The 72,089-nt window shown below is 37.7% G+C and overlaps 2 protein-coding genes across 4 annotated transcripts; both read right to left on the minus strand.

Annotated features, from left to right (window-relative positions):
- Positions 1–6,120: 6,120 nt before the first annotated feature.
- zdhhc18a (zinc finger DHHC-type palmitoyltransferase 18a) lies at positions 6,121–41,603 on the minus strand. Of its 2 annotated transcripts, XR_005631191.1 has the most exons (10): positions 40,106–41,602; positions 35,050–35,210; positions 32,074–32,223; positions 29,965–30,102; positions 29,608–29,656; positions 26,828–26,930; positions 26,400–26,512; positions 23,429–23,519; positions 18,595–18,688; positions 6,522–6,609 (listed from the first exon to the last, which is right to left on the minus strand). XR_005631191.1 is itself a non-coding variant. In XM_039740812.1 (9 exons), exons 1-9 carry the CDS (start codon positions 40,375–40,377, stop codon positions 6,313–6,315), a joined length of 1,374 nt encoding a protein of 457 aa, XP_039596746.1. In that variant the 5' UTR covers positions 40,378–41,603; the 3' UTR covers positions 6,121–6,312. The 2 variants fall into 2 exon arrangements, 1 of the variants encoding a protein (XP_039596746.1); XM_039740812.1 differs by lacking the exon at positions 18,595–18,688 and having other exon boundaries at positions 6,121–6,609; positions 40,106–41,603.
- Positions 41,604–53,218: 11,615 nt separating this feature from the next.
- pigv (phosphatidylinositol glycan anchor biosynthesis, class V) lies at positions 53,219–65,565 on the minus strand. Of its 2 annotated transcripts, XM_039739792.1 has the most exons (4): positions 65,487–65,565; positions 59,430–59,532; positions 56,929–58,119; positions 53,219–54,374 (listed from the first exon to the last, which is right to left on the minus strand). In XM_039739792.1, exons 1-4 carry the CDS (start codon positions 65,543–65,545, stop codon positions 54,054–54,056), a joined length of 1,674 nt encoding a protein of 557 aa, XP_039595726.1. In that variant the 5' UTR covers positions 65,546–65,565; the 3' UTR covers positions 53,219–54,053. The 2 variants fall into 2 exon arrangements, with proteins under 2 accessions (XP_039595726.1, XP_039595727.1); XM_039739793.1 differs by lacking the exon at positions 56,929–58,119 and having other exon boundaries at positions 65,487–65,563.
- Positions 65,566–72,089: the final 6,524 nt, after the last annotated feature.

Genomic DNA, 72,089 nt, shown 5'->3' on the forward strand with positions numbered 1-72,089 from the left:
AATTTCCTCTAGAAGTATACACTCAACGGCCACTTTATTAGGTACACCTTGCTACTAACGGGTTGGACCCCCTTTTGCCTTCAGACCTGCCGTAATTCTTTGTAGCATAGCTTCAACAAGGTGCTGGACAAACTCCTCAGGGATTTCAGTCCATATTGACAAGATAGCATCGCACAGTGGCTGCACGTCCATGATGTGAATCTTCTGTTCCACCACAACCCAAATGTGCTCTACTGGACTGAGACCTGGCGATACCATTTGAGTTCAGTGAACTCACTGTCATGTTCAAGAAGCCAGTCTGAGATGATCCGAGCTTTGTGACATGGTGCATTATCCTGCTGGAAGTAACCATCAGAAGAAGAGTACACTGCGGTCATAAAGGGACAGACACGGTCAGCAACAATACTCAGGTAGGCTGTGGCATTTAAACGATACTCAGTTGGTACTAAGGCACCCAAAGTATGCCAAGCAAATTCTCCACACACCACTACACCAACAGCACCAGTCTGAACCATTGATACAAGGCAGGATGGATCCATGTTTTCATGTTGTTGATAGCAAATTCTGACCCTACTATGTGAATGTTGCAGCAGAAATTGAGACCCATTAGACCAGGCAACACTTTTCCAACCTTCTACTGTCCAATTTTGGTGAACCGGTGTGAATTGTAGCCTCAGTTGTCTATTCTTAGCCGACAGGAGTGGCACCTGGTGTGCTCTCCTGCTGCTGTGGCCCATCTGCTTCAAGGTTCAATGTGTTGTGTGTTCAGAGATGCTCTTTCTGCATACCTCAGTTGTAATGAGTGGTTATTTGATTTACTGTTGCCTTTAATCACCTTGAACCAGTCTGGCCATTGTTCTCTGGCATCAACAAGGCATTTTCACCCAGGGAGTCGCAGCTCATGGGATATTTTTCCTTTTCTGGACCATTCTCTGTAAACCATAGAGATGGTGGTGCTTGACAGTCCCAGTAGATCAGCAGTTTCTGGCCCCAACAACCATGTTACATTCAAAGCCAGATTCAAATCCGCTTTCTTTCCCATTCTCATGCACAGTTTGAACTTCAGCAGGTCATCTTGACAATATCTACAGGCCTAAATGCACGGAATTGCTGCCATAGGATTGGCCGATTAGATATTTGCATTAACAAGCAGTTGAACACATGTTCCTAATAAAGTGGCCGGTGAGTGTACATGCACAGTACAGTAATAGCTGTGATGCTCTAAAGTGCCGTGTATGGGACAGCCATGCTAAAGAGTCTCACTACATTAAAAAAAGAACTGCCGCTCCATGAGTACATGGTGTGAAAAACTATTTGCCCCCTTCCTGCTTTCTTATTCTTTTGCATTCGTTTGTCACAAAAAATGTTTCTGATCATCAAACACATTTAACCATTAGTCAAATATAACACAAATAAACACAAAATGCAGTTTTTAAATGATGGTTTTTATTATTTAGGGAGAAAAAAAATCCAAACCTACATTGCCCTGTGTGAAAAAGTAATTGCCCCCTTGTTAAAAAATAACCTAACTGTGGTGTATCACACCTGAGTTCAATTTCTGTAACCACCCCCAGGCCTGATTACTGCCACACCTGTTTCAATCAAGAAATCACTTAAATAGGAGCTGCCTGACACAGAGAAGTAGACCAAAAGCACCTCAAAAGCTAGACATCATGCCAAGATCCAAAGAAATTCAGGAACAAATGAGAACAGAAGTAATTGAGATCTATCAGTCTGGTAAAGGTTATAAAGCCATTTCTAAAGCTTTGGGACTCCAGCGAACCACAGTGAGAGCCATTATCCACAAATGGCAAAAACATGGAACAGTGGTGAACCTTCCCAGGAGTGGCCGGCCGCCAAAATTACACCAAGAGCGCAGAGACGACTCATCCGAGAGGTCACAAAAGACCCCAGGACAACGTCTAAAGAACTGCAGGCCTCACTTGCCTCAATTAAGGTCAGTGTTCACGATTCCACCATAAGAAAGAGACTGGGCAAAAACGGCCTGCATGGCAGATTTCCAAGACGCAAACCACTGTTAAGCAAAAAGAACATTAGGGCTCGTCTCAATTTTGCTAAGAAACATCTCAATGATTGCCAAGACTTTTGGGAAAATACCTTGTGGACTGATGAGACAAAAGTTGAACTTTTGGAAGGCAAATGTCCCATTACATCTGGCGTAAAAGGAACACAGCATTTCAGAAAAAGAACATCATACCAACAGTAAAATATGGTGGTGGTAGTGTGATGGTCTGGGGTTGTTTTGCTGCTTCAGGACCTGGAAGGCTTGCTGTGATAGATGGAACCATGAATTCTACTACCAAAAAATCCTGAAGGAGAATGTCCGGCCATCTGTTCGTCAACTCAAGCTGAAGCGATCTTGGGTGCTGCAACAGGACAATGACCCAAAACACACCAGCAAATCCACCTCTGAATGGCTGAAGAAAAACAAAATGAAGACTTTGGAGTGGCCTAGTCAAAGTCCTGACCTGAATCCAATTGAGATGCTATGGCATGACCTTAAAAAGGCGGTTCATGCTAGAAAACCCTCAAATAAAGCTGAATTACAACAATTCTGCAAAGATGAGTGGGCCAAAATTCCTCCAGAGCGCTGTAAAAGACTCATTGCAAGTTATCGCAAACGCTTGATTGCAGTTATTGCTGCTAAGGGTGGCCCAACCAGTTATTAGGTTCAGGGGGCAATTACTTTTTCACACAGGGCCATGTGTAGGTTTGGATTTTTTTTTCTCCCTAAATAATAAAAACCATCATTTAAAAACTGAATTTTGTGTTTACTTGTGTTATATTTGACTAATGGTTAAATGTGTTTGATGATCAGAAACATTTTGTGTGACAAACATGCAAAAGAATAAGAAATCAGGAAGGGGGCAAATAGTTTTTCACACCACTGTATGTGGTTCCAGGGCAGAAACGGAGGGGGGGACAGAACCCTCCAGTTGATCCAATAAAGATATCTTTGCTTCTTTTTCACATAAAACTTGGACTGGTCAAAAAGATTCATGAAAGGAACGAACAAGCAAGGTGAAGGATTTAGATATTTGAGACAGACGTTACCATGAAAAACTGATGCCAAGGTCAAGGTGGGTTCTGTTGGTCTCCTCAGCAATGAAAAGTCATTTGAAGATCTGCTAGTAGGGCAAGAGAAAATTACATGGAAGACATCCAAGCCTGTTGCTGGCAAGTACAGAGCACCAAACTACAGCCAGCTGGTTCACAACAAGCTTCAACCATACAAAACTATGAAGAGCAGAAAGTCCTTGAAATAGAAGGTACCCTCGCTAGGATGAAGGGAATGCAGAGAGAATAGATGGGCGCGAGTGTAAATAAATAACAAAAAATGAAAATGAAAGTGCACAGAAAATGAATGAATGGAACACCACAGCAATGCTTCGAGAGCACACCAAATGGTCAAAGCTTGTGATGAATGAATTCCAGACGGGTGGAGGAGCAGCAACATCAACTGTCGTGTGCGATAGGAAACCGTTACTTGTGCATCCAACATGTCACCCCTCTGCCTCAGGGCTTTGATTCACACATTGAACCAAACATTTTTATTGCACAAGTAGAAGCGGCAAAATGACATTCCACCATTTTTTTTCTACTGCATATAACACCATTTACAGCAAGTTGAAGCACATTGCCAAAATGTACAGATTTACTGTTATTTTTTCCACCACCTATTAATAATTCCTTCAACCAATGATGCGTTCACAGAGTGGCATAATGGCAGTAGGTGGTGATGCACAAATCACCTACTTATCTATACATACTCACCCAATTAATTTAACCAATTTTGTTTTTTTTGACAATTCCCAAAGACGCGAACGCACCTGCAGACAAAGATATTTGTGTACTCTTGTAATGAATTCCAAATTGGATCAAGCTGCTCTACAGCAGAACAATCTGCTCAGGAATTCACTCAGAGTGCCACCATTTTCCAGCTCAGTTGTCTGTCCTCCCTAAAATAGCAGCAGCACAACTTGAATGTGGGACCTTTGGATCACACAACGCTTTCTGCCAGTGGAGCTAAAAGAGGAGAACTTCTGCCTGCAAGGACACCTCTTATACTGCAGCAGGCCAACAAACACTTGTGTGAAAGTAAATCCTAGAGCAGGAGGAGGATTGAAATCATTCCAATAGTTCCACCAAAACAGATTAAGAGGCAGATATTGGAAGTTTTGGAATAGCCAAGTCAAAGTCTGAAAGAAATGTGACAGCATGACCAGAAGTGAACTGATCAGACATGCCAGTCAACAAATCTGAAATACATCTGTGGCCTTGCATGGCTGCTAAAGACCGTGCTACCAATTACTGAATCAAAAAGTTCACATTCTTTTGCACTCTAAAAGACAACCAAAATACATATTTTTAGTAAATGTCTGTTATTTAGAGGTGTGAAATTCAGACCCTGGAGGACCACGGTTGCTGCAGGTTTTCATTTCAGCAGCTTTCTTAATAAGTTACCAAATACTACTTCTATGGACCAAACTTCCTTCACCCTAATTTTAATTAACTTGCCTTTTAACATTCAGCTCACTTGTTTTTCTTTAATAGCCAAGCAACAAGATGCAAAAAAAAAAGGCAACACTTACCGCTTAACCCACCATTTTCACTCCAATTAATTTCCAAACTAGAAGACAAATTCTGCTGTTAATAAAACATGTTACTTAATTCTATGACTTGTCTGCACACTTGTTCTGCCACGCTTGACATATTTAAATACAGGAACTGTGGATGTTTAAATCCTACATAATGAACAAATGAGTTCCAAGTAGATTGATCTGTTGATTCTGTTCAAATCTCGTATTCTTTGGTTTCTATCACGCAGTAAAGAAAACACAAAAAAACTGAAAGTATCTGAATCTTAAAAATAAAGCCAAAAATCCGTCTGTAGCTGAACAGTTTTACTAATGAAGAAAGCAGCTGGGCGGCCACTCTGGCCGTCCACAATCTGAGTTTGACACCCCTGGTTTATAATTTGTACACTGAAATAAGTGAAGATCTTGTTTGCCCAAAAGCAAAACCTGTCCTTCCATGCACTTTCTGTACGGCCTTTTCTACTTGAGGAAAGGCCGGCATGGACAGAGACTGGTCAGACACTTCTTTCCAGAATAGGGTGGGTTGAGCCATTGCTTATCTCAGTAACTTTAAACTAAAATAATCAGGAAACAGTCCTGGAAGGGACACAAAGTCATAGCAAGGGGTTTAAAAACAAAATAAATTGCCTAAATAAAAGTAATGTGAATATAAAAGTATCCCAATTAATTTTAAGAATTGTTTTTGTGTAAGATAAACCATCTAAGACATAAACAAAAATAAAAATAAACCCGCAATGGACCAGCACCCATTCCAGGGCTGGGTTTTGCCTTTGCATCAGAGCTTCTAAATGTTCTTGTTGACTGTAAAAATTAATTAAGCAAAGTCAGTAAAGTGATGGAATACAAAGAAGCAGCTCATACAGTTACAAACAGAACCTCGATGCAAATGTGCTGTTGTCAAGACCCTTATTACAGATGAATGTCTGAACGACCACTACACCCCTGTGCATCACACAGTCAAACTTATTTTTGATGTGTAAGCATTTTTTTGGCCTCCTCGTCAAATTTTATTACCTCATATTTCAAATTCACTCCTGATCTGCCTACAAAACACTGGAAGAGAGAAACAAGGGAAGAACATATTTCAGTTGTAAACAGCTTACCTTCAAGTGAGAGCAGAGGTGGCATAACTTCTTGTACTTCTTCAATAATGTGAGAGAAAAATACCTGCAGTTAATCTGTCCAGTAGCCCTTTTTATAAGGTCAGGACAGTGGGCCACTCTTGGACAGAGTGGTAGTCTCTCAGAGCATACTAGCAATCACAAAGAAGCTCCCAAACTTGCACTTAACCAAGCAGATAAGCTATTATGGGAGTCTTGTGGGTGTATGGAACTTTGCATATTGATCATAAATCTCACTGGCTGAAATAACACTTAAGGTGCCCAGAGAGACAAGCGATGGCCGTCCTTTCTATACCCAGCCAAAGTCTCTTACATTTAAGGCCCAAAACTCGATGGCAAAGATTTCCAATAAAAGCTCAAAAGAATGTTTAGCTTCTGAATCAAAACAAGGATTTTTTATTTATTCATCTGTTACACACTTAGGATTCCCACAAGTCCAAGTGGCTCTGCAATGAAATACAATGAGGGCGATTTTCTGAAAACCTCCCACAGCAATGACACCAGTGACAAGGAGGATGACAGCCAGGCTCCTTCATAAGTCTTACATACAGTTTGGCTAATGAATGTCCACCTCAGGTACTGTCCCATTTAAAGGTGCATGTAGTGGAGCAAAGGGCACCAAATGAGTTCAATGAAAAGGGCCCTTTCTGTGCCCTCCACATTTGCGTGACTGTTTTGTTGCTCGTCTTCTTCCAACTGGGAGAAAAACTAGCCATATTTGGCTGTCTAGGAGAAGAAAAATCTTGAATTCTGGAGGCATCTTCTGTACAACCAGTTAAGGTATCAGGCATGGCCTGAACACTCCTCAGTGTGTGTTGGCCAACCACAAACCAAGGAAGTGTGGTGGAGTCTGAAAGGACCTTCGTATCCTGTAAAAATTATAAAAGGGGACACAGGAGATAGGAAATGGGTTCAAGAGGGGAGAGAAAAATTAATTATTTACCAAAACAAGTCTGTGTGATAAAAAGCTTTGTACAAAAATGCACTTGATTTTGGAGTTCAACAACAATGGCAGTCGAGCAGACAGCTACACTTTATACTTTAAAAATGCTGTCCAATTAATAACAGTCAATAATGCAGGAAATAAAACTGTACAATAGACAATATGGTCACCAACAGAACAAGCCATGAGTCCACTTTAGAAAATGAATGGCAGGTAAATGCAATCAAAGATCTGGATGTTTGACAGCAAACTTCCTCCTAACATGCACCTTCTGAATTGCCATTACTACTATAGGAAAGTGAAGCCAGACATTAGCCAATCAAGGCAAAATTAGGCAACAGGAACCAATCCTGGATGGACAACTCAGAAGCTCTTTAACACAAAGTCCATCCATTAATTCATTTTGTGAACCCAGACTATCCAGAACAGGGATGGACAACCCATTGCTCATGTCAGCAACATTAAACTAAAGTCATCAGCAGCCAACCCTGGAAGTGACAGAAGTATACAGCAAGGTTAAATAAATTACCTAAATTAATGCAATGTTCATATAAAGTTGAAAAACACATCAGACAGATACATTTCTACATAGTGTGGGCTGAATGGAGCTCACCTTTAACTACTTTAAAACAAAATGATATGCAGAAAGAGAGAAAGCAACAGCCATTTAAGATGGCAATTCCCCTTGTGCTGCCTGTCTCTGCAATGGACATTGTATTTTATGATGCTGCTTTATAAATATTACTGTAGTAAAGCTGCTATTGTTGCTCATGCTTTGACCATCACCTCATGTTGTAAATCATTTCCTTATCCCTTTTGTCTAAGCTCTTGAAAATCAGTTTCAAGTCCATGTTATCTACCTAAGCTCCGCACCCACTGACCTGTACTGGCTCAACATGACGCCAATTACTGTTTTTAAAACATTTTAGCAATGCTCATTAGGCCTTACTGTAGATTTTCCATTTCTGAAATCATCACCAGAATGTCAGTAAGAGTAAATTACAACATCTCAGCTTTTAATTTTTTCACCCTTACTTCTTTCCAAGCATATTGAAAAAGATCTTATGAGCTGAACACATACAGGTGCGAACTGGACCCTCACAGTAAGTCAGTTAGTTAGTTGGGGCTCCTTCACAATTTTCATCCGACTATTAAATGGGCAATGCCAAAGCTCATGCTTCTTTCACAAGTAGGGGAGTGTGGTCATGGTTGGTCATGGGGTTGGGGGGAGGCATAGCGGTTGAAGCTTTTTGTTCTAACCCAGTTTCTTAATTAGAAGCCAGTGCCCACTACTAACTGACCATATTTGATTTTATGTGTTTATTTTTGTTATGCTTCCATGTCAAGTCATTCTTGTATGGCAGATTTTTCCATGTTAGCGATATCATCTAAAATGCGTTGGAGCCTGAAGCAAGTGATATACTTCTTAGACCTTCACTTGTTCTCTTCCATTTCTTTCTACATATTTAATTCAAATAGCTACCTCACATAAATACATGCTTGTGACAAAGTCTAATGGTGATTTGTCATTTCATTGATAATTGGCAGCTGATTAATAAAATAAGAAGTGATTAAAAACAGAGAAAGAAAATTAGGGGTAGAGAATCAAACAGGGAGTTAACTAAAATGAAGCATAAAAACGTCCTTGAGCAGCAGGCTTTTAAGAAATTGAGTTTGGAGTAAAAACTGCAGTCCTCTTGAACCATACTTAAGGAACCATGTTTGACGTAGTAAGTAAAATTCGAACTATATCAAAACACAGAGTTTGAGAGTACAATTTGAGTGCACAGCATGAATCTAGTAAACTGATTTTGTTGTGTTCTTCTAATAATACAGCCCCAATTCCAAAAAAGTTGGGCCACAGTGAACGATGTGGATGGAAACAATGCAATGATTTACAAATCTCATAACCCCATATTTTATTTAAAATGGAACATAGAATGCTACATTTTCTCAGTTGAAACATTTGATATGATTTCTAAGGTAAGAATAAGGTCATTTTGAATTTGATGGTAGCAACACGTCTCAAAGTTGGGACAGAGCTATGTTTACCACTGTGAAGCATCCTCTTGTCTTTTAACAGTCCGTAAACATCTGGGAACTGAGACCAGTTGCTGGACTTTAGGGAGAGGATTGCTGTCCTATTCTTGTCTGATACAGTATTATAGCTGCTCAACAGTCCTGGGTCGTCTTTGCTGCATATTTTGCCCAGAGGGGACTGGGCGGTCTCATGGTCTGGAATCCCTGCAAAATTTTTTTTTTTCTGTCCTCCCTCCTTCTGGCCATCGGACCTTACTATTATACTATGTTAATTAATGTTGACTCATTTTTCTTACTGTGTCTTTTATTTTTCTATTTTTCATTATGTAAAGCACTCTGAGCTACATTTTTTGTACGAAAATGTGCTATATAAATAAATGTTGTTGTTGTTGTGACACTCTGGTTTGCTCAATTGACCTAATGAATATGGCATGACTTTGAGATGGTGGTACTTTATATCATAAATGCCACTATAAATCTTAAAACCGGCCTGTATCTGCCAGCACTCACCTACTATGAACAACACTGTTGTTTTTGCTTTTAATTGAAGCGTTTCTACCACTCTTGTCAGCATGATTCTGGTTTAAAGGAGGAGGAGGAGGTGCCAAAATGTTGCTTCAACTCTGATGAATGTTAGCACTAAATGAAAATAATTTGTGGATGAAGTCAATGACATCTCTCCTGCTTCCTGTTAAACACCAAATTACTGAACTGTCTCTTTGTTCAGTTATCATACTGCACAGAAGGAGAGGCAAGAAACACATGCCATTAGTAAATTCCTACCTTAGACTCGGAGTATCAAGCCTTTAATAAGCAGGACTAGAACCACAGTTTGGCATCAGTCAGATTACAAGTGGCTAAGAAATGAAAAACACAAACCAATACATCAACGGCTAATGTAATTTGGTTTAAACTTTACAAAGTTGTTCTAACTGGATGCATGCATGTTATATGCCCATTAGAGCTTTGCACCGGTCTGTTTTTTTCCATTTATTTATTTATTTATTTTTAAATCACAGTCCCACAGATACTGATTTACAGATACATTTAAAATATGTTAAGAAATATTGCAACATAAGGCATGTGCTTTTGACATAAACACACTTTTGACTGAATGATGTCTGAAAGAGGTCATTTAGCTTCAGACACCAAGTTTCATTTTTGTTGATTTGCAATATGCACTCCATGCAGTAATGCCATGTTCATAATGAATCATAGGCATTATATCACAGAGTCTCTTATACAATAACATGTATATTTTGGAGTTGCTGAAAATTAAATGTGAAAAAATAAAATGTACCTCAGGATATGTTGGTGTACTTCACACTGTTCATACACAGACATCAAATCTGACATGTTTTTCAGTAGTGTTGACAATGTATTCAGCAAGCCAGTAGCATCTATAAAATCATAGCTTAAAGCTAGCAGGGAGACAGCTTGCTTCTCTCTGAAAACCAATTTGGTTTGGACAGGGAGGATTAAACGCAGTTCAAATACTTCACCTCCTTGCCTTCTGAATCAAAAACCAATGACCACACACTCCACAAACTAGACTTCCCTGTCTTTTTCAATACGCAATGCTGCTTGGTGTTCATTGCCCTGTGTGTTCCATTTAGAAAACAGGCTTTAAACAGCTGGCACTAGGAAATACAAAAATGACAGCATAATAATTGGATTTCAAATATGTAAACAATACATTTTATAACTGGGTGTGTTCACATTAAAAGCAATAACATTTTTATTGGAATTTTATTGCACAAGATAGGCAACATGTAGACCCACATTTTTAAAAGCTGGTAACCAATTCTTACTCAGATAATCATGAAAATGTCCATACCAGTCTTGATGCACACTTCTATATCTTCATTTTAAGCATACTACATGACATTAGGGTAGGTATTATGATTTATATTACTACAAATTAAAAATTACCAACAATCACACCACCACCACCTCTTACAAAAGCTACTGTACAGCTTGAAAGTATGGACTTGTACTTCTTGAGCTTTCAGGAGTCCGAGTTTCGGAAGCTTTCTCCGAATGACACCAAAACCCAAAATATGCAATATGCAAATAAACAGAAGTTCAATTATAATATATAAACATTTAGTGAACCGTGATTTCACCACTCAGAAGACTGTTTTATTAATTATTACTACTACTTATTATCTGGCAGACGCCTTTATCCAAGACAACAAACAACATCTTTTCATTTGGCTTTCCTTTTGGAGCACAAGCAGGTGAAGTGACTCATGGTCACACAGCATCAGTTTCAGGATTTAAACCCACAACCTCAGGGTTTCAAGTCCAAAGTCTTAACCACCATACCACACTTGGTTCATTATTTACTGAACTTTTTTGTATAAAATATAAATGAAGAAAACGTGGTAAAACAAAACAGTGCAAGAGCAATTGGAGAAAAAAAGAGGGTTAACAGTACTGTGCAATTTATATAGCACCACATTATGCACAATCCCTGCTGTCCATATGTCAGTATTAACTGCTACAAATGACCATTCAGCTCAGCATACAATTTGGATGGCTCTAGTTCAGGAGGAAACGTATTCATAACCTCTTACAAAGCAGCGGGAATGTCCTCATGGGGCACAAAACTAAATGGTAACATGTTAACATGCAGGTGAACCTTTGTGGCATTTCTGTAAGCATCAGCTAAATTAAACTTCCATCAGCTACACACATTTGTCACCACGTGTGTTTTTCTTGCACACATTTGACACTGCATCCTTTTGTTCTGCTTGCTTTTCTCCGTGCACTATTATTAGCCACATTTGGATTTGCTCATACTATAAAAAACAACCATTACACTTTGACTTAAAGCACAGAATGCTAGTGACCATTGCATTCTACAACACTGCCTTGAGAACTTCATGTTGGACCCTCAGATATTGCACTTTCTGGCATTTAATTCATATTTAACAAAGCATTTTCAACACATATGAAAATCTAAGGACAGCAGGCTATACACTTTGCTTTACTTTGGGCCTATTGTAACTATTCACTATGAATATGGCAATATCTGCAGAGCAATTAGGCTAAAGTTGGCAAACATAGGAGGAAAAAAAGAGAATTCCACAAAAATAAACCTATGTAGTCCATAGCCGTTTAAAAACCATAAGCTCAGGCTCTCCTTGGAAATTCTGGTATACAGAACAGTATAATGCTGAGGATTTTAAGTGATATAATCTAAGATCTGTTCCAAGGTAACAAAATGGTTGCAAAATCAAGTGCCTTCAAAGGGACACAGAGAAAGTAAAATGGGAAAGGTCCAGTAATGTCAACGGTTTTATGATTTGCAAATTGTTAAACTATTTACATATCTACTGCCATCTACTTTTCCCTCTCCCTACCATTTAGTACTGTCTCTATGTCTGTAAAATTTTGTAAAACACTTATATACAAGTCTGCAATCCTGGTGTTATCTTTGACAGTAACCTCCCTTTTGAGAAACAAGTTAATTCTGTAGTCAAGAGTTGCTTTTTCCAGCTTTGTCTATTAGGTAAGATCAAGCCTTTTTTTTTTATCTTCTAGGGATCTTGAGAAAGCTACTCATGCTTTTATCTTTTCTCGCCTTGATTACTGCAACTTGCTGCATTCTGGGATTAACAAATCCCTGATACGCAGGTTACAGTTGGTCCAGATTGCTGCCGCTCGCTTTCTGGTTGGGGCAAGAAAGTCTGATTCTGTTTCTCCAATATTAGCTTCTTTACACAGGCTGCCTGTCAGTTTTCGAATTGATTTTAAAATCTTGTTTTTAAGTCTTTACATGGGCTTGCTTCTGCCTATTTATCCGAATTGTGTTTTTTACACCAGCCATCTAGAGTGCTTAGATCTTCTGGTCAGTTGTCTCTTGTTGTCCCTCGTACCAAGTGTAAAACTAAGGGGGACAGGGCTTTTGCAGCTGCTGCTCCTCGCCTGTGGAACTCTTTACCTCATCACATAAACGAGTCGTCTACAACTGAACGGTTCAAAACAAGATTAAAGACTCATTTCACTTGCATTCCATGACCTTCAGTAATATTGATGGTTTCCTCATTGTGATTATGTAACATTACTTCTATGTATTATTTATTTTATGTTCATTTATATTTTATTTCTTTGTATGCTATTTATGTTAATTGTATGTTTTTTCTTTTATTATATTATTGTAAAGCCACAGCATTCCTATGTTGTTTTAAATGTGCTATATAAATAAATTTGACATTGACATATATTGGCTTTTATTTTCTGCTACTTATTTAATGTATTTATGTATACATCATCTTATTGTCTGTACATACTTTTAAGTCAACCCCCCCATCCACCGTCTCACAAGAATTTCACTATGCTTTTGCACTGTCTGTGACAATGAAGATCTTTAATCCAACAAGGAAATAAGAACAGCCTTATGACTGGCTTTAATGGAGAGCATGTTAAAGTAAAATAATGTGCCAAAGCCTTGATTTAGACTTGAATGGGCATCTCTAATAGTGACAGGGAAATCGTACCAGAATTTTTAAGGTGTTCCTTCTACAGTGATTTCATGTATCCCTGGATGAATACAAACTACTGTGCATGCATCTTGTCATCTTACTGAATATTCTGGAGTATAGGCTTTAACATATTCTTTAAAAGTAAAAAGAACTACGTACTTTTCATCTTTTCATATAAAATAGAAGCTGAAACAGTCAGTTTGGACATTTAGTTAACAGAACTGAATTCTACTCAAACTTAGTTGTATTTATCATTTAAATGTTATTTTCTTCTTTGGAGGCACTCTTTACAGGAGTTAAAAACCTTTTGAGTTTATAGCATGTTTAAGATATACTATGCTGTAATTTATTATCATTTGTCAAAGAAATAATGCATTTATCATGCTATCCCTCAGTAAAGCAAGCATGCAAACATAACATTTATTCATTCATTTTCCACTGCTTATCAAAAGAACGGATCACAGGAGCAAAAATCTTAGCAGCGAGGCCCATACATCACTTTCTCCAGCCACTTGCCAACTTATACTGTGGGATCCCAAGGCATTCCCAAATGATCTGGGAAATGCAGTGCTCTCAGTGTGCCCTGGTCTCCCAGCTGGTTGTGCACAAAAACCTCCACAGGGAGACATCCATATTAGATGCACAAATCACATCAGTTGGTTCTTCGCTATGTAGAGGGTAAATGGCTCTACTCTGAGCCTCACCCTCTCTCTATGGGTGAGCCCTGAGGCATTGTGGAGAAAGCTCTCTTCAGCTGGTTGTACCTTCGGCTTCTTCCTTTCAGTCATTACCCAAAGCTCATGACTGTAGGTGAGAGTAGGGACAAATTGACTGGTATACTGAGAGTTTTACCTTCTAGCTCAGCTCATTCTTCACCAATGCTTATCGGTATAGCAACCACATAACCGACAATCTCATTATCCCTTTCCCCTCACTTATGAACACCACCCTGAGATACTTAAACACTATTACTCAAGGCAGTAACTCACCTCCTCCTCATAGAGGACAGTCCACCTTTTTCCTACTGAGGATCATGGCCTCAGACTTGGAGATGCTGATCATCATTTCTGCCACTTCACACTCAATCATAAACCATCTTAATGCATACTGGAGTTCACGGCCTACAATAAGGCTGACAGGAGCATGTTGTCTGCAAAAAGCAGTGACACAACAACTAGACAAACAGCCTCCCCTGGCTGTGCCTGGATATTCTGTTCATGAAAATCACAAACAAGTCAGAAGAGAAAGCTCAGCCCTGGTGGAGTCCCAAACCCACTAAGAACGATGCTGATATGCACCCACCCGATTATGTGGACACAGGTATCACTAGGATTATACAAGGAGTAAAACAGCCATAGAATGAAACATTAGCCATGCAGTACGTAATTTAATTTCACACACTACAATGACTGCATAAACTGGCCAATACAATAAACATTATGCAGTCCTTCAGTACCAATTTAGATGTTACTATCAGTCAATTCTGGTCCAGAAGTATAGCAAAAGCTTGCATGTGACATACCATCTTGCTAGGAAGCATAAAAGTTGCGTCCAAAATGTGTAGATTTTATTTAATATTGATCTCTAATTTAATATGTACTGTACTACATCCTGATATTTTCTGTTGAAAACAGAGATGGCTTTTCATCTGGATATAGAAACCTTTCAGGCAATTATTTCAAAGAATGTTTGCAGAGTGAAAAAGCAAGTATAGCCATTTAACTGTAGTTATTAGCTCTCTACAACAGCTCACTTTTGAATCCAATAAGACAACTGTAGCATGTATAGCAGATGGTGCACTGACTGACCTCACCTTGAAGACCCATATCTTCAGCATATCAAACCTTAACCATGAATAGCTCTAACCACAGCACCACTAACAAAAAAGGTATTATTGGACATATTCGCCTATACTAAAACTGTTAAAGTAATTATGTTCTCCTTTTATTAATTGTTTCCAATTCTGTATATTTACTAAATATCCAGATATGGCACTTGGTGCCAACAGCTACATAGAACATTACTTATTATGGCAATTGAGACAGAATAGGGCTGGATGAGAAGCTTTTGAATCTTTAATACTGTAGATACATCTGAACTCCATGTGATTATGCTTTACTTGCGTAAACCTTAGCACGCACTATGCAGTACTGGTACTGTAGATGCATGGAAGCACTTGGGCAAATGATCAGCTGAAGCACAGAAGATGCAAAGGACTATGGGTACCCCAAATATTTTCATTCCCTGTGCTGCCAAATGGCTGTATCTTCTATTAGCTTTATTTCCACTACATTGCTAAATCAGACTTTTAAATTCCAACCTTGGTGGCAGTCAGCACAAATAAAATAGATTTTTATTATTGTATATTTAAACAGTTATGCTTACACATACAACACATGGCCAGAAGTATGTGGACAATTCTCCAAATCAGCTGCACCCATTGTTAACAGGTGCAAAAAAAATCAGGCACAAGGCCATGCAATCTCCATTGTTAAATAATAGTCCAAGTTCAAAGTGTCATTGTGTAACACAACAAAATAATTTTGTGACAGCCCGAAGGTGCATTTTAAAGAAAAGTCAAATAATTCCAACTGTGTCATATACAGTGTTAAGTGATCAAGTAACCAGAGCAACTTATTATTGCTCAAAGTACAGCAGCATAAATTGTTATTGCACCTGTTAATGAATAGTACATTACATATTATATATTGTATTACATTAGTATATTATATACTGTATATCAATAGAGCTTATAGCTGTAAAATGGGTTGTACTGAAGAGCTCAATGACTTTAAATATGGCAATGTCATACGATGCCACCTTTTCCACAAGTTAGTATATGAATCCTCTGTGCTGCTAAATTTGCCCAGATCAACTGTAAGAATCAAGGAGCAACAACAGTTTAGTCACAAAGTAGTAGACCACACAAACTCATGTAATGGGGTCACCAATTGCTGAAGAGCAGACAGCGTAAAAAGTGGCTCTGTTATTTCCAAACTTACACTGGAAGCAACATCAGCACAGGAAATGGGTTTGAATGGCCGATTAGTTGCACACAAGCCTAAAATCAGTATGCACAATGCCAAGAGGCACCTGGAGTGGTGCAAGGATCACCACCACTGGATGGACTGTGGAGGAGTACAAATGTGCTCTCTGGAGTGAATCACATCTCTATTTGGCAGTCTGATGAACAAATTTAGGTTTGATGGGTGCCAGGAGAATGTCACCTTACAGGTAACTTGGGCCCACTGTAAAGTTTGGTGGAGGAGGGATAATGGTCTGGGGTTGCTTTTCAGGGTTTGTGCTAGACCCCTTAGCTACAGTGCAGGATACAGTTAAGGCTGCATCATACAAAAAGATTGTAACAATTGTAGGCTTCTAACCTTTGTATCAACAGTTTGGCGAATATCCTTTTTTTGTTCCAGAATGACTGTGTCCCTGTGCACAAAGCCAGGTCCATAAATACATGGAGGAACTGAAGTGACCTGCACAGAGCCCTGACCTGAACACTATTGAACACCTGAGGGATGAACTGCAACAATGACTGCGAGCAAGATCTTTTCATCCAACCTTAATACTGTACTTCACAAATGCTCTTTTGGATAAATGGGCACAAATTCCCACAGACAAACTCCAAAATCTTGTGGAAAACATTTGCAGCAGAGTGGAGGCTGCTGTAGCCAAAAAGGGGGTGCCAACTCCATATTAATTAGGAATTTGGAATGGAATGTCCAACAAGCTCATATAGGTGTGATGATCAGATATCCAGAAACCTCTGGACATCTGGACACAGTTTAACTAAATATCACTGTATTTTTTTTTTTTTTTTGTTAACTTATTAACTGAATCCATGCCTCACAATATCGACATTACAAACCAAGAGCAGGTTGCAGAATGATCAAGTGCTGTGGGGAAAAAAAAAAAAAAAAAAGATACCCAAACCAATAAGCTGAATACTTATATTTATCAAAAAAAGTTTACTAGGTATGGAATTGTTTCAGTTGTCTTTACCTGGTAATATATTTAGCTTCTGTAGATACTCCATCTTTTAAAAGAATTGTCCCTCCCTGGTATGCTTTGTCTTCTACTACGATGACACAACCTATTGAGCTAAAGTGTAATGAAAACATCACCGAAGGCTAACAAACACGTCAGAAAGGAAACTGACTTTTTAAGCTGGAAGTTCACAATGGCTGCATGTCAGTATCAACTCAGGAGAAGTTTGAAAATGTAAGAATCATTCATTTAATACTAGCTGTCCCCCACAGCTCCGCCTGCGTAGTAGTGAAACAGGAAAAACTTTTTAAAATCAATAAACAATCAGGTATCACTAGCTAAGCAAAGGCAAGGTACGCTCCAAAACGTGGCCAGAGGTAGACCGATTCAAACGGAGGCTGGCATGGTGAGTGAGTAGGGCCCTCGGCCCGCAGCCTTTGTCTCATATTACTGTCAATGAATCACTCCTGCAAGGAAATTGTTATAGTCAGCATGGTGAGAGAAGCTGCAAAATCAACCTGAATGCTCAAGCAAATCATAGAAAAAAAACAAGTAGTTCTCTCATGAAAAGCAGACAGACATACACACAGACAGACGTACGTTGAATTGTATGTATATACGGATTTAAAGGACTTGCTAAAAACACAAGATGAAGTGTCATACACGGTTGTAAACAGAATATATCTTCTTTTGGCTGCTCCCATTAGGGGTTGCCACAGCGGATCATCTTCTTCCATATCTTTGTCCTCTGCCTCTTGTTCTGTTCTCCTTCTTCAGCCAACAGAAGCCCAATTTCTGCCAGCACCCTATTGGCTAACAGTGCTGGTGGCGGTCATTGTTAACCCAGGGCTCGACCGATCCGGTATGGAAATTTGTATTGTTGGTCGCACATTGATTTGGCAAAATTTTACACTGGATGCCCTTCCTGACGTAACCCTACCCATTTATCTGGGCTTGGGACCGGCGCGAAGATACACACTGGTTTGCGCATCCCAGAATATATAATTAAATGATGCAGAGTCTAAGAACTTTGGAAATTTGTACTAGCAAATCCTATTTACATTAGAAACTAAACTGTTTTCATGAACCAATTAATCTTCCTTATTTAGTAACTAAAAACAATTTTGGGATTTAAAGCTGTCCTAATGGTGTTCATTAAAGTCTGACACTTTCAATGACAGTGACTGCCATCATTCTTCATTATCATAGTTGGTGGTTTACAAAATTCATTATCAAATTGAAAAAACGGTCAGATAAAACAAGTCACTAGATTAATGGAAAGCAAAACAAAAATAAAAGGACAGACTTGTCTCAATTAAAAATAACCACTTTCCACATGCAATTATGATGTTATGAACAGCTGGAACACAGCAATTAACTCTTACCATCTACCCTGCGACAGTAATACCAGATAATCCAGTAATGTTTAATATCCAATCAGGCTGTGCAAGAAACAGCAAAATCCTGACAGGTCTCCTCCTGGGAAAACACCACAAAATGCACAGATTACCACTCCATTGCAGCTCACACAACCTTTAAAAACAAACTTAAGATTCTGAACTGCACCTTCTTTACAGTTCAGACAAAGATTTCTAAACTAAATGTCAATTTAAATTAGTTTCAAAATAGTAATACAATTTGATGATGTTTGTTAATGTGTGTGAGAATGCATTTGTTTCCTTAGCTTGTGGCAAGATATCAGATCCTACTTTCAGTTTATGGTGGTACAATGTGATCTACAAAAAGTTCTTAAAACAAAACAGTTGACTTTTCAGTACTCTCTTTTATGTATTGGAGTTGGGATATTGCTTGACAGTACTAACAACAGAACAGCAACATTTCTCACACAAACCTAAAAATCAGGACTAATGTAGTTGTACTGGCAAATAACATTAGAGGAGATCAGTGTATATGATACATTTAAAGTAGGTATGTCATGCCTTGAGGAACAAAAGGGAAATAGAAGATGAGTTTAAATTATGACACATCTGGATAAACACATGGGTGCACGTTACCATAATACAAAAGCATCACGCAAGGCTAATTAAGTTGTCTTATTTAACATGCAAAAACTTCAAACGTTAAAGCCAGAATGATCCATCATATAACTAATGGCTCATCATTTATCAGAGGAGTATGTGACCAACTACAGAAAAGCCAAACTGCTCTAATCTCCATCATCAAGACATAAAATAGGCAAACCCAGGAATTCAACTACAGATTAGCTGCTACATTTATCAGATAATGAGGTGTAAAAGCATCCATTTCTAAAAAAAGCCATTTTAAAAAACACAATTCTGTTTGGCACAATTTCCATTTACAGCTTTTCCTAGGGAGGTGAGGCTGGAGAATTTAATCTTGGTGATCAGGAGAGTGCATTGAGAGGAGAAAAAAAAAGACCTTACAATACGAACACTATTTGAAAACCAACAGTGCCCTTATACTGTCAGACACAAACAATGCATACATTACTCTTAAAGCCTTCACTACAGGACAGAACTTGGTCAATCTCATCTAAGGGCTCACCGGAAAAAAAATAATGCATCTTATAATAAAATACATCTGTTCCTATAGACAGTAGGTGGCAGTATTATCACACAGCACCAGATTCAGTTTTTGTAGCAAAGCTAAAACAGTATAAGCACATAAAGCACATTGACTGTGGACAGGATTAATCTATATAGTAAATTAAACAAAAATATTTAACTGGGTAAAGGGTTACTTAACAAAATGGGAAAAAACAAAAACCACAAAAACTTTTTGAATTACAGGATTTTTTTTAATTAGCGGCATCCTTGCTTTTTCATGTGCTAAGCTTTTTGCCCAAACAAGACTGCCTTCCGTCATCCCTTGATGGCACTGTATGCCCTGTAACTTACGCCATTCTGTCCACACAGACCACAAAAGCCAGGAACACTGGGAGCCTTATAATGAACACATTTTTCTAGTATTAGAACTGGAAAACTATCCACAGAGCTAAGGTCATACAACAGTACACGTAAATCAAGGAGCCCAGTTTAAACAACAGATCCAAATATTCAATTTGCAAGAAGAAAGTACTCTGGCCAGGATTATAAAAAAAAAAAAAAAAGCCACAAAAAAAAAAAACCTTACATTTTTATGCACTAGTTATATAATTATAGTTTCATAAACTAGAAATTAAATAGCTAGCGGAAAATTACACCTTTAATTTAATAACTCTACTTTGGTAGGGTTTCATTCATGACAAAATTGTTAGTTTCCTACTGGAAGAGATATGAAATCTACTGTAAATAAGGAATTATTATATGGACATGATTAACTTCCATGGATTATTGCAGGGAGAGAATTCCTCCATAACAAACCTCCAAAAAGAACTTCTACAGGCTTGTGTCCAACTGATGTGTACAAAAGAAGGTAGAATTGAGAATGCACATGAAATTCTCTATTTAGAATACTGACTACAGGCTATTTAGCATTATATCTTATACAAACATACATCAACATAAAAAATAAACTAAAAAAAAAAAAACACATCCTCAGGAGTTTAAAAGGGTTTTATTTCAATAAGAAAATCATAAATACCTTTAACAAAATATGTATCAAATGTAATGTTAAACCAAAAAAGAAACTATATTCAAAGTATCTCACAAAAAAGCAGCATAATTTTGTTTTCTGAATAATAGATACACAAAAAACACATCATCATACACGTAAACATAATTACACAGACACTTTAGGGGAATATAACTACGAAAACTGTCAAATTTCAAGATTTTGTAAGTGTCGTTTCCTAATAGTTTGACTGTTATTCTGCATCAACAATGAACATATTTTACTAAGTGTCAAAAATGAGGAGAAATTTGCTTGCTCAAGATTTTGTAAGTGTCGTTTCCTAATAGTTTGACTGTTATCATTCTGCATCAACAATGAACATATTTTACTAAGTGTCAAAAATGAGGAGAAATTTGCTTGCTTAGTATCTCAGACAAATAATGTTGCCTTTCTGTTCATGTACATATGAATTTTTGCCTAATCAATGTCCGGTGAGGAGATCCAAATGAAAATAGTTGGAATAGATATTGCAGTTTTACTTCAAGTATAAAAACATTTAATAAAATTAACTGCATTTTCTGCTATGTGTTAAGGGTTAGTGGGATTTGACAAATAATCAAGACTGCAAACTGTTTTCAATCACCAAAAAGCCTAGTTCAGAAATGTTTTTAATGATCACAATAATTAAAAGCCTATTGTGGCATAGTGCAACTTTTATGGCATTATTGCTTCGTGTATTCCTGATTTGTGCATACAGTGTATTCTGATTACCTATATTAGACCCAATAAATATGTCAAATAATGCTCTTTCAAAAAGGAGAATGGACTGCTTCAATAAAAAATAGTGCAAGAAACAAATGGCAGATGTCAAACAGTCGTTGTACTATAATGTATATTCTAAAAAATCATTTAAGAAGTGCCACATTTCAGAGGAAGACTTTGTGCATACACACTTATTTTATACACATTCACCTCACTGTGGCAGATATTAAAGGATGATCGATATCTTAAAGTGTACATATTTAGCATCACAGAAAATAAACCAAATTAAATTGATTCTACCAAGACATTCTATAAAATACACATCTTTCATTTTATTTACAGTATGTAATTATAAGTGGTATTTGTAATGTATAAATTATAATACGTAATAATGTGGAGGGGACACACAATCACCATCCATCTTCCTAACCCGCTTGTGAATGCTGTACGGTGTAAAGGGGTCTGGACGTTAAAATGATGATTATACGAAGTAAACAAGAAAACAAAGACTAAGTGGCCACTTCAAGTTGAGGAGGTGATGTTCTTTATTTCAATACTACAAAAATAACACAAACATGCTAGGGTCCTGGTAAGATATATAAAAGCTTTTCGAACAACATACTGTTGGTATTTACTTATTTAGGTTTCCAGTGGCACCACATCAATTTCCATGGACCTAAGAAACAGAGGCACTTTACAATCCCATTTTGTCAACTAGCAGGTGAAAGAATTAGCAAATAACTGTATGTGGAGAGGATGAAGACAGGATTAAGTAATATCACAAATTAAAAAGGTGAATTTAAAGGCACAAAAGCATATGGAAAGCGATATTAAATTTACCTCAAAGTAAAAAATTTTGCTTCTTATTTTTATCATACATAGAAGTACGGATTTCAGAAACCCTAAAATATTTTCCATAGCTGGCATTTAACAGGACCTTGAATAGATGAAGATAAAGAATTGAGCATAAAAAAAATCCAGAAAAATAAATTACTGCTGCAGAGTGCTTCTCCAAGTACTGGCCTTTTTGTACTGTAATTGCACCAAAAATAGTGAAGGGAAAACAGGGAACACCTTTTCATCTGTTTAAATTTAGTACCAAGTAATTTTAATTAGTTTTAAAAAGTCAATTTTCTTATTTTTTTTTATCTTTTGAAACCCATATCCCATTTCAAGTAAATATGCTTTAGACAAATGTTCAAGTATTCAGTGTACACTTGCAATCAAGTTTACATAGCTGGAAGAGTAACTGCCACTACTTAAATGTAATGCATAAAACACTGATGTCAAAAACCTTTTTACAGGGCTATACAAAATTACTTATGCCCAATCATGATAAGAGTTATGTTCAAGCTTTAGGGATACTAAAGAGGTCTTAGAAAAATACTTTTAAAAACCAGCTTGAGGATACAAAAAGTTAATTATCATAGAAATTTAACTTGATGTAATAGGTTTACTACAGATAATGCAAAATGTTAATGATCGAAAGAATATATGCTCCACAACACAGAGGAGAGCAAAACTTTCAACTCGCAAGTATATTGTCAAATGTGATACACTTTTGAACTACACAGACATTTTCTAATTTTGTAGTTTTTCCTTCCTCATAATCTGGAAAGAACAGGTAAGTTTCTTGGGAGAAGCACAGTACTTCTTTTTTTTTATATAAACAACTTTTGAAACTGGTAAAAAATTATACATATGAGAAAATTAATCAATATAACTCCAGAGGATGCCATATATTAGTGAATATTAATGTCATTAACATTTACAGAAATGTAAAAATAATTTTGCTCTTCTCCTTCTCTCTCAACAGAAGTAAACACAAAGAATGAAAGAGGGCAGGGAGTCAATGAGAAGGTGAAGGCCTGGTGGAGCTCAGAACTGGATTATCTCACACCACCATTAGAACATGCCTCCTACCATATTAGGATCATTTTTCGTCACCATGGAAGGAACCTCTGCTTGAGAAGCTAGTGTTTCCACCTCGACAAAACCTCTTCTGTCAATTAAGCTGCAAAGACGCATAAAAGAAAAAACAAAATTACTCACTTATCTAGTTAACTTAAGCAACAGAACATTCTCAAACCCTCTTTATCCAATTAAGACTGTGGCACACCAGCAACGAAAGCAAAGCAAAAAATAACCCTGGATAAAGCACCAGTCCACCACAGAGCAGACTCAAACACACACAACCACATATTCACACAAGGGACAATTTAAAATCTCCAATTAACTTAACCTATAGATATTTGAGAATAAGGAAGAAAAATTGAAATTTCTAGAAAGAAAATGGTTTTACTCAATTCAATTTGACATGCACAAAGTTTTACCTGGGTGTCATGGTAGCACAGTGGTAGTGTAGCTACCTTGCATTAAGGAAACAAGGGATCGCGATCCAGGTACTCCCTGCATTGGAGTTGGCATGTTCACCCTGTAACTGCATGGGTGATGTCCCTCCTACTGTCCAAAGACAAAGACACACGGGCTAGGTGAACTGGCAACATTAATTAGCCAAGTTGTTTGGGGTGTGTTTATCCTGCAATGGACTGGTGCCCTTTCCAGAGTTTGTTCCTGCCTTGCACCATATGTAAGGTGGGATAAGCTCCAGCCCCATCAATGACCATGGTCTGGATTAACTAGGTTTGAAAATGAAATGACAGGACTACTTTCCCTATGTATACCTAAAAATCAGAAACACTGGTAGATGTCTGATATGAGACCATACATGCACAATGTAAAACCTAAACTTCACAAACCATAGTCAAGTAATCCAGACCTTTAAGCTGGTTTAAAATGGTAGAAGATGTAGCATGCAGCACCCATAATCAATAATGAGTAGATCATCAAGTTTTATGCTTTAATTGCATATGCAAATATATATCTTGCTATATTTTACATAGTGTTAAATTATAGTTACAGATACATAAAATATTTAGCTTTTCCTGAGAATAGAGACTATCCGCTACATCTTTTGAAAATTATAAATTCAGACAAAATTTGGGAAAAAAATGCACATTTAGGCCTAGAAATTGTCAGAATTTGATTAGAGTAGGAGAAAAAAAAGCTCATTATAAACCTGCATTATTTCTTGGGTAGATATTGTAAATAAGAGATGAATATCATAATGAAAAAGAGCAGCAAGTATATGGACAAAACAAATCATCTAGGCACAGCTGAAGAGCCAAGAAAACTCAATGAGACGTCCTGTCATACTTTAGCACTATGATGTGTTACCTTCAGAGCTGTTTTGTGATTTAAAATCAGCATTAAAAGCTAAGTGCTTCTTTACTCTAATGTTTGGTCCGTTAACACCCGTTTTGAACTGAGCAAGTGTTTATTTTTTAGCTAGTGTTACACTTGAGATAAAAGAATTTAATTACTGGGGAATGTGGGCCCCTGCAGAAAACAGAGGATATCATGAAATCTAGAGCTAGCAGCTGACAGAAACCCTATGCTTCAAGACATTTATGGAAACACTTCACCAAGTCACATGAATTATCTGAAATGAGTGTCTAATGATGCATACAGTGTATAATCCAATATCTTATAAGAATTTTGAATGATGTTCATCTGTATTAATCTAAAATTCCACATTACTCATCTATTTGAATGAATTCAAATTAGATTTTAATATAAACATGACAGAGTAAAGCCACAAGTACATAGTTTATAACAAGAAAGAGGTAAAAGGAAGAAAAAGAAACACATTTTAGTCCATTAATTGTACCTTGATCCAGAGCTCATCTCTGTAGCACTGGATAAAAGTCAAGACATAAAACTTTAATCGAAGACTTTGATTTTTCACAGGTAACCCACAAATGTGACAGGTTCGACACTCCACCCTCTCTTTCTGGCTACTTTTAAAAATTGCTTACAATTTTCATGGATAGAACCTTTGGAATAATGGTTAGTGCTGCTGCTTTACAGTTCCAAGAAACCAGGTCTGAACCCTGGCCCATTAACTGTGCAGTATGTATGAAAATTTCAGATTCTGCTTTTGTCTCTGTGGACTTTTCTATGGGCATTTAGTTACCCTTCCACAGCCTCAAACCCCACACGTTACTCAGACTGCAAACTATAAATTAGGACATGATAGTGAAATATGGACGTGTTCCCTATAATACACTAGTATTTTATCCAGAGTTGATTTATTCTTTGTTCTCTATGCTGCCTGGAATGGACCTAGATACATGAACTCTGAAAAAATGGAAAAGGACAATTTTCACTGCCGACTTCTACACTTTTGTTGTCATAGTATTTACAGCAGTTTATACTAGGCAAAGTCATAGTGGCTACAGAGCTGGACTGTAAATGATATCATTAGCAGCTTGGTCAGGATGGCAGGGAATGGTGGAACGAAGTGCCTTATTCTGTCAATGTTCTTACTGTAGAAGTATGTAAAATAATTATAATTGTACAGCGTAGAATAATGGTTTATAAAAATGCAAACTGGCTTAATATCCAGTAAACACTAAAAAGAGAGAAAAAAATACTTTAACTGTACAATTGTATTTAATTAACAGCAGTCTTATTGTGTGAATTATTATTTTGTGCTCTTCCTTATTTCTAACTGCGGCCAGGATAGGCACTATTGCTCCACTTCTGTGAACTGGATAAGCTGGTTAGTGAAACAATTCATAGAATTTAACCAATGATCCACTCTTCTTCAATTTAAAAGCTACGCTCACATTTAGCATTGTATTGCAAACCTCCCCTTCCATTTTGGAACTGCATTTTCACACAAATTGAAACAAGTGAAATACCAAAAAATAAGCACAAAGCAAAAACTGTATTAACACAAACAAATGAGTCAGACACATAAGGGATAAAGTCCAGCCTGTATAAAGGCAGTAGAGAAAAGAAAAAATAATTCCCAAAATTTGAATATTACCTTGGTGGCATTGGGCCACAAAGCACTGCACAGCAGTTTGTAATAATACTATTGTAACTATAGGGATTACCAGATTCCTCCACTCCACGCTTAGTTGACCACGAGCCCTTAATCTAGGATTTAATAAAGAGAAATACATTCAGAATCTAACCGAATTCAAAGTAAAATCTACAAAATGCAAGTCTTCCACATATTGTAAACTCAGTGGAAACTGTAAAGTACGAAAAATAAATAAAGCAAAAATCAACAGTAAATTCTTTACTTAAGAACAATACAGATCCAACATCGTATTTCTTGATAAAGAAATATGTTAAAAGTAGCAGTTCAAATTTACAACTTAAACATTTGCTCATATAACTTCAGGCTATTTCAGACAACAATTTACAATGTCCTTAGCAAAAGTACTGGAAGTATTCAAATATACTTACATCTTCGTTAGTGGTCAAATTAGATGCAACCAGATAAGTGTGAAACCCTGAGAGGCCTAAAATAGACCAAACTGAGAAAAAGCAAATGACTAGCTCCACAACAGTAGAACAAGTTAAGGAAGAATTCTGTTTTCAGAACATAGCAAATATCATTTAGAATTTACTGCAAATATTTAATGGCTTTAAAAGCAAAACAGTTCTCAAGATATATTAACTTAATTATACGTAGCTCCAATTTTCACCTTTCAAATCTGGGCCAGGCATGAATAAAATATTCATAGTGACTCACTTGGGTTTGTAAACTAAGATTTTGCATTGCCTCGTTAAAAGTTTCACTTTAACCCAAATCAGTCATCAATCCAGCAAATTAAGAGTATTATCCTATGCAGCAGGAAAATGTTGTAAAATAAATATGTATTAAATAAGTTTGTATTTAGAAATATACAATTTATTCTTCTGTGATCAAAATGCGATTTCAATTAGTGATTTCCAGAATAGTTTACAAACATTAAATGTGTCAAAACTTAGTATCATTAGGTGTCTAAAGAAAAGTTGGGCAGGGTAAAAATCACAATTGATCAAAAACTGAAAAATGTTATTTGCTGTATGCGCCATGACCTTGAGATTGGTTTTGGTGAACTCGGAAAAATAGAGGGTTGGATTATTTATATGAAACACAGACGGGCCTTTAATAGAGAAAAGTGATAGTTGTAAACATTGAAATTAATGAATCACTTAAAGAAAACCTATTAGTTTCATAGTGTGATGTGTAATGTGTTATCTTGCAGGTATGTACTGTAAACTGCCTTTTTAATTTAGTTTTACTTGCTTTGAGAGGAGAACAAAATCTGTTCTTTCGTCTTTACTATCATTAGTGCGTAGCTTTTAAACATTAATCATTGTAACGTATACTCTAAAATAAGTAGTGCAAATTATTAAAATCGGTACAGATGGGCTGTATGATACAAAATGTGACTTAATCACACAACAGTTATTTATGACTGGAGAGCAGTAAAAAAAAAAATATATATATTAGATTTTATCTACAACCATAAGAAATAATATAAAAGTCATTAACACCACCAATGTTTATTGTTGTAATACCCTAACCTGTTAATGACCACAGGAAAATCACACTAATTATACATGCATTAGCAAATTTTCAGTACAAGAGGTGAAATAACATGGTGAAAACCAAAATAAATACGCTGCATACTAATATCAACAATCTCAATTAAACATATGACCAAAGACAAGCAAAAGAATCCATTAAAATGAACTTAGCCTTACAAATCTTTTTAACAATACTTGGCCGTTAGAAAACCATCAGCGGGATACTTTGCTTAGTATACAGTACACTATATGGATAAAAGTATAGGGAAGCTTGACCATTACACCAACAGGAACTTTAATGACACTGCATTCAAATATATTGACTTTAATCTGGGGTTGGCCTCCCCATCCCACCCTTTACAGCTATAACTGCTTCCACTCTTCTTGGAAGGGTTTACACAAGATTTTGAGCTGTTTCCGTGGGAATAATTGCCCATTCATTCTGTAGAGCATTTATGGGATCAGGCACTGATGTTGGCCAAAGAAGGCGTGGCTCACAAACTCCGTTCCAGTTTATTTCAAAAGTGTTCGATGTTTTCAGGGCTTTGTGCAGGCCAGTCTTGTTCTTCCAAATCAAACTCATCCAATCATGTCTTTATGGACCTTGCTTTGTGCACTGGGGCACAGCTATGATGGAATAGAAAAAGGCCTTCCAATGTCTTGGTATGCTGAAGCATTAAGATTGCCCTACACTGGAAGTAGGGGTCTAGCCCAAACTCTGAAAAATAGCCAAATACCATTATCCCTCCTTCACCAAAACTTCACTGTTGGCACAAAGCAGTCAGGCAGGTAATATTCTCCTGGCACCTGCCAAAAACAGACTCGCCCATCTGACTGCCAAACAGAGAAGCATGACTGGTCACTCCATAGGACATGTTTCTACTTCTTCACAGTCCAATGGTGGTGTGCTTTACACACTCCATCCGATGCTTGGCACTGGATTTGGTGATGAGAGGGCTTGCATGTAGCTGCTCGGCCATGAAAACACATTCCATAAAGCTCCTGCCGCACATTTAATGCCAGTGGAAGTTTGGAACTCTTCAGCTATAGAATCAGCAAAGCATTGGTGATGTTTATATACCATGTACCTTAGCAGTAGTTGACCCCGCTCTGTGACTTTACATGGCCTTCTGCTTCATGGCCAAATTGCTCTTGTTCCTTAATGCTTCCACTTCCTAATACCACCACTTACAGTGGACCATGGAATATCCAGCAAGGATGAAAATATATTAAGCTATCTTATTGCAAAAGGTGGCATTCTATCAGAATTCCACGCTAGAAGTAATTGAGCTCTTCAGAATGACCTATTTTGTTTCACAAATGTTTGCAAATAGAAGCTGCATGGCTAGGTGCTTGATTTTATACAGTTGTGGCAATGGGTCTGATTGAAATACCAGATTTCAATAATTAAGAGTTGTGTCCCAATACTTTTGTCCATATATTGTGTGTATGGAATATCCTGTCAGCATGTGTTACATCTGTGTGCAACAACAAACCAGAAGTCTTGACCTGTCCACCGTAATAAATGTGAATATTTCAGCATTGTTTAAAATTTACCTAGAAAAACAATTATTTTAACTGAAACATTTAAAATAATTTAAAAATAATATTTATAATAGTAAATAAGATCAAATTACACCATGATGACATCTTGATTAAAAGGATATCTTGCAGGACTGTCTTGGAGAGCTCTAACAAGCCCATGCTGTTGTGATCCTACCAACAGAAAAGAGAAAATGGCTACAAACTTCATCTATAAACAGAAAATACAAAACTTATTTTCAACCTGATTCCATTTTCATGGAACATATCTTTCACATGCATGTTTCTAAACACTTTGATTTAGTTTTATTTAACCTTTAATGGGGTTTTCTAAATTAATTAGAAGTGAAGTTTATTGTGAAAGATAATTTACAGTAGCTACAATTATTCTATATTGAATTTGATTTGTTAGAAAATTGGACCTAATGGAAAAGAAATGTTGACCACAAGTTCTTAACAGCAGAACAAACGCTCATACTTACGCAGTGTGAGATGAGTTATTACACAGCCAAAAATGAATGCTGTTAAAAATGAAAGTGAAAGAATGAAGGTATAAAAAAATCTGTAATTCCTTCTCCCAACACAGTTTCCAACCCAAGGACAGTGATGATCAAATCGCTCTGAAAGGAGAAAAATAAAAACAATTATTAATAAAAACAAAACACAAACAGGAGAAATTAAGGAAAAATATATAAAATGTAATATACCTCAACAAATCTATATTATACTATTTTCACATGATGCATTCCTCATATTTTTGATGCATTTCACTATCTTCAAAATTAATCACGCCTCTTAACTGCTTACCGTTTTACTTTCAATTCCACAGTGAGATGGAACAGTTCAGTCTAGAACAGCTTACTTGTATTAACTGGCAAACATTCAGATATTATTTATGAAGTAATGTCATCCACATGTTTTAAAGTAGTAGCTGGAACAAACCTTAGTGCATCCAACGAAATAGCTAAGGAAAAGTCTGCTTCACTTGTACAATCTGTGACCCTAAGACATGTAGTAAGTCCTCTGTTTATGCCTTCTTACATGGCCAAAAATCACACAAATGCTAAAATAAGTTGCCTAAAGAAAATGCTTCACTTAAAAGATAATTTAACCTGTAATCTGAATGCTTTGGATGAGGGCATTTTATTACGTCCAACATTCTTCATCTCATTGGTCTTGAAAATAATGAAAAGAAAAATGTAATGCATTTCTTCATTTACTTTACCCAATCATTTCTAGCATTTGCAGCTGCCAGTAAGGCTTTGAAAAAATCAGCAATGGTGTGACCTAACTTTTATGAAATTTTGACTTGCATCACAGTGGTCACTTAGCATTCAGATGCAAAACTTCCATTTAAGTTTCTCGTGCTACAAGATTCTTGCCATATATTGGCAGTCTAATCCTTGTGGGCAATGAATGATAGGTGTTCCAAGCCTTCACCTTTTCACACTCATATAAAAGACTTTTTTTAAATTTTATTCTATGAATATATCTAATTGAAGCCAATAACTCATGTAGGGTTACACCTGGCCTTAAATTGTCTTCCATAAGGGTACACCAACAACCTCCACATGTAGAGGAATGAGTTCTAGGTTGTGCATGGAAAGATGTTCTGCTTTAAGCTCTGAGGGATATTCCATGTCTCTGAAAGATACCCTTTCCCTATATTCTGACTTCTCTTTAATCTGATCTCTTACCTTCTCAAAACGGTTTATTGTCTACATTGTGAAGCTTTCTTTTGAAAAGTAATTAACTTACTGTAGAAATTTACAGAGGAAGGAAGGACTTAGTCTTATGGGGTAATTTAAATCAGGTGATGTATTAATTCCATATAGAGGTGGATTCCATCATTAAATTGTGTGACTTTTTAAATATACTGTATTTGCTTGAGAACATTTAACCTTAAATACAGGAGAAATTTTTAAAATTTTTAAATTGAAGGTTTTGACTTTTTTATTGTGGAAACATCTGAAACTGACACTGTTGACTAATTAAAAACAACAATCTTCTTTCAAATTTAATCTGCATTAAGAAAAAAAATATAACTGCATGAACTAATTATGCTGGTGCCACATGGCATCACTGGGCTATAATAACTGTGTACATCTTATATATTCCAACAGAAGTGATACCAGTGGTAGCAGATATGCACACAGCATTTCCTTCCTACACAGGCCTACAAGAGCATCATGTGTCTGAGCAAAGTCAAGATTATTCTCATGATGTACAAGCAGTGTTACATGTTTTAAAACAAACTTTCAGGTTTTGACATTCATTGCTCTAGTGCTTCTTAATATTCTTCATTACTTTACATGACATTTGATGTATTTTATTCTCTTCAAACAGCTTAAGTATAAAATCAATTAACTTAGCAAAAAGATTTTACACATTTAACTTCTTAGTAAAACACACGTCAAAAAAAAAAAACTATACTTGCACTACACAACAGCAGAGATATAACATGAATGGGAATAAATTGCACAAAACCAATTTTTGTTAAGATCTGCCATGTACAGAGAGAAAACAAAATGACAAATAGTTGTGATAGAATTATTAAGATATCATTGATCATATGTAATTCAAATACCTACCAACACAGTTGTCACATAGGCTACAGTGAGAGGTGCGGGGAGGTCTGAACATTTTACATGTAAAACAGTATTTTAACTTCACAACTTGATCATTTATCACAACTTCTTTTGTTCTTGGAGGAGGACGGTACGTTGATGAACCTGAGTTATCTGACATATACAAAAATCAATGATGAAGTATTAAATGTGGTAATTTATTATGGTTTTCAGTATATGTTAAAAGGACAGAAAATAGTAAAAGATTTACAAGCATTAAATAAAACAAAAAAATTAAATCAATTAAAACAAAGATATGTTAAATCACCACATTTGATTGCTGTGAACTGATAAAACGTTTTAGTGTTGTGCCCCCCACTATTTTTTTCTGGGCAACAAACTCAAAATAATCCTTTTGCTTGCAAATATCTTTAAAGGTTTTAAGTCCATACCACTGTGATCTACTGATGCTTTAAATAATTTACAAAACATTTAGTATATTCACTAACATTTTTATAATTTTCCATCTATTTTCTTTATCCAGTTTTATTTCAACAAAGAACACTAAAGCCCAAACATATGTTTCAAACTTTAAGGAACAGCCCACTCAACAAATTAAAAAAATTCCTACATTTCTTTACATCCTTGAGAATCACCATCAGGGGAGAGGTACTATGCTTTAAATAGACCAGGTTAAAAAAAAAATCTCTTTAATAGACTGGTCCTGACAGTTCTAGTCCATTACATGCCTTTATTCTTTGGCTTGTATTGCTGGCCTTGTTTTAGTTGTGGCCTTTGGAACAGCTTCACTACCTGCACCCTTTTGTAGCCATTTCTGATTCCATTTATACTCTAGATGCCCATCTCCCATTACAGATCCTCTTCAAAACAATACTGTGTGGGTTTTTCCCCTGCTGTTCACTTTGGAAGCCCTGATTCATGCAGACTGTATTGATCCTCAACTGACAAAAATGTAAGTTTTATTGGTGAAAACCTCTTCCAAAATAAAGAGATGGCATTTTGTGCATGGAATTATTATTACTGTTAGTACACTGTAAATAGAAAAAAAAATGTTCATTTTCAACGTCATTTTAGAGACTATAAACCCATGTGAAGTTGTGAATGTTATACTTGTAATACAGATCTGAACTTGCTTTGATTCAACTTCCTTATGAAAAATGCACAGAGGAAAAAAAACACTTTATGATGGTGTATACTGTGAAAGGTATACAAAAAAGACCAACTACTGATGGAAACAGATTCGAAGCACTGAAAGAGGAAAGCAGCCCAGAAAAAAAAAACTTCATCTTTTTAAAAAATATTACAGTATGTATGTTAAAAACGCACAAATGCGCAAATACCTACTGCTACTTTTGGTGGTTGAAAAGAGCATTGGTAAGCAGTAATGCTCCAGGTTCATTAAATAAAATAATAAAGATGCACATGATAATGAAACAACACTATAAAATTAAAAAACTGCCAAGCTATAGTAGTAAGGACATAAAAGATGTATGTTAACTGCAGTTTTACTGTTCAGGAACCTGCATTAAGTTGAGGTTTTGCAACACTAGGGGGCACACCGTATCTATGAAAGGGGATTACCTGGTTTGTTGATGGTTGCATTTTCTCTTCATGCCAGACGGGGATGAACTCCCTTATTTAAAAGTGTTCTATTTTCGAAAATTTTCAACTAACTAAAATGCAAAAACAAAACTCCACTAATCCAAATCTTTACAGATTGGTGGATTTACATGAATGTCCAGGTATTGCAAACAAAGCTGCTCTGATGTTTTGAGTGCTTCAGATGACAATTCTCTGGATTTTTCCCCCACATGAGACAGCCTGGGCATTTCATCTGAATTATATTAAGTCTCAATTTGGAAAAATTGCTGGGTCACCCTTCCTGGGATTCTTGACCTGGCTTTGTTTATTAGTATGTGCTCAAACATAAACAAACTCCTGTGGTAGTGTGCATGTGCGATAAAGGACTAGTAATTTAGAAGAAAAAAAAAAAAAAAGTGAAAAGGGTTAGCCTATCATTAAAAACGCAACAGCTTCCAGTGCTACTATGCACCCAGTAGGAAAGTGCAGCTCCAGCTTGCATCTTTATAGCACAGCTGCTGCTGCGCTTTACTATATAGTGCTGCCTTACCAATCAATATCCACAATCCTCTTTATTTTTCATGCAGGTTTACAGCTAGAGTGAACTGCCAGTCAATCAGATAATAATATCCTTGTTTGGCAACTGCAGCTAGTGGCTGCAGGACGGGCATCATGGATATACTCCACCAGGTAAATGATCTTAGTAAGGCCCAATGAAGACAACATGTTGGAAAAAACTGAAAATCATTTCACACTGACTTTTGGATTTAACCATATTATCTAATTAAGACAGACTTTGAAGTGTTCCAAGTCATGCATCATAATCACAAATACCCTTTGTTACAAACAGGAAAAATTAACTGAAAAGGTTGAGTTATATGACAAACTGAACATGGAAGTGAAAATGAGAACTACGCAATAAATGAGAATGTATTATCATAAAAAACACACTTAAAGATGGTGTTTTATGATTTTTTTTAATAAAATCCTCACTCAAAACAAACAACCTTTGTCCCGCATTCACACACACTGAAAGGTAACTTTATTAAATGCAAAACACTGCAATAGTTTGTGTTGCTAAATAACAAATTTGAAAGTGATGTGAATAATTTGCCATTTAACAATGTTAACATTTGACTTCCTTTGCAAACCATTTAGACAGATTACATGGGGGGAAAAAATGGAAAAAAAGGATTTCTACTTTTCATATATGCATCTCATGGTACAAAAGCAACTATGAACATTGGGTGGGCTGATCCTTTAAGTGTTTTGTCTCAATAATAATTAAAATTGAAAAAATGATTAGAACAGCAGATGGATTTCTTCATCTATTTTTTAAGAAATGAAAACATTTTACAGTGAGAAAGCACAGGAGGTATAAAAGTAAACAGTTATTACCAATATGTTTTTCCACATCTGCTGCTTCATCTGGTGTAGCTCTAGGCAATATACCAGGATCACTGAAGCTTGTCTGCAGCAAGGATATCACAACAAAAAAGAACAAAATACCACCGATTGCAGGGATGGTTCTTGTAAGGTGCTCCACCAAAAATGGACAGCTGTGGAAAGAGAGAGAACATGCAGAGCAATAAAACAAACAGAAAGAAGAATATAAAAACACACACCCTGCACACTTTATAATTTTTGAAAATCTTGGTTGGGTACAAAATCAGAACATTTACAAAGAAAATCAGCTTCCCATTATTAAAGCTGTAGTGAAATTGTAGCATCCAGTAAACATCCCAAATAAAGTATGAAACCATAACCAAAAATCTTGATATTGAACTACTATTTACACTTAAAGAAAGAACAGACATCATTCTATCATTTGTAATGTACAAAAAATGCACTGTTGAAGACCAAGTATTACTTTTGTTTATATTTTGAGACTCATTCATAACCCAAAAAAAAGATGTTTTGAGCATACATGTTTTTGAGCAGACAAGCAGGAAGTTCTACCACTGTGCCCTTGACCTGCCATCTCAGGGAAGATGTGTAAGACGACAGATTATCTCTAAAGGATTGAGTGTAGCAAAGGTCACGAGATAAAACACTTCAAAATTCATAATGACGGCTCAGCGAAAGATCAGAACTGGTAGATAAAAGCATCAGGCAAGTAAAACTAAAGGGAAAAATGAAACAGGGGTCGAGGACAAAAATGGGGTGAAAAACAAAACGCAATACATTAGCATTACTATTGTCAAGTGTACAGAGTACACTGAACTGTTTACTTGCATGTCTGATCAACATGCAACATGTTACCACTCCAAAGTGAGAATATTTAATTTTCTTCTCAAACCACTGATTAGTAAGGGTCAGTTTAATGACATTACAGAGTTAGCATTAGAAGACTATTTACTCCCAAACAGACAACTTCTAAGCTAAATTCAGAACACAAACATTTTAACAAATTTACAATCTTAAAATAGCTTGAGTGAAAAGTAAACTCTCTGAAGCTACTTGTATTTATGTTTTATTGTACAAATTACAAATACCATTACAAAAACAATTACAATTTTAAAATATTGATTTTCAGCAGATTTCCTCTTCTGCAGCATATTAAACAAAACAGCAGTAATCACCAAAACTAACAATTGTGCTTAAGGGTAACCATTAATTAAAACATACCTGAAATTTCACAAATATCCTTAAAAGTCTGAAATCTTAGAAGACAGCATTCAGTTTGTCAGACTAATTGTCTTACATTCCCATTCAGCCAGTAACTACAGTACAGTGCTTTCTGTAACTACATGACTCAGTAGATTGGGATTCCCATAAACATTAGTGTAGAGAGACAATTCTGTGTTTTGGAGCTCAGCTCACATCACTTCCACTTTTTTCCTGCCTTGTGCCCCAGAACAACTTTCACCACTTAGCAGTTATACTATGCTACTTCAGAAACAGTTCCAACAATACATTTTAGCAGTATTGTCATTTTATGACATTACTCTTTTTAAATAACTTCCGCATCTGGCTTAGTGAATAAGAATGCTAAAACCCTTCAATGTCTTCAGATTTTACTGCTTTCAGTGCAGTATTGCAAGATATAATTTTGTAACACTTGACACATTTCCATATTTACTGCATTCCCAAAACATCTGCCTAGGTCTTACAGTATTGCTTTCCTGTTCCACTGATTTAATGTCTTCTAAAAATAATGAATATGTACTCTTTATTTCCAAATCTACCTTACTGCAAGTAGATCCCCATGGCACTACACTACTGACCTGCCACCACTCGGCACATTCTCTGCTTACCTCCAGCCTTCACTTCCTTTCCATTGACCTGCACACAATCCTTTATACATTAACACTGCCCTCACTGTAAGCAGGCCCCACCATGATAATACATGGACGACGCTCAGTGTGAGAACAGAAAACATCTAATTCACTTATATTTCCATCCACCTATTCTGCAGCTTCTACTTCCATTCAGAGTCTCAGGGAGCTATCCCAGCAGCATTAAGCACAAGGCAGGAACCAGTTTTAGTCCATCAGGGGGTATGCTCACTCCTGCCAGTCTCCTAATCAACTAACAGATATTTTTTGAGATGTGACATGGAAATCTAACAGACATGAGTGGAAAGTACAGACATTACAAAGTGAGGGCTCATATGTTTGCAAAACAAATATTACATAGCCCATGCAGAAATCTTTAATATTTTTTTTTAAATAAAAGACTAGGCAACACATTTAGAATGTTAGTACTGGATATGACTTGTGCATGTATTGAATATTACACAGCCACTAACTCACTTAATAAAGATTCTTTTCATTAAAAGGGAACCACAATTTATTCATTCAAAATAACCCAATTAAACCTGAACAAGCAATTATTTATTGTGCCTTTCCTTAATAAACAATTCCAGAGACACAACACTGCATAATTGTTGACTTTTAGACTTAAGACAGCAGGAGTTGGATACTTGATCATTTGGACATTTAAAGTCAGAGAAAGTGAATCAGCCTGCATCCTAATGGTTCAATGTAACTGTCAGCAATATAACGATACACTTATTGGGCAATTCATACACTCACACATGCCAGATCAACCACTAAAGAGAAAATATTCTGCCAAAATTAAATGAATACACAAATGTATTGTATGTCAGCATAAAGAACAGTGTTCAACAAAGACTATGTCACAGAAGAACTTAGACATATTGAGACAGGAGCCTGCTCCCAGCCTGAGGCACAGCGCTACGCCAGTCGGTGTTCAGATGTTCAAGTATAAATATCTAAATATCTGTGACTTTACATCTTTAAAATTGTGTTTCTTGGATTCTCATCTAAACTTTTTTCCTGGAAATCTTGGAGTGGTCAGCAAAGACCATGGTGAACAGTTTCATTGTAACATTTAGGAAATGGAAAAGCACCAACAAGGTAAAGTGGAGTACCAGTGTGCTTTCTTAATACTGGTTGCCCCTTAAAAGTGACATTCCTGAAGCCAACTACAGTTGAAAATTATTGTATGTCTACTTTTTAGGTGAGATACTCGTATCATGTATATATACATTTTCTGTAAATTTGAAATAATGTCACTTAAAAACCTTGCATGATAGATGAAGTCTGATTAGATATTTGAATTCAGCCAAAATTACTGTTTCACTGCTACTGATCCATAAGACAAAAAAAAAAAAAACACAAGTTATTTATTTGTTAGCCAGTGTAATTAAATGCTTCATGAAATTTGTTGCTTGTTTCTTAATGTTAATAATTGCTTCACTTATTTATTCCAGTGACACTGCACACAACATGAAATATGTCCCGAAATGGAAACTATCATTTCCACTCATCAAAATTTGACAAGGTGGGCTCTGGTGTGCATAGTGTTTTGTTTGGAAATTCAGCAGCAGATGGCACACACAGAGTCACAATTTTACATATGAATATGAGCCCCAAGATTCCCAAGCCAAGCAATGTGTGTTCCAGGACTGTGCACATCTATGGGGGATATGAATGCAATAAAAAGCTGACCAGACGTACCGCATGAGGTGGCTACTTCAATTCATGATGTCCCAAATTCATTGTCCTATCTGGAGTCTGCATCTGTGGTATCTGGCTATAACTGTTGCAATTTATTGAGGAATATTTACACCCATTATTGGAAACTCGCCAAACAATAAACAGCACTCACTAGAGCCCACCCTCTCTGCTTTGATTGATGAAAATAGTTTTCATTTCTGTTACATCTGGTGTCACTGACGTAATGCCACAAAATAAAAAATATATACTGTAACACCATACCAGTGCTTCCTAACACCCCACTCTATGGATTCTTGCTCGTTTAGGTGGCTTGCTGTTGCTGCACTAGCTGGAATTTGTGAGACTTTGGCAAGCACGCCTTTGTTACGGGCTGCTCTGCAGGATTAATTTTTTTTTTGCTGCTTGTGAACATTTTATAACTTTCTGCATTAAATTCCAACTTATGGAGAACTTTGTTAAGGCAATGGATCAAGTGGACTTGGATTCACATATGTAAGAAAGAAATGTCCTATGATTCATGATGCCAACCAATATCAACCAAGGAATTTTTGTAGAATCTTAAATTAGGAAATTGATTCCAGAATTGACAACCAATTTAACCAAGCTGAAAAACTACATGGCAGTGATTTTAGGAGCATTTGCAGAATTTTTTTTATGGAATCGTAAGGCAGACAACTACTAAGAAATACTTAATGATCTTTTCAAGGCATACAAAGGCATGGGATTTAATGGGACTATAAAAATTCATTTCTTGGATTTTCTTCTGGACTTTATTGTAGACATCTCAGACCAGTCAGAGATGAAGATGGTCAATGGTTTTATTGGGACATTTATAAAATGGAAAAGTGATTGCAAGGCAAGTCCCAGTATGCTTTCCGACTACCGCTGGATATTCCTGAGGCCATGGGCAGCATAAATTTGCACTTTTCTTTTAGGTCAGAGTGGGCATATACAGTGTAAATATATGTTTATGGTAAAATTTAATTGTGCCCCTTAAAATCTTTGCATGATGCAAAATGTCTGAAATTAGCATGAAAATTACTGAAAGATTCACATTGATTAATGTGACAAAAAATTACATACTGTATTACCGAGTGTTATGTATACTCACATACCATTGTGTTTTATTACATTTCACAATACATTTGTGTGCATATTTAAATTTGTCTAAAATAGTTCTCTATAAACTACTGCCTTCAGTTAAACTAAAAACGTGTTTGGGGTGTGGCTATAGGGATATGGATTATTATATGGGTAAATGCCTAATAAAACACTTCATCAAAAGGAATGGAGACGTTCATACAAGCAAGCATTTTCAGGTCCCTAAGATATCATGAGCAGAAATTATGAAATTGATAACACAAACTGTGCGAAAATATCTGTAGTTGTTACACTGATCCAATAAGTACTTTGTCACCAAACCCCCCACCCCCCAAAAAATGAACAAAACATCCAGAATAATTACTTACTCAAAGATAAAGAAGAGGCCACTGGTGAGCAAAATAAGGCCTAACGTGAGGGGTAACACACCGCTCTGTCGGGCGAGGATGATTCTGCCGTCACAGTAGAAGCGGTTCCTTCCTGGGAACACTTCCCATTTCCTTCGGAGCTTGTGTGTCGACTTCTGGGGGTGCAGCACGTCTGAAGACGTGGGGGAAGTTACGCTGGGCACTGCGACGGCTGGCACAGAGGGGACTGTAAGCGTCTGGGGGTCGATCTGCTGGTATTCACAGTCTCTCATTATTAGTCTTCTTGCACGTTACAGTCAATACGGAACTCGTATTTGTTAGCTTTTTGGTAAAACCTTCAATCTGAGAAAAGGCAACAACCGTGATATGGCTATACGTAGGATTGTTCCTCGCGGGCTGAGGTGAGCAGAGGAAAAAAGGTGCCGGGTAAATAAATGCATAAATCTCCTTAATAAACACTATTGCTTTAAATACCATAGTAAACATCAACCTCTACCTATGTGTTTGCCATCCCATGAGTGTGAATGACCTTGCATTATCTCTCCGCTTAGACTTATTTTCACAGTGATTGACTAAACACCGTTCAACAACACCTGCAAAGGTACTAATTAAGAAGTCAATACACAAACATTATTTCTCGAATACAGAAAACAACCGCCGCTGCTGAAAGTCCTTCATATTCCACGTAAGTGGCCAGAAGAGCAGTTAAACACAAAACAGAGGATGGAGATGCTTCGATTCAGATGCTATATGTGCGAAGTTAAACTTTAACCTGATGGAGGAACACTCTATCCCTGGGATAATGTGCCCTCTTTACTCGGCAACAAAGAACATACGTTAGCATCGGCTTGTCTCCTTGAAACACAAAACGCCACATAGTCTTTGTAGCACGTAAAGTCGGTCCTCGGCACTGCTCTTCACAATGGCAAATACACTATTTCTGACAAGTGCTCCTCATACCCCCGGCTCAATGTCTCTCGCATCTCTCCGCCACTGATACATTAGTCCCCGAAATCAGTTTTTACAAAGTGCATGGCCAATCCCGTCGGCCTTCGCAGCCCGTCCCCCGACGTTTCCTGAGAGGCTCGACTCAGCGTCGACGTTCATCGCCCGCTTCCTCCAGCCCCTTCTTTCTTCCTATCGTAGGCTTGGCCTGCTGTACTTGCCTCCTCTTCTCTGTTTATTCCCAGATTTATGAAGCTGAAGCTACCGAAGTGGAAAAACAGCTCACTAGTTTGTTAAATCCCCAAAAAAGTTATTTATCCAATAGCCCTGTCCAGTGATGCCGTACTAATGCAAACAGATAAGACCGCTTCGCTCACTAGCTTCTTGAAGACGCGGATGCTCGCCCCCACGTCGTGTCTTTCGTTGTTTGGAACTCGCGTGTGCGCGCACGTCTTTTCGGAGCCTTTAGCGTCAGGACGTTTTCCCTTAGCTATAGCGTTGCTGTGGGAATTCTATATTCATTGTATTGGTTACAAAAGTTTAGAACATCCATCCATTATCCAACCCGCTATATCCTAAAAGGTCACGGGGGTCTGCTGGAGCCAATCACAGCCAACAAACCCCGGGCAGGTCGCAAGCCCACCGCAGAAGTTTAGAACAGCTTTTACTATATCCACTTCAGCAAGAGATGTAGGTGTACTGGAAGTATGTTCCGCGATTCAAAAGATTTAGGTGTAAGGAATCGTATTGCACTTAATAGCCGCACAAAATAAAATATGGTACTTGTAAACTCGTCACAATTTGGACATTATTTGACAATTTTTAAGCGTTTGTGCCATGCCATTTACGTTGCACGGGTACCCGTTCGGTGTAATCTAGCCTACGAGTGTTTCCCAATGTCGAATACGTCTCATTTATTTTCCAGCAGCGAAACGGACACTTAAGAAAAACAGTATAAGTCCGAGGTTGAAATCGACATTTCAACTTTATTCTCGCCGTTTATATCGAGATTAAAGTCGACATTTCCACTTTAAGCCCTTGGTTTTTCCCGTCTAGTTTAACTTTGCCATGTCATAAACTTCATTTTAAAACCAATGTTTAATTTACTAATTTTTTTTCAAACCCCGTCATAACTGTTGCAGCACATTAAATGCTTTGTATTAAGTGTTCCCCCCACTTCCCCGTCCCAGTTGTTAATCGCTACGTGCTTCGTAAACTGACTTCCTCTTGCACCGAGAGGAGGCGCAGGAAGAAATCGCCCCACAGAATACTTTCACTTTATTCTCGCCGCGTATGTTCAGAGAGCAGGAATATCATAAATTGTAAATGTCGAGAGTAACATCGACATGTCGACTTTATTCTTGACGTATACTTTTTTTCCTTCACTGTGTCCGTATTATTTTTTCTTCTCCGTGACGCTAATACGCTTCCGTAAGCATGTCTTTTGTAAGAAATGCTTGAAATTCTTCGTCGTTGTTTGGCAGTTAATAATTACCGGAGTCGCACTTTGTATCGGAACATAAAGCTACTATGCCTTGCAGTCTGGATGATTATTCGTGCCAAAAGTTAAATGCACTCCATTGATCTTGAATGCAAAGTATATTCACGTGGTGCGTTTTCATTATAGCACTGTTTGATCGTGTCATAAATAAAAACATTTCAACTGCTTTTAGACAACGGCACGCAATTTTCGTGTCAGCTTAACATGCAATACAAAAGCGAATTGCATTTTAATTCATCTCCATGTATCGCATGTTTTAGTTTTGTTTAGTGGATACCATGTGAGTGCATCGCATTTCGATTGCAGACCACACAGCCAGTCATGCCAAGACTGAATGTAATCAAATGACTAATCTGCGTCAAAAGATTGGGCAAGGCGAGGCAACAGTTGGGGTAATAGTCATTACAATCACGAGAACGAGAAGTTGATAAGGCAAGGGAGGTCGGCCATCTAATTGAACAAGTGGAAGCTGTCAATATTGCCGACTAGGAAGACGAACGTAAATGCCATCCGATTATTCAAGACCAGCGTCAATCATGCCAAAACTGAATGTAATCAAATGACTAGTTATCGCCAAAAGGTGGGACATGAGGTGTCACACTTAGGGTAAGAGGCGTTCCACTTCTAAAAGTTTCCATGTACTACTGTTCTGGCAGGAAGGGCAAGTTTTGTCAATGTGGAGTGATCAACCAAAACGGTGAGAAGTGTTTTTTTCAAGTTTCACTGAAAAGTTCACTCCTATGTTAAGTTGTTAGTCAAGACTTTTAGCAGTACCAAGTACTATTATCCCCAGCTATTTCCAAGCCATATATGTTAGAATTTATTAAAAGAAAATAACATTCCATACAAGCAAGTCAAATTTTACAGAACTAAATTCAAGTCAAATCAACCCCACCGATGAGAAAGAGAGCTTGGCCAACAGAGTAAAACTTTAAAAGTAGGAAACATAAACAAACAAATTAATATAAATAAGATAAAAATGGGAAGAAATCCACTTCCTCAATTTAAATGCTTATTCTAAAATGTTATTTAGTAGATCCTGCCAAGTTTTAAAACAAGTTTTGCACATATCCTCTAAGTGAGAATTAGATTTTTTTCAATTCCAAATAATACAGATGCCGGTCACAAAATTAGAATATCATGACAAAGTTGATTTATTTCAGTAATTCCATTCAAAAAGTGAAACTTGTACATTAGATTCATTCATTACACACAGACTGATGTATTTCAAATGTTTTGTTCTTTTAATTTTGATGATTATAACTGACAACTAATGAAAGTCCCAAATTCAGTATCTCGGAAAATTAGAATATTGTGAAAAGGTTCAATACTGAAGACACCTGGTGCCACACTCTAATCAGCTAATTAACTCAAAACACCTGCAAAAGCCTTTAAATGGTCTCTCAGTCTAGTTCTGTAGGCTACACAATCATGGGGAAGACTGCTGACTTGACAGTTGTCCAAAAGACGACCATTGACACCTTGCACAAGGAGGGCAAGACACAAAAGGTCATTGCTAAAGAGGCTGGCTGTTCACAGAGCTCTGTATCCAAGCGCATTAATAGAGAGGCGAAGGGAAGGACAAGATGAGGTAGAAAAAAAGTGTACAAGCAATAGGGGTAACCGCACCCTGGAGAGGATTGTGAAACACAATCCATTTCAAAACTGTGGGGGAGATTCACAAAGAGTGGACTGCAGCTGGAGTCAGTGCTTCAAGAACCACCACGCACAGACGTATGCAAGACATGGGTTTCAGCTGTCGCATTCCTTGTGTCAAGCCACTCTTGAACAAGAGACAGCATCAAAATCGTCTCGCCTGGGCTAAAGACAAAACTGCTGCTGAGTGGTCCAAAGTTATGTTCTCTGATGAAAGTAAATTTTGCATTTCCTTTGGAAATCAAGGTCCCAGAGTCTGGAGGAAGAGAGGAGAGGCACAGAATCCACGTTGCTTGAGGTCCAGTGTAAAGTTTCCACAGTCAGTGATGGTTTGGGGTGCCATGTCATCTGCTGGTGTTGGTCCATTGTGTTTTCTGAGGTCCAAGGTCAACGCAGCCGTCTACCAGGAAGTTTTAGAGCACTTCATGCTTCCTGCTGCTGACGAACTTTATGGAGATGCAGATTTCATTTTCCAACAGGACCTGGCACCTGCACAAAGTGACAAAACTACCAGTACCTGGTTTAAGGACCATGGTATCCCTGTTCTTGATTGGCCAGCAAACTCACCTGACCTTAACCCCATACAAAATCTATGGGGTATTGTGAAGAGGAAGATGCAATACGCCAGACTCAACAATTCAGAAGAGCTGAAGGCCACTATCAGAGCAACATGGGCTCTCATAACACCTGAGCAGTGCCACAGACTGATCGACTCCACGCCACATTGCTTCAGTAATCCAGGCCAAAGGAGTCCCAACTAAATATTGAGTGCTGTACATGCTCATTACTTTTCATGTTCATACCTTTCAGTTGGCCAACATTTCTAAAAATCCTTTTTTTGCATTGGTCTTAATTGATATTCTAATTTTCGAGATACTGAATTTGGGACTTTCATTAGTTGTCAGTTATAATCATCAAAATTAAAAGAAATAAACATTTGAAATACATCAGTCTGTGTGTAATGAATGAATCTAATATACAAGTTTCACTTTTTGAATGGAATTACTGAAATAAATCAACTTTGTCATGATATTCTGATTTTATGACCGGCACCTGTATATAACATCATAACCCACTGCCTTAAAATAAGTGAGTTGGGATTCTTCAAGTTGAGCAAGATAAGTCTACATTCCAATAGTGAAGTAAAGGCAATTACAGTTTTCCCTTTTCCACACTGAGTCCATCTGGGAGTACACCAAACACAGCTTGTTAATGGATTAGGAGAGATTGTGACACCAAGGCTGTCTGAAAGTCATTTAAAAATTTTGGTCCAGAATGATGTTAATTTAGAGCAGGCCCAAAACATATGGCTCAGACAGATGTGTTCGATAGATGATTTTTAAGTTGAATAATTGTATGCTTTGTGTATTTGGAGCTCGAGTGAATTCTGTGCATTGCTGCTTTCCACTCCTTTTCTGAAATGTTGAGTAAGAGATCCCTTTCCCACTGTACTCTGGGATCTCTGAAAGGGAGGGATGGACTGTAAAATGGTTTGATATATTACAAAAATGCTGTCTGAATCCTCAAGACTGATCAATATTTTTTCTGGAATAGAAGTACAGTAGGTGGGAAGTGAAAAAAATCGGGCAAGTTTTGTTTAGCAAAGTTTCTAATTTGGAGGTAGTGAAAGAAATGTGTTACTAGAAAATTAAATTTGGAGTGTAATTGTTTATAGGATGCTAAGATGTTGTCTATGTACACATTTTTAAGTCATTTAATTCCAAATGTTTTCCAAACATTAAAAACTGTGTATTTTTGAGAGGGTGGATAAAAGTGGTTATTGTGCAGAGGTGCCACAGATAAAAACTTCTCTGTCTTAAAGTACTTCCTACATTGGTTCCACGTTCTGAATGAATGAAGCACAATTGGGTTGTTAGTATAAAATTGGTGATAACTCATATTTACTGGGGTACAAAGTAAGGAATATAAAGAAGTACTACAGAATTTTATTTCAATTGCGGACAAAACCTGTGTATGTTCATCTATTTGTGTCAATGTCCAGGTTTTTATAGCCTGTATATTTGCCACCCGGTAAGCCGTATTTAGGGGAATATTGGTGTACTGAAGCCACTATGGATGATATACATAATCGTATGCTGCAGGTCTTCAGGACAGTAGCTCTTGAACATGTTCTAATAAGGTTAATGAAGCAGTTGCAAATTCTTTTCCTGTTGCTGTTTCTATTACACTGGCCCTTGCCAGCAACCATTCGACATGGAAGACAATGAAATTGTCATTACATTGCCAGCTTAATGAGACAGCAAATCCCCTGCCTCATCAACTCCTGCTTTCCCATTTTAGCACATGGAGAACACATTCATGATTGCAACATACTTTGCTCCACCTTTTGACCCAGATTGGTCATTTGATTACATTTAGTTTTTGCATGATTAATGTGTGGTTTTGAATCAAAATGCAATACACTTGGAGCAGTCGCTAAGCAAAATACAAGACATTTGCTTTGCTTTAAGTTATGGCATGCAACCTAAAGACATTAAGTACAATACAATAGCTTTTGTAAAGCTTTTTAAACCGACATGAAAATGACATTGTAAAAATCAATTAATAATTAATTGGCATGTTTTTAATTATGAAGCAAACTGTGCCAAAATTAAATGCACCAATGTAGTTAACTTGTTGGATTGCATTTTATTTTCGCACAAATAATTGTTCATATTGCAGATAGGGGCAAGGCCAACTGGTTAAAAGGCAGGAAACAACCCCGGACAAGAGAACAGGGCCCAGTGACGCACATAGAGCCAATTTGCAATTACCAATCAATTTAACATTATTAGCCTTGGGAATGTGAGAGAAAAACTCCACACACACACGGAGAATGTGCAAACTGAATGCGAGCCGCAGCAAGGCATGGGATTCAAACACAACATGCTGAATGAGTGAAGCAACACTACACACCACACAACTCTGCCACCCAGTGTAAAAGCTTGCCTGGCCAAGGTAACCGTTTTTGCATTCTGACATATTCAACTAATTGTTGTCACATAAAAAAAAAAAAAACTATTGAAGCCCTGGATGACCAGGGAAGTCCAGAGGCTGCTGAAAGAGAGGAACACTGCGTTCAGGTCTGGTGACAAGGCCGTCTACAGCACAGCCCGTGCCAGCCTAAAGAGGGGCTTCTGAGAGACCAAGTCAGACTATAAAAGGAAGATCAAGGAACACCTGGATAGCAACAATGGCAGGCAAGTGTTGATGGGTGTCCAGTATATGACCAACTACAGGACCAGTCCTGGAGCTGTGGGAGGTGATTTATCGCTGGCTGAGGAACTGAACCACTACTTTGCCTGGTTTGAAATGGATCCACCTGAGACAACCAGACCCCATCAAGATACCAACAACAGCCCCATCTTCACAGTGGAGGAGCACAAGGTGAGACGCATGCTGCGGGCTGTCAACCCATGGAAGGCAGCTGGACCTGACGGCATCTCAGGATGCGTGCTGAAAGACTGTGCAGACCACCTGGCTGGGGTCTTCCCCAGGATATTCAACCAGTCTCTGTCTCTGTCTCAGTCCACTGTGCCATCCTGCCTGAAATCCTCTGTCAGTGCCTCTGGCCAAGAAACAGACCATCACCAGTCTTAATGACTACAGGCCAGTTGCACTGACCCCTGTGGTTATGAAGTGCTTCGAGAAGGTCATCAGGAACCACATCATGTCATTCATTCCTCCCATGCTTAATCCGCACCAATTTGCCTACAGAGCAAACAGGTCCTCTACGGAGGACGCTGTGGCCACGGTTCTCCATGCTGTTCTGTCCCATCTGGAGCAGCAGGGGAGCTACGCACGGCTGCTCTTTATAGACTTCAGCTCCACCTTTAATACCATCTTACCCCACAGACTGGTTAACAAACTGTCAGACATAGGACTTCCACACTCCACTTGCCTTTGGATCAAGGACTTCCTGAGTGATCACACTCAGAGGGTTAGAGTGGGCCCCTACTTCTCCATACTCATCAGCCTCAGCACTGGCTCCCCACAGGGCTGTGTGTTGAGCCCCATGCTTTATACCCTCTACACCCACGATTGCATTCCTGCCCACCACAGTAACACCATTGTTCGCTGACAATACCACGGTAGTAGGGCTCATCTCTGGAAGGGGCGAGTCCACCTATAGGGATGAGGTGGAGCAGCTGACAACGTGATGTAGGAATAACAGCTTGCTCCTAAATATAGCCAAGACCAAGGAGCTCATTGTGGACTTCAGGAAGAAGGCAGACAACATCCAGCCACTCATCATCAACGGGGACTGTGTGGAGAGGGTCTCAGACTTCCGCTTCTTGGGAATCACCATTAGGGAGGACTTGACCTGGAGAACACACACTGCTGAGGTAGTGAAGAAGGCCCAAAAGAGACTCTACTTCCTGAGGGTGCTCCGGAAGAACAACATCCCTGAGAAACAGCTGGTGTTCTTTTATTCCCGGACAGTAGAGAGCATCCTGGTCTACTGTCTCTGTGCGTGGTTCTCCAGCTGCACAGTAGCACAGAAGAGCGAGCTCCACAGGGTCATTAAGGCCACCCAGCAGATAGTCGACTGTCCTCTCCCCTCACTAGAAGAACTACATAGTTCCTGTTGCCTCAGGAACGTCAAGAAAATTCTTCAGGACCCATCACACCCAGGACATGCATTGTTTGAACGCCTGCCTTCAGGCAGACGTTTCAGATCCATAAAGACTAAGACAAATAGACTGAGAAAATGTTTCTATCCTTCAGCCATCACCATGCTGAATGCTGCTAAGTGGTCAATGTGACATAGTGCACCTTCATGTTTACAATACAATACAATACACTTGTGTTTACAATACAGCTCTAAGATAACATTGGATAAGGTACAAGTGCAATATGATGTATGTATGAGTGGAAAACATTGTTCTGCTGTTATGGACTATTTTGGTACTTATTTTATTCCCTTTTTATTTTAGTTTTAACACGAGTAATTGTGTTTTTTATTTTATTTTTTGCACTGGAAAATTGCACCTAAAATTTCATTGTACAATGTCTCATTGCTACAATGACAAAGATTTTGATTTGATTTGTATTGAATTGAACCTTTTATTGACATATTCTCTTAACTTATGTTCATTAATCCATATTCATTCATTTTACCTTCACAATTGGTGCTGGCATCTAATCAACCATTTTTCATGGTCATTCTATAAAGACAAACGATAAAACAAATTCTGAATGTCTGACAAATGACAGGAAAATAAGCTTGAACAGAATTCTAATTGGTGAAAAAACTTAATGTATATTAAGAGCAGGTTGACAGTAGATGGTCAGCATTAGGACCCTCAGCAGTGGTGTCACGTTTGTGGAGCTGTATTTTTAACACTCCACTCTCAAAACTTGTATACTCAACTTCAAGGTTACTGGAGGCCACCACCAAACCCAAAAGCATTGGGTGCAAGGCAGGAATGAGCCCTGGTTGACTCAATCTGGAATTAACAATTAACACACACATCATGGGAATAGAGGAGGCACAAATCCAAATAGATACAGGGAGAATGTACACTTTCCACAGCCTTCTTTACCACTGTACCAAAGAGCTTCTCCCTTTCACACAGCTGGCTGAGAAGACAGTTCTGTAAACCAAAAACCCAGAGTTTAAGTCCCGCTGCTGTTATCTCAGGGGATGACCAGCTGAGAGGACAGTGTGGCCCCTGAGCACACTCCTGAGTATACAAAGGGATCATAAGCCAGGATGCTGTATCAGCAAGGCAGCTGCACTGAACACCCACTGTGCCACCCACTCCATTTTTACCTTTTCTAAACTCAATAAAAGCAATCACTGGAAAATATGTTATTACTCTATCATTTCATTGATATCAATTTGACTCAAACTTCAATCCTGCCCTGTCTCCGTGGAATATACAGGCAAAACAGAGTTCAACCGTAGATGTACATTTCTTCTTTGACACCCCAAAGCCTCACAGGCAGTTTTGGCCGCATTTTCAAACAGCCTTGATGTTTACTCTTTATCGTTCTTTGTTTAGTTGTGTTTCTCTACTTTTCCTCATGAAAACGGGCGTTATGTTATAGTAATTTAACTAAAATGCTTGAACAGGCATGTGATTGCATGCTAAAAATATACTGAATGTACTGTACTATTATACTATTTTTGCCAGGGGCCCGTGCATAGCCATATGATTTTAAGTAGAAGAAAAAACAAAAAAAGGCACAATGGCTTTATAAACAGCCTGAGGTGTATTTAAAACCGCCTGATCTGAGATTCACTTAAAAAAACGGCTTATAAAGAAAAATGTAGGACAGCCTGTATAAAGCATAAGAGAGAAAATGGGGGTTTCAGGCAGGACTTAGAGGTTAAAACTAAAAAGATTCAAGTGAATACAAACTTAAAAAAAAAAAAAGCATTTGCTGATCACCTGGCTGTTCAGCATATGACACGCTCCATCTTTCTAAAATGAAGATATGCCAAACTCTGTGACTCTACCCCTAAAACGATTACTGACTTTAGCTGACAAAAACACATTTTTTTTGTGTTAAAACCTGATGTAACAAGTGCTTTCCTCTCCTTTAGTTCACAACCCACCTATTTTAATTCAAATCAAATTGACATAATGCCTCTGTTAAAAGAAAAAAAGCTGCAGGGGATATATTAAGGACCCCAGTTTCAAAACAAAGATACGATTTAAAAAAGCAACAATATGACCTCAATAAGTAGTAGTCAAGTTTATTTTTAGTTAAAGAAATCTGGAAAACCATTCCTTCTATCTAGGGGAAAGACTGTTGTGTTTATAAAGTAGTCCCCAAACTGTACAGTCATATATACACACATATACGGTAAAAAAAGATTCTTACATACATGTTTCCCACAGACTTGTGACAGTATTACAACATCAATAATGAATGCAACACCATATATTAAATACAACATCAGGATATGTATGAAACATTCATTGTGTCCATTCGTGCAAAATTGTCCCTGAAACTAGTGGTGCATATGATCCTGTACTGTTTGCCAAAACAGAGGATAGTTGAGTTCCAGAAAACCACACTAACTAGACTTCTTTTTCTTTGGTTATAGTCTTGAATAACAGTTCACTTGTTCTATTATATTTGTACCTTTTGTGAAAGTGCTTATTTGATATTTGGACTTCAGTCTTCACACATTATATACTTCATGTCAAAATTTTGTCGTTAGTACTAAAACATGACAAAAAGTTTGTCTTTTAGGTATGTGTTCAACATTTCTTGCATTTCCCGTCATCCTACACTTACATAGATCTTTACTGACACAGAACACACATGGAATGCATGTGTTCCAAATAAAGATCTATTTTTAGCCTATATATCTCTAGGTACTACCTCACTCCCTGATAAACAAGGCTTGAGCTGGGAGAGTTTTTTGCCATTTCTGCAGTGGTAGGAGGATGGGATAGCAGGCTGCTTGGGCTTATTGACACATTTACAACACAAAAGATGCTGATGGAGAGGTGTGAACGGATTTAAGGTGGACCAGGCTTATAAGTTTTTTTTGTAAGCTTTGGTAATTCTAGTGTTAACAATACAATTTGATAGATTTCTTGGAGGGAGTGTGTCCTGGACAGAAGGCAGCTGCATTACAGTAAAACCATGTAAGACTCCACCATCCTCTGTAATTATTTACACTCTTCAGCTCAGTAGCTGATATACTAGAGAATGGACTCCAGTGTGCATCTATAAAAGTCAGTCGATCACAGATGAAGGCACCCATGCTTCCCTCAGACTTTTGTGGAAGTAAAGGTGCTGCTGATACATATTAACAACAGCACAACTGTGTTGTGGACACCATCAAGACATCAATCATGTTAAAGCTGCTGATCTACCCCTCATCATTACCTCCATATTTTGCCTCCTGCTTCTATGTTAACACGAAAAGAGACGTTGCTGTCCTGAAACCACCATGACAAAAAGTAAAATCTCTTCTCTGTAAGCCATCTCACTATCACTGGTGATCAGGCCTACAATGTTACTATGAACGTGAAGTACAACTCCACATTTTCAGAAAGGTACTGTTAGTGCATGCACGGTTAAACTCACTTTAAGATTGACACTGTTGGAGGAGGGCTACAAAGGCTCATTTCCTTGGTAGGTTGTTGGAAAACACTAAGCTCCCTGAAAATGTGTATTATAAGAAGAGATTACATATTTAAAAAAGGTATCAAGAATAAAAAGTTTTTATCTAATAAGAGTCAATTCTCATTGTAACTAATATTGTAAACCAGTGTAAAACCTTTACATTTCTGGAAAATGTGTTAAGATTTCTTTTTTTTATAGTGATTGTTGTTTCTATTTTGGCTTAGTCAAATATCCAAACATAACAGGATTCACTTCAGCTCCCTGCCATACAGAACTGGTTTAAGTAGGCTTCAGATTATGTTCATCTTATGTTGTCTTCTTGTTGAGATCTCTGTATCTTAGTCTCATTAGTTTTAGTCTAACACTTCCTTTTTAAAATGGTTTTCAACACCCGAGTTATTTGGCTGTGGTCCCAGCCAACAATTCATTAAACACAAGCCAATTTATGCCTCTAAACAAGGGGTCCTCAATCACGGTCCTGGAGGGCTGCAGTGGCTGCAGGTTTTTGCTCCAACCCAATTGCTTAATAAGCACTTATTGCTCAGGTTCCACTTTAGTTGTCTCACTTGTTAAGATTTTGAACCCTTATTGCTTTTAGTCTTAAACAGATGTATTCTCAGTTTATAATTGCTCCTAATTATAAATAACATGCAAATGACAAGAGAGACCAGCATTTCTCCATTTAGCTTGTTACCATTTAAACCCGTGTGTATTTATCATGTACTATTGGGTTTAATTAAATACTTGGAAGGAAAGTAAAGAGAAAAAAAAAGTGAAGGACTGAGAATTACTCATCCATTTTAGCCTTCAAATCATTTGGATGATATCCTTACAAAGGGGAAGAAAATCTAGGATATGAGAATGAGCTGACAGAGTTAAAGCACTAACAAGCCATGAAATTAAATTATTGGCAAGAATTGCTTTCTAATTAAGCAACCGGGTTAGAACAAAAACCGGCAGCCACTGTGGCCCTCCAGGACTGTGACTGAGGATCCCTGCGCTAAACAATTTGGCAATTTAAATACAGCTTGCTTATTCTGCTCAGTGGTTGGGTCAGTTAGAGATGTTAATAAAGCCTGTCCCTACCTTGGTCTATATAAGACACAGATGAGTCTTTTCAAAAGGGACAGCTTCTTCTTGCTTGTTCTTTGTGATTTTTCTGTTATTTTTTTTCTTGACACTACTGTGATGTTACTGTTAATGACAAAATATAAAATCAGCTGGGTTTTGTAGGGTGGGCCACAGAAACAGACAGCTTCACAAAATTTCTATTACAGGGTTAAAGAAATATATATGTGCCTTTAATAATTATATAGAAATGTCAAAAATCATATCTTACAAAACTAGCTGTTTGTTCAGGGTCATGGTTAAAATAGTTTTATACAGAAAATCATAAGACACACAAACGTTTTAGCAGCTTAATAACAGATGCTTGGGCATGTAGAAAGGAACAAAAAGTGGCACAACCCAGGGTTTGGAAATTAATACACCATACATTTAATAAATGGGAATGATCTTTATAAAGCCACTGACATTTTCTGACCTTTCCTCGTTTGTTAACTTTTTTGTTTAGCCAAAATAGTCAACAAAAAACACCATTTCCCAGAGAAGTAAGGAGGACGTCAATGGCCATTACATTAGCATACAAAAAGTATTTGATCGTATTAGCTCTAGATGGATTGCCAAGTATATGAGAAAGCCTTCTACAAAGGTTGATGTGTACTTCTTAAATATACAGGAGTAATCCATACGTTATGTCCATGGAAGAAAATTGCAGTGCAGAAGAAGTCCCAAGACCCAGTAGGACACAAAGTAACCAAGGATGCACTTTGTAACCAAATTGGTTTGCTTCCACTTAACCAATAGTTCTGTGAGTGTATTTCTGGGAACGACTTTCCAAAGTAAACGGCAGATTATAAAGGAACCTGGTCTCTTATGCGTTTGTTGTTTCACTGATAAAGGTGTTTGCTTCTCCTTGCTCTCCAAATTAAGCAAAGGCTCATTATCCCGAAGAAGCTGAGTACAATACCAGTACAAGATTGGGGATGAAGAGGCTAGAAACCGTGTTGTTACCTGGAGGGAAAAGAAAAAAAAAACAACATTAATAGCAGCACTGTGCATAAGGTAGGAAACATCCCTGCCAGTCCTATCCAAGGACCCATTGATACACACAGTGTCGTGAAGAAGTATTTGCCCCTTCCCAGTTTCCTCTGTTTTTGCAAATTTGTAACACTATTTCAGATCTCCCAACAAAATTTATTATGACACAAAAGACAACCCGAGTAAATATAACACCTATTTTTTAAGTGATCATTTGATATATTGATGGAAAAATGTTTAACACCACCTTTAGTAGCAACAACAACAATCAAACATCTCCAGAACATTAGTCTGTCATCACCATGGAGAAATCTTGGCCCAGTCTTTCTTACAAAGTTGTTTTAAATCAGCCACATTGAATAGTTTTCAACTATAAGTTGTCCATTTAAGGTCCCACCACAATATCTCAAAGGGGTTCAAGTTTTTTCTAGCCTTTCTGAGGTGGCTTTGCTCTTGTGCTTTGATTGCTGTTCTGCTGCATAACCGAATTGTGCTTAAGCTTCAGATTATAAACTGATGACTAGACATTCTCCTTCAGTACTTTCTGGTAGACTACTAAATTCAAGCTTCCCCAAATTTTGGCAAGTGCTCAGTACTGAGGCAGCAAAGCATCCCCACACCACACTACCTCCACTATTTTTGATTGTGGGCATGATGCGGTTATCATTGAAACCTGTGTATAACTCATCAGTACACAGAATGTTGTTGAAAATTTTGAGGGTAATGGTAAAGGTTAAGGTTATGTTCCTTTAGTTTAGCAGTGGTTTTTGCTTTCCAGTTCTCTCTCACATGGATACCATTTTTCCCCAATCTTCTTCTAAAAGTGGAGTCATGAATGATGACATTAACTGAGCTGAGAGAGGCCTGCAGTTCTTTAGCTGTTCATATGGGTTCTTCTGCGACTTTCCAGATGACTTTTCTGCACGCTCTAGGAGTAATTTTGCTAGGCCAGCCAATTGGAAGCATGCTAAATATGTTGCAAGTTTTCTCCATTTGGAAATGATGGCTCTCACGGTGATTCGATGGAGTCTCATGGTTTTATGTGATTGATTTGTAACCACTTCCCAACTGATACATTTCGGTAACTTTTTTTGAGGTCTCCAGGAATTTCTTTTGATTGAGGGATGGTGTATTGTTTGTTGAGACCAAATTTCACATTGCTGGAAAGGTTCTATTTAAGTGATGTTTAAATTCAGTAGGGCTGGTTCTTTGGTCAATTGCGTGACTAAGGGGGCAATTATTTTTTGTCATGGTTGATATAGGTGTTGGTGAACTTTTTTCCTTTAATAAATCAAATTATTTAAAAACTATGTATTGTGCTTACTCAGGCTGTCTTCTGCATTACACTAAATTTGTTTAGAGATCAGAAACAATGGTTATGAATAAGCAAAAATGGAGGGAATCAAGAAGAGGTCGAATGTTTTTTTCACAGCACTGTACACCCATCTCTTACTCTAGGACAGTTCTGAAATGGCTTAGCCCTGACTGGTTTGTCATTAAGAAGAATGTGGAAACTACTTGCAGACAACAACCTAGTGTGGCATTCAAACCCAGGATGCTAGACTGTGAGGCAGAACAGTTAACACTACTGTGCTACCATGCTGCCTCATCATTTTTAACCATAATCAGACTAATTTCTGAATAATACAGTTAGCCAAATACAAAATTTGGAGTGCTAAACATACAGGAGCAAAAAAAAAGCATCATTAAATTATGTGACCAACTAAGAGCTCTGTCCATACTTGCTTTGTCAAACCATTAGTGTGGATTCTACCAAATTTACCATACCCTTGGGCATTTCACAGAATTTACTATACACTTAATCTTCATCTGAGATCACCGAAGACACATGACAGGATTAATCAGAATTTTAAAAGTGGCACTGAATGAACACATGAATATTACTCTCAAAACAAAGCAAACTCAAACAAGTAATTTACATCATCAGACTAAAAAAATATCATTGACAATCCTGACAGTGGCTAGCTATGCAACAATATGCAACAGAGAAAAAAAAATGCATGAAATCAATGTGACAAAACTAGCAAGAAAATGTAAGTGATGCTAAAATGTGGCATTAGGTAATCAAATAGAACCCATTCTGGATAACAACCGAGGAATTTCAACATTTTAAAAGTGAGAGAGAGAGAGAGAGCACATGTCTCTTACGTAGGGTATGTCACAATAAAAGGGAACTCTATTTTAACTGTATGCTTCTTTAGGCTCATGCCAGCAAGGGAAGTATATATACACCATGCCTAATCTGTAGAGATTCTGGAAGTCTCCTGTGGGATATACTCATTTTGGATGATTTCACAAGTCATCAATTAAAGAACCTATCAAATGGGGTTGACCAAGATCCTTATTACCAAAGTAGCTGGCAGGGTATTCAAGACTGGCAGCAGCAGAGCCTCCATTCTAACATTAAAAAAAAATAAATAAATAAAAAACTCAGGCCTGCTCAATTCTCTCAGAAATGTATACACTTAAATAAAAAAAAATAATTCTAGGCTGGACTAGTATATACCTGTACATGCATGCAAAAGATCCCAAACATTAGTAAGAGCGTTCCATGAACTAGGTAAACAAAAACACGGGCAGAAAAAAATCCCTGGGCTAGCTTGTTGGCTTTGATTTTTCCATCGTTATGTGTGTTGTCAGTCATGTCATCTCTTCTTACAAGTCCTAACTGCAAACAAAACCAAGGCTTTGTCCTGAAATAACGCCAGGCAGCTTGAGTGCCCAGAACTATAATGGGCAGACCCAGCAGAAAGTTTGGCACCTGCCTGAGTTTGTAATATCTCAGAAATCCCACATTCCAATAAACATCTTGTATGTAGGAATACAGCAGAGGCCATTGGTAAAAACACCAAGCTGGGAGCTCTTGAGATACATCTGGAAGCCGATACCCTTTTCGGTTTGACAGTTTAATCAATGCAAGAGGCAAATCTTCAATTCTTCTTGTGGGATTACAGAACACTTTGTATCCATAATACTGAAAAAGGCCAAAGGGTAAAAGAATGACCACAGTTCCCACCAGCACCAGCAAAAAAAACCAAGCTGAAATCCCCACACAGGGTAAAAGCTTTGATGTGTTTTTATTTCGTCTGGTTACTCTGAGATGTTGAATACAGTTCTGTAGCTGACTATAGCCCAGAAAACCTGCACTGACAATACCATTTGATCGAGTAGCTGTTGCCAGGGCAAACAGAATGCAGCTCAGGGTGATCCTCTTTTTTTCTAGCTGCAACATGGCCGCAAATGAGAGAAAGGCAAAAAGGCTCTCCGAATAGGCAACCACCATAAAGACATTAGCTGGTGTAATGCTGTACAGAAGGCTTGAGTAATATGCTAGTAGACGATCTTGAAGGACTAGCCTGCTGAGCTTGAATAAGGTGACAGTATTTAAAACAAAAAGAACAGAGTTTATGACAACAGCAGACAGAAGTAAGCAGCTTCGAAAATTAAGCCATCCTCCTAGAGGCCAGTACAGACTGCTTGCTACAGCTCTCAGACTCAGAGGAAGCAGTGGAAAGAAGGCGAAGTTATGTTCAAATACATAACCATGCTCTGCAATGAAGAGGAAGTGTTCAGCGTCCCATCGTGACAGACCCCCAAAAAGTGCTTCCACCACAGTGTCATATTTGCTGGGTTTACACAAACGGGGAGGTTGGAAGGCATCAGGTTCATGATCTGGTATTAGAAGGTTACACACAGCCTGTAAAAGAAACACATTTGGTCACAAATCGAAATGACTTTCCAAGATCCCACTAATAAAGAAAATGTTTCAAATTGTAAATATGTTAATGTTTTGTTAAGAAATTTCACAGTTTGAGACTTAACCTCAAAAAAGAGTGGCAGATACTCATATTTTGGAGGGGTTTATAGCCAGGTATTAAAAAGTAGGGAGGAGGAGATTCTCCTATCTGTAAATAAAATGAGAATACGGACCTTTTTCAACTAAATGATGCATATTCATTATGACAAGGAAAAATATATGCTCTGTAATAGCTCTTTGCACGAACTGCTTCACGTTAAAATTCATTAAAGCCTGCTTTCCTACCAACATATTTGTTCTATTTTAACAATCAGGATCTAAGACTCAAATTCCTTTCTCAGGCTGGTCAATTAAGAGTGAGGGAAAGGAACAGTGACAACACTACCTGGATGAAGTCTGAAGGAACTACTGACTGAAGGTATTGGACCATAGTTTGGGGGGCAAGTGCACTGTAACTTTGAACTGTATATACCCAAACATTGGTTAAGTGTTAAGAATAGGCAAACTAAAATAGTGATAAAAGAGATTTATGTTATAAGGAGAGAGGTCTCCAAAAGCCCTTCCACAATAAAACATTTTTCAGCAGTTACGAACTTGGACAAATGCTTATTTTAGAATATCATCTTACTAGTGTCACTACCATTAACTTCCCACCACATTTCCATGGGGGTTGTGAAATTATACATTTTTGCATTACATCTACATTACATTTGCATTACATTTTTAAATATGTAATTATCAGATCAATATATGTTTTTTACATAAGCAAAAAGAACAAAATAATGTACAAAGACATAATGGCCCGGCAGCAGACTGAACTGATGTTATTGGAGATGAGGCTGGAATTGTAACAACTGTGCCCAACTACATTTTTGGGAATGAGTTTAGAATTTACCCCAGTTACTCTGAAGATGCCCTGATTAAAGAAAATACAGTATGGCTATTCAATTATTGAATAAATGAGTGGCACAGTGGTTAGTGGTGCTGCCTCACAGATCTCACCCCTGGTTACCATAGTGGAATCTGCATCCTTTCATCGGGTCTATGGTGATGTTTTCTCCCGTGTGTGTGTGTTAGGCAACTCTAAATTGGCTCATTGTGAATGTGAAAGTGGATTTGTGCAACTGTACCCTGTGATGGACTGGCAACCTGTCCTGGGTTAATTGCTTCTTTTTGCTATGTGCTTTTGTTCCCTTCAACCTTGAATCAGTCCGAGGGGTTATTGGGATACATAAAAATGTAAGTCAAACCTGTAGCACCAATGACACAATCCGAGAAAAAACTGCAAATATAAGCACTTTACTGGTGTCTGTTCTCGTCTCTTTAGTCATCCCCTTCTGGAAGTATACAGGTCTACAAAATCAAAATATAAATAGAAAAAAAAGTAAAATTCTTATCATTTGTGCACCAGCTTTACATAAAGAATACTAGTGTGATCACAAAGACACCTTCCATCACCACTCTACCGTAGTTCAAACAGTCTGGGTCATATATGCAGTAGTCTTAGAAATGTAGTTTATTGCTTTTATTTCCTTTCATTTCTTACGAAAGGTAGCTTGTTTAATATTTAAAGTGACGCAATAGCTTAAAACCTCTACAAATCTTACTACTTCATTCAATTAAATTTCTGATGTTAAGACTTAGATGCCACTGTGGCATTGTGGTTAGCACTGCTGTCTCGCAACTTCAGAGTACTAGGTTGAAATCAAGGCCTGCTACTTTAACTGGAAGCTTTTATTTTGTTTTTTGAGGTGAGTGTTCCCTGAGTTGTACTGACTACTCAATCGCTGTACTTTGCATTCAGTGCTTCCTGGTTAACAATCAACACCCATTGACCCTAACAAACAGTTTCCAGAACCAATGGATGGTATTAAGACATCCCACTCCTAAATGTGTTTTAGTTTTGATCTGCAGCAAAGAATGAAAATATATGCAGATAAAAAATATCAATTATACCAGTCACTAAATCATCATAGTTTTATGCCTGCCTGTCATTGTTCATCATAAAGCTTCATTTCAGAATACAAAAGAATGGGGAAAGTAATAAATGGGAATAAAATACATAAGACATTACTGAATTCTTTATAAAGTAAAAGACTATACCAAAAAGTTTTGTTATTGAAAAATGAAAGCAACGAACAACTCAATTAGTAAAAATATGTGAAAGAATTGGCATAGAATTTTGATTGATTTCTTAATTCCCTTCAGCAGACTGGTTTCTTCCTTAGGGAAAGATTCACATTTGCCCAAAAACGTTGTGGCAGACTATGATTTTCAAAAGGGTTATTAACTGGCTACATAAAAAGGTCCTTAGATAGTATTGCAGCAATGAAACTGTTTTGTTCACAATTTGTCACTAGGTGGCAGTGCTCCCCACAGAAAGTACTTTATATCAACTTCAATTGCTGTAAGACTACATGGCTTGAGCACCACTGTTACAGTAAAAGTGAGAAGATCAAATTTTAAGTTGGGAAAAATGTATTCCATGCAAAATTGTGCCCCCAATGTATTATTTGTTCCATTCACAATGTTTCTCTTATGTTTGGTGTACTGAATCAAAGCAACAACATTTTTGACGTGTGTTACAAAAGCTTACAAAAATACACATGGCCATCCAAGCTACATCACACTGAAGAAGCTGAATATGTACGATAAATACTGTTGTCAGGTCCGTCCTGAGATTTTTCAAGACAGACGTTTTGAGGTAAGGCATCTCTACTTACTAATCATGGCAAAGAGTAGTGAGGTGGTGTGTGTTGATTAGCATAACTTACAGTATGACTTGGCATAAGTGATAACAATGACCATATAAACCTATTGATGAAATTTAGAGGTGGTGTTCGAGAAAGGGGGAGTACTCCAGTGCTGCAAGTAAAGATCAAAAGAGACGATACTGGTAAAGTCCAACCAACATGCATTGTGGACGGCAGTTTCTATACAAGTATAAGGTGATAATGTAAAGCTCTCTCGGCCTACCAGAATTTTTATGTGTAAGCTGGATTGTGTTTAATGTCTAAGAAGTTTGCTATGCTTTCGTTTCATAATTTTTGTATTATATGAAGCAAGGTTATAGTTGCCTTTCAAAACACCTATGTATAATTATAGTCTTAACTGGCTATAGGTCTTAGAAGCCTGGTCCTAAGCTAGATTTATTTCTTCTTCCTGTAATCTTTTTACAGAAGTGCTGCTACAGTGATAAAGGTCTACATTGCGGAGATGTTTCTGGTATCAAGTCATGCAGCTCACACAAAGGAAGACAAGACAGAACCCCAAACTTAAAATAATTATGTACCTTATTATTGGGGCTGGGGGCATCTGAAATGCTCAATATTTGATCAAGGGAGAGTTAATATGCATTGGAGAATCAGAACTCAGCGGCTATATGTCATTACTGAACATTTGGAAAGCAACAATGAGAAAATAAGAATTATTCCCAACATTCTATTCTAAAATTCAAGTTCATCTAGCATGACTTACTCAATTCCAGTAATTTACTGTCAGGAAGCTAGTGACACCCATGTTGGGAACAATACAAAAGACAGCATGCTTTTAACATTCTGCACATTACAGTTCAGAGATCAATTTACTTGAAGTTGCATGTTAATATTAATCTGAGTCAATCTGTTCAGTACCTTACAATGACATATTCACTTGTGATGCTTATAACTTTGTACACCTAAACAAATTTCTCTCAACAACTTATTCACTGTGACATCAGGTGAGCAGGAAAATAGTGAAAACAGACCCCACAGCTAAAAAGAGTTTCACATGTCTGAATTGCAGGTTCAAACATTCTGAAACACAAGGAGGCAAAAAAAACAAAATTGAACATTAAGCAGAAAATCAAAGCAGCCTGCAAATCATGAATTCTTTATTACAGTTTCACAGTGCAACAAGGCATTTGACTCCTAATGCATCCATTTTTTCCCAATTAGTGCAGCACAGGAAGACAAAACCTATTGCAGTGGCACTGGGTACAAAGCAGGAACCAACACAGGACATCAGGGCACACCCAATTTAATTTTGCACATGCCTTTGGAGTGCAAGACAAAAGCAAACATACAAGTAGAAAACGTACACTCAGAACAGGCGTGAAATTTAATGCTGCATCGCAGAGCTACATAGTACTTTGTTTGAACAATATACTCTTTGCCAACAATATAATAATTCAAAAGCAATTTGGATGATTTTTGTTCATTTTATTAACATTTTCTTAGCCTGCTAATCCTTGTACAGTAGTGACTGCTTAAAACAATCAGACAACAAAAGTTTTTGGTAACCTTCAGAGACCACAACACACTTTTCTAAATCTGTTTTTGCAAATGTTAGTAATGCTAGTTTACTGTATACTTGCATTTAGTTTTTACTGAAAGGTAAGCACCAATGAAGTAAATGTTTCAATATCTTCAATATAGTACTAGGATGTTGTACCATGTTAGCCATTATGAATGTAGTGAAAAGTCAAACAAAATGACACCTTTTACTGGCTAACTAAAAAGATTACAATATGCAAGCTTTCAAGGCAACTCAGGCCCCTTCTTCAGGCAAGCTGTAATCAACATCAACATTACATCTTGCCTGAAGAAGGGGCCCGAGTTGCCTCAAAAGCTTGCATATTGTAATCTTTTTAGTTAGCCAGTAAAAGGTGTCATTTTGCTTGACTTTGCACTAATATCTTCAATGCAAAGTCAAATAGGCACACATGGTGTCAGTCAGCTATCACGGTTTCTTCAAAACTGCTTACAGTAGGATTTTCTTGTGTTCACTGTGTCTGGATTGTCATGGTACAGCATCCACCAGTATTAATCGGCCATCATAATCTCATTCCAGAAACCTTGGCAGCGACACTCCATTAACTGAATGTCCGGGTGAAAACGTTCTCCTTGCTCGCCACTCACCATACCAAGATTTTTTGGAACAAACCCTAGATGCGAGTGCAAGAAGTGTATTTTCAATGACATGCAATAGTCCAGTTTCTGACATGAATGAAGCAGATTCTGAATTACTTCCTTGTATATAGGAGACTTACATCTACCCAGAAAGTTTTCACAGAGCCACTTGAATGCCTCCCAAACTACTAGCTTGACTGCTAACAGAGACTATTTAAAACCATCACCCTACAAAACGGACGATATATGGACCTATAAATATCCCATCCTTCATTTTTGCAGTGCTTATGTTTGGAAACTTCTCAATAAGGTACTTCTTCAAGCCTAGCTTTATATGGAGAGGTAGCAGAAATATTTTATGCGGATCAACTGGCAGAAACTTGACATTGCCATTTCCTGGCTCATAGGTATATCAAGCATGTCTGGCAGCCAAGGGATAATGTTCCACAGTAGATTGGCTATTCCACAGGCACAGGAAACAGCAGTATTTGGTTAATCCTCCTTACATTCCCATCAACATGGCAATGATGTTTAGATTACCACAGATGTTCCACTGGTGTGGTTTTTTTTTTTTTTTACCAGAGTAGTTTACGCAGTTACCTTCATGTTGTCATAGGAGTCCTTTAGATGAACAGAATGGGCAATTGATATACTTAGTCTGGAATTGCTATTATGCAGTAGGACTGCAAGGAATCAATAAAGAGATACCATTCAGATGGAACGTTCTCTTGTGATAAACTGTTTAAGAGTCCATTGATGTCAAGTTATGATTTCACGAGTTACAGTAACACCCTTTCCAAGCAAATGTTTTGTTTAAGCCTTGAAGCAAGAAGTTCTGCTTTGTCTTTGGACAGATTTAGATCACGAATGAGATCATTCAGCTTAGCTTGTGTAAAAGTCTCTGATTCTGAAATCTTCAACGTCCACACAATCAGTATCAGATGATTCTGGATTGAAACCAGCTGCATCTTCACCATATTCCTCATCACCTTCTATAGAAGGAAGTCCATCATGTGGCAGTACAGAAACAGGCAATGAATCATGAGGAACAGGCCTGATTGCAGAATCCAGGTTGGGATATACAATTTGGTGCTTAGTTTTAGCCGAGAATCCACTTGTGTTCACGTGGCAAAAGTAGCAATCGTTGAGATGATCTCACGGTTCCCTCCAAACCATCGGGATTGCAAATTATATCGCTGCCTTTTGCTGATTTAGCCAGTACATTGGAACAACTGGTACTGATGACATGTGTAGTCCAAGATTTATTCTGGTCACCAAGTGGACAGCCAAAGTACAATTTGTATACCTTCTTAAGATCTACAGTATTTGGGCGACGTTGTGCTATATACATGGTCATTAATGCCCTATACAGTACATACAACTATACTGACCAAGAGCAATTCAATATGCGACATTCTATGTATCACATAGCTGGCAAGACTGAATGGTAAATCTCACCACAGAAATTAAATTGAAACAAATATATATGTTTAACACACTGCAATGCCCACTTGTGTTACCCAAAGCAGACAAAACTAAAGGTATTTAACACAACTTTTTTCACCAACATTTTCTTAACAGACATGAACCTGCAAAACTGAACATTACTTTGTAATATCGCCATCTTGAGAAAAAAAAAACACTATGAGAAGGGACCCAGTACTTCAATCCATTTTATAAACCCACTTTACACTGAGCAGTGTTGCTGAGAAGCTTGAGGCTATCCCAGCAAGTATCGGGTGCAGGACCAATCCAGGATGGAACACTGGTCCATAGCCGGGTGAATACACAGACAAAGCAGTTTAGCATCACCAATTCAAATAACCACCATGTCTTTGAATTGTGGGAGAACACCGGGTCATCCACAAACTGTAACGTTCTACGCAGGGAGAACCCTTGCATCAGTCGTCGTCGATATGTTTGAGGTTCTACCGTCCTGTAAATGGGAGTTTACGGCATAATCTTAGTTTTAATATACTTCGTCATTTCCTTTGATTAGCGTTCCAATTTAAAGACACGTCACCACAGTAAACTTTACGACTCCGCTCTTTTGAATTGATATTGGCTGAAACTACCTATTTCAAGGTCATGCATGCCGGAGAAAGTTTCGTATGTAACACCAAGAAGATTATACTCTGGATGATGTTCATTTTTACTTAGTTAGAAGCGTCACTGCATCCAGTGTGCGAGAAAAGCTTTACATTTAATGTAATAGCTATCGGGAGATTATCATTAGGGGAAAATTGTGTTTCTGAAAGGGGGACACATTTTTTACTTTTATTTAAAGTAGTAAAATATAACTTGAAAATACACAATATTGTTTTAGGAGATGCATGTGACGGACCAACTGTAGATCACGAGGAAATAACACATATAGAAACAAAATACGTTTAAACTCCTACTTGATGAAATTCTTACCTGCCAAACCCCGCTAAGAATCCACTTGCATTCTTCCGGCTTAAAACACACCCCTTCATATTTACGTCATTTCTGTTAAACGGCAAGTGGCGTTGGACAAAAGACATCAACAGGAAGCACCTTGAGCGCGGTGGGCGTTTCACTTCCCGAGGGCTGCAGGTTAGTATTGTAACGTAACCGCAGGCTAATTGTCGTGTCTTACTGATCTCTTTGTTCAACCTAGCCTCTTGTTTTACAGTTTAAGTGCGGAGTCAGACTTATTTTTGTACAGTTCAAACTTAAAATTGAATACATTTTAAGAGAAAATTTAACAGCCAGAATAAATATATTAAAACACTATGTCTGAATCATTAAGGATCAGTTAAATGTAGTCAATCAATCTACTTCTGAGAAGTTTTAATGCAGTTTATTCACACATTTTATTTACTCAAGGTATGACACACCAGAGCTGCCATATATAGGGAAGGTACAAACGATGGATTTGTTGCGAGTCCGTAGCGTGACATACTGATTTAACCACAGCAAGCCACTTCGACTCATAAAAATTGTTTTAATAAGGAGTAGTTATCTTTATTTGCAGTCATTAAAACATGTTACATGGAAAAAAAAAACGTTTTTAAGCTTTGAATTCAGCATCTAAAAATATAATAAAACACTTGAAATGGGTCACTGCTTTTTGCAGATGATGTTGTCCTGTTTGCTTCACCAGGCCGTGATCTTCAGCTCTCTCTGGATCGGTTCGCAGCTGAATGTGAAGTGGCTGGGATGAGAATCAGCACCTCCAAATCCGAGACCATGGTCCTCAGCCGGAAAAGGGTGGACTGCTCTCTCAGGGTTGGGGGTGAGATCCTGCCCCAAGTGGAGGAGTTCAAGTATCCCGGGGTCTTGTTCACGAGTAAGGGAAGAATGGACCGTGAGATTGACAGGCGGATCGGTGCGGCATCTGCAGTGATGCGGGCTCTGCATCGGTCTGTCGTGGTGAAAAAGGAGCTGAGTCGTAAGGCAAAGCTCTCAATTTACCAGTCGATCTACGTTCCTACCCTCACCTATGGTCATGAGCTATGGGTAGTGACCGAAAGAACGAGATCGTGAATACAGGCGGCTGAAATGAGTTTCCTCCGCAGGGTGTCTGGGCTTTCCCTTAAAGATAGGGTGAGAAGCTCATTCATCCGGGAGGGGCTCAGAGTAGAGCCGCTGCTTCTCCGCCTCGAGAGGAGGCAGATGAGGTGGCTCCTGGACGCCTCCCTGGTGAGGTGTTCCGGGCACGTCCAACCGGGAGGAGGCCCCGGGGAAGACCCAGGACACGCTGGAGGGACTATGTCTCCCGGCTGGCCTGGAAACGCCTTGGGATTCTCCCAGAAGAGCTGGAAAAAGTGGCCGGGGAGAGGGAAGTCTGGGCCTCTCTGCTTAAGCTGCTACCCCCGCATAAGCGGATGGATGGAAATGATCAAAACAAATTTTTCAATGTGAATTTGGTACGGTATTCAAGGACACGTGAACATAGAAATTATACAGTGACCCCTGTGGTTTACGGAAAGAGCAATAATAAGATAATAACGAACACACAACCAATAGAATAGATGCAAGTGTGCAGACCCACTAGTTACAACATTAATATGTGGAGTCCTCGTCGCCTTTTTTTATAAATTAACGAGATGGGTAAAATTGTGTTCAGAGGCTGGGCATTTTTGAAACGTCAAAAATAAAAAAGCCTACATATGGGCATATGAACCAATAAGAAAAAGGCAGGGTGAAAGGAACCATCTAGACAGGGACATGTGAAGCAGTAGGACAGAGGCAGGGCATCCTGGAAATCTAAACACAAACTCCTTTTATTGCCTTTGGATTCTTAACGAAATTAACAAAAGGTATTAACTGGTTAGGAGATTGTTTAAAATGAAAATGGGGAGTCTCTTGAGCACAGAATTAGGTAACCATTTTACTGCAATGATGAAGTGCAAGTGTGTTATTTCAACAGAAAATGAGAAATACAGTTCATAAATTTTAAAATGCCATAGTAATTACTAAGCCTGAAATATAAAGGGAGACCAACACATCTAATCTGCAACATCAAATCCAATACAAGATCACAGTGGACTGTAGACAATACCACTAGTCCATCACACACTCACAAAAAGTTAGTTGGGTGGGGGGGTCACTTTTCCTTACACTGCTGACTTGGAAAAGGTAAATTTCTTTGAAACTAGGACTATGGATCTTTGAGACAGCAGCACTAACCAACATGCCAGCAAAAGCTACAGCAATAACAACAATGAAAGAAGGTTACTATATTGCATAATTAATGCAGACTTGATTAATTTTTTTATTCATTAAGTATTTGTTGATTCATGATCACTGTTCTGGTCTTTAATCCGGAAGTCTTCTTCCATCAGATTTGTTGGTCTATTTCTGTAGTAGTTTACTCATTTAACATTTATAATTTACATTAAATGTACAACATTTTGACAGTGCCTAACACAGAAAAGGGTGCACCGTAAGAGTCAACAGGGCACATTCACGCACTCCTAATCTCACTCACATAAGGCCGTTTAGAGTTTTCAGTTAACCCAACACCAAGGTCAAGGACACACTACTACTGCCCGAAGAATAGTTAGGAAAGACCCGATGAGGAACTTCTGCTAGTCTAAACATGGACACAGCCTAGGGATACATGAAGCACTAGTGTTAATTCTCTTATTTATTAAATTGTTATAATTTTAGTATAATGCATACTATTGCTGTCACAACAATCGTTTTTATTGATCTTTATAAAGTTGTGTATATTTGTTTATTGTCCTTTTATATTACTTAAAGCATAGTCTACGAGTTTAGCAACCAAGCCTTACACTACATATTGTACTGCAAGTATAACTGTATGCAACAAATATTTAATTTGATATTTTATTTGATGTAACAAATAACTAACAGAATCTGGGATGGGATGGTGGCACAGCTGCTATGTGTGGGTGGGTTTCCTCCCACAGTCCAAAGACATGCAGGTTAGGTGGAGTGGTGATGGCTAAGTCGGCACACTTATGAGGTCACAACTTCAGCACTCTTAATGTGGAAAATGCCAAGGCTGTTCTTTTGAGTGCCCTCACAAGGAGGATGATGGAGCAGCAAGAATACTTAATAAAAATAAAAAATAAAAAAGTCAAGGCTTACAACCCATTTTAGCTCATTCTCATTAGCACTGGATAAACATTTTCATCAACACTACCTCTAATAGTCTGCAAATAGTTCACTAAAGAGAAACAAATTAAACTACTGAGCTGTTTCATAGTCTGAATCCATGCTATTTGGCATATGTCCCAAGTAAAACTTGATTCCACGTTACTGATATTAAGCCAAAACATTTTGTAGTAAAGACTCTGCCAGCCTTCTTTAGTTCTTATATTTCACAATGCCATCTCTTTTTCTGTGAAGCATCTTGTAATGGTGCTATATAAAACACTAGGGAGTGTGACATAGTTGTTAAGGCTTTGATCATCAAACGCTGAGGCTGTGGATTCAAATCCCACTACTGACTCTGTGTGACCATGAGCAAGGAACTTGACGTGCTTGTGCTCCATTTGGAGAACCAAAAGAAATGTAACCAATTGTATCATACGTGTTGTTAGTTGCCTTAGAGAAAGGCATCAGCCAAGTTTATAAAAAAAAAAAAATAAATTGAAAAACAAAAATACAAAAGAAAATGTGAATATGATTCATGCCATATATTATAACAAACTAGATTAACAGTTCTCTTCAGGCGGGTGTTTCTGTGCTGCTTGGTTTGATTTCTCCATCTACTGCTTTAAGGCCCAAGGCTTCTTCATTAATTAGCCAGGTTTACTTACCTTTAAAGCCATTTTGAATGACCTATAACACTCACAGTGTTGTATTTTTTTTATAGGATGTGATCAGAGAAGTTCAGGCTCAGTAAAGATTTTCTGGGGTAGCTGGCCAAGAAAATGGGTGTGGCTTTAAGAAAGTAAAGCATCAAAGGTACATCTCAAAGTTCCCATCTTGGTGGAGCTGCGAGTTTGAACAACAAAACAGGGGTGTGGGGCATGTTGGAGCAGTTTTATCCTTCTGCCTACACTGAATATTCTCAAATTAACATGAAATAGGTACCAGAGTGCTAAATTATGAAGGTTACTGATTATCAAATATATATCTTCTGCCACTCCTTTACCCATGCTGTCATCCAAAGTGTAAGAGCCCTATACAGAGAACACTTGCCTCAGTTACAACCACATCATATTTGCTTGGTGCCAAAGTGACAAGTAGCTCTCCAGTTGGTTGTGACTGTTTCATTCAGTCAGCATACAATACTGCAGCACTCTTCTTATACCTAGCAAAATACAAAAAAAAAAAAAGATTATTTAGTGAGTGGTTAGGAACAAGAGCGAGGAAATGAGGAGCTAAGTATGCAAGCAAGAATGGTTAATATGCAAACTTGTGTGCAGCTGCACTGCATCAGCATAATGTACAGTTGGCACATCTGTGCTGGAATAAGCAGGGTCACAAGATTAATGATTATAAATAATCAAACATGAACACAGGAATAAAGGCAAGTTTTAGTGTTCATAGAAAATTCTGCATGAATCTAAGATACATTTAAGTATCCTGTTCACCCCTGCATGTTTGTTTTACCCACTGCACAGTGATAAGCACAGGGGCACATTTATCAATTAAGAACTGTATATTTCATACCAGATGACAATCAATACCCAAACCTTAGTTATCTCACTTCTTCATTTCACTGACATTCATCATGAGGCCAGATTATGTGCTTTAAGTAGCAGCGCACAATGTTGAGACAGCCATATTGTTCATCAGCATAGAGACTTGTGCCACCTATACAAACAGTACACAAAACAAGTTTGCTCCTCCAGTTTAAAAAGGAAAAAAATATTCTTTGAATTAGTGGAAATAATGTAGAATACAAATCAAGTAAAGTTACACTCTTTACAACACTCTGGTTAACAAAATAAAAAATAGACAACGCAGCACCGGGAGCAGTACAGAGAAGACATTAACAAGGCATATCACCAGATGGAGGGGAGACAGCAGCAAAAACAGAATTTCTTAACTCTTAAATGGAAATGGCAACAGTGCTGTGAAAAAGTATTTGCCTCATTCCTGATTACCTCTATCTTTGTTTGTTCAAAACACTTGTTTCCGATTACCAAGCAAATTTAGATATAATACAAAGGACAACCTGAGTAAACGCAGAATATTTCCAGGAGTGTGTATTATTTAAGTGATGTTTCAGTTCAGTACTGCTGGCAGCAATCAATCTTGGGTGTGTCTGGTCTAATTTAATCTACTATTTAAATTTAGTTCAGCATTCAACAGCGTGGCTAAGGGGGCAATTACTTTTTAACGGGGGTGATATGGGTGTTGGACCTTTTTCCATCAATCAAATGATCATTTAAAAACTGTGCATTGTGTTTACTCAGGTTGTCTTTTGTATTATACTAAATGTTTGGAGATCAGAGATTAAGTGCAAAATCAGGAAGAGATCAAATACTTTTTCATGGCACTGTACACCCACTCTTATACTGGGACAGGTCTGAAATGGCAGCTCTTGTGTTTTGTTTTATAGTAAATTTGTTTGAAAAGCAGAAACAAGTGTTAAGAATAAGAAAAAACAAAAAACAGAACAACTTGGGAAGGGGTCATATACTTATTCACAGCATTGTGTGTGGGCCCTGAAATTCAAGTTGAAGAAGCGCGCATCTTATATTAAAACTGTGAACCCTGTAGTAGAAGACACAGTCAAAAATTAAGGACTTCATAATAACACAGCTGTGTACAGTCCAAGCGCAAAAACACATTTACCCTCCAAAAAAACCCAAGGCGGTTTGCACAAAATAGACATAAGAGGGAACAACAACAGGAGAAAGCAAACTGCAAAATAAATGTAAAACAAACCCTGCTGCCCCTTGGGGTGTATTAGGCAGAGTGGCTGCCCCCACTGCCTCACAGTAAATGATTTCCTTTCCCATGTACAGTGCTTTTTCTCAATGTTGGCCTCATTTCCTCCCATCAGTTGAAAAATTGCCCCATAGAAATACTGGTTCTTTAATTGCACTTTATATGTGGTTCTTCATTAGAACCATTGCTTGACAAAGAACCATTTAATTCTGGGAAGGGTTTTTTTTTTTTTTATATATATATAAACATACAGTTGGATGCAAAAGTTTAGGTTAATTATTTTCCTGTATAAATTGTTGGTTGTTACGATAAAAAATGTCAGTTAAATATATCATATAGGAGACACACACAGTGATATTTGAGAAGTGAAATGAAGTTTATTTACAGAAAGTGTGCAATAATTGTTCAAACAAAATCAGGCAGGTGCATAAATTTGGGCACCACAAAAAAGAAATGAAATCAATATTTAGTAGATCCACCTTTTGCAGAAATGACAGCCTCTAAACGCTTCCTGTAGGTTCCAATGAGAGTCTGGATTGGGGTTGAAGGTATTTTGGACCATTCCTCTTTACAAACATCTCTAGTTCATTCAGGTTTGATGGCTTCTGAGCATGGACAGCTCTTTTTAACTCACACCACAGATTTTCAATTATATTCAGGTCTGGGGACTGAGATGGC

This window comes from Polypterus senegalus, chromosome 17, assembly GCF_016835505.1.
Source record: "Polypterus senegalus isolate Bchr_013 chromosome 17, ASM1683550v1, whole genome shotgun sequence".
NCBI lineage: Eukaryota > Metazoa > Chordata > Cladistia > Polypteriformes > Polypteridae > Polypterus > Polypterus senegalus.

Excerpts from the sequence above, each read along its gene's own strand:
- zdhhc18a (XM_039740812.1), bottom strand. The coding sequence starts at position 40,377 with ATGAGAGACTGTGAATACCAGCAGATCGACCCCCAGACGCTTACAGTC. Across the intron at positions 32,224-35,049 it reads AGATGTGGAAAAACATATTG|ATAACTCAGGTTCATCAACG; the intron begins GTAATAACTGTT and ends TGTATATGTCAG. Across the intron at positions 30,103-32,073 it reads CCTATGTGACAACTGTGTTG|AGCGATTTGATCATCACTGT; the intron begins GTAGGTATTTGA and ends TTCTCCTTTCAG.
- pigv (XM_039739792.1), bottom strand. The coding sequence starts at position 65,545 with ATGAAGGGGTGTGTTTTAAGCCGGAAGAATGCAAGTGGATTCTTAGCG. Across the intron at positions 59,533-65,486 it reads TTCTTAGCGGGGTTTGGCAG|ACCTGTATACTTCCAGAAGG; the intron begins GTAAGAATTTCA and ends TTGATTTTGTAG. Across the intron at positions 54,375-56,928 it reads TCTTTTGCATGCATGTACAG|GTAACAACACGGTTTCTAGC; the intron begins GTATATACTAGT and ends TTTTCCCTCCAG.